Source organism: Scyliorhinus torazame, chromosome 3, assembly GCF_047496885.1.
Source record: "Scyliorhinus torazame isolate Kashiwa2021f chromosome 3, sScyTor2.1, whole genome shotgun sequence".
NCBI lineage: Eukaryota > Metazoa > Chordata > Chondrichthyes > Carcharhiniformes > Scyliorhinidae > Scyliorhinus > Scyliorhinus torazame.
This window is the reverse complement of record NC_092709.1, coordinates 19,231,301-19,302,637: the sequence shown is the minus strand read 5'-3', so window position 1 is coordinate 19,302,637 and position 71,337 is coordinate 19,231,301. Positions and strand designations below refer to the sequence as shown.

At 49.7% G+C, this 71,337-nt stretch overlaps 1 protein-coding gene across 2 annotated transcripts; it reads right to left on the bottom strand.

Moving 5' to 3' along the window:
- Positions 1–15,850: 15,850 nt before the first annotated feature.
- Positions 15,851–68,475, bottom strand: ppm1kb (protein phosphatase, Mg2+/Mn2+ dependent 1Kb). 2 transcript variants are annotated; one of them, XM_072495356.1, is made up of 7 exons: positions 68,306–68,475; positions 52,322–52,869; positions 46,816–46,916; positions 26,640–26,805; positions 26,305–26,449; positions 22,378–22,512; positions 15,851–20,367 (listed from the first exon to the last, which is right to left on the bottom strand). In XM_072495356.1, the coding sequence occupies exons 2-7, from the start codon at positions 52,759–52,761 to the stop codon at positions 20,236–20,238; spliced, it is 1,119 nt and encodes a 372-aa protein (XP_072351457.1). In that variant the 5' UTR covers positions 52,762–52,869; positions 68,306–68,475; the 3' UTR covers positions 15,851–20,235. The 2 variants fall into 2 exon arrangements, with proteins under 2 accessions (XP_072351457.1, XP_072351456.1); XM_072495355.1 differs by lacking the exon at positions 68,306–68,475 and adding an exon at positions 67,380–67,473.
- Between the last annotated feature and the right edge of the window lie 2,862 nt (positions 68,476–71,337).

The window sequence follows — 71,337 nt, the reverse complement described above, 5'->3', positions numbered from 1 at the left end:
CCCCTTGGTGGACAGCACCGGATCGGCTGAACTTTTGACGGACTCCGGACCGTCAACATGGACCTTTTCCTTTTTTTCTTAACACTGTGCATAATTGCACTATTTGTATATAGTTTCACATCACCCCCGCCGGACTCATTTTTAACAGGGGGTGAATGTGGTGAACCACTGTATTAGGGGATGTAAGGTAGGACCTGCACTACAGGTTCGCCGGTAGCCCCTGCCGGCTGGCTCCGCCCACTAAGAACTGTATAAATATGCATGACCTCCAGTGCCCTGCCATTTCGCCAGCTGCAGCAGGAGGCCACACATCTGACTGCAATAAAGCCAAAGTTGCACCCAATCTGCGTCTTTGTGCAATCGATTGCGCATCAGAGGGGAGACTTTCTGAGGGGAGAGTTTGTGTGGAGGTTGTTGGAGGGAGCTATTGTGAGGAGGCTGACAGAGTGGGAGAGATTGTGAGTGGTTGCGGGAAGGGGAGAGTTTATGAGGGGGTTGTGGGGAGGGAGAGTTTGCAAGTGGGTTGAGGGGGAGGAAGAGTTTGTGAGGGGTTTGCGGGGAGGAGGAGAATTTGTAATAGGATTGAAGGCTGGGGAGAGTTTGTGAGGGGGTCGTGGGGAGGGAGTGAGGGAGTGTTTGTGAGGGAGCTGTGGGGAGTGAATGTTTGTGAGGGGGTTGTGGGGAGAGGGAGAGTTTGTGAGGGAAGAATGGGCCGGGGGAGAGTTTGTGAGGGAGGAATGGGCAGGGGGAGAGTTTGTGAGGGAGGAATGGGCAGGGGGAGTGTTTGTGAGGGGGAAATGGGCAGGGGGAGAGTTTGTGAGGGGGAAATGGGCAGGGGGAGAGTTTGTGAGGGGGAAATGGGCAGAGGGAAAGTTTGTGAGGGGGAAATGGGCAGGGGGAGAGTTTGTGAGTTGGGAATGGGCAGGGGGAGAGTTTGTGAGGGGGAAATGGGCAGAGGGAGAGTTTGTGAGGGGGAACGGGCAGGAGGAGAGTTTGTGAGGGGGGATGGGCAGGGGGCGAGCTTGTGAGTTGGGAATGGGCAGGGGGAGAGTTTGTGAGGGGGAAATGGGCAGAGGAAGAGTTTGTGAGGGGGGAATGAGCAGGAGGAGAGTTTGTGAGGGGGGAATGGGCAGGGGGAGAGTTTGTGAGCGGGAAATAGGCAGAGGGAGAGTTTGTGAGAGGGAATGAGCAAGGGGAGAATTTGTGAGGGGGGAATGGGCAGGGGGAGAGTTTGTGAGCGGGAAATGGGCAGAGGGAGAGTTTGTGAGAGGGAATGAGCAAGGGGAGAATTTGTGAGGAGGGAATGGGCAGGGGGAGAGTTTGTGAGGGGGGAATGGGCAGGTGGAGAGTTTGTGAGGCGGGAATGGGAAGGGGGAGAGTTTGTGAGGCGGGAATGGGCAGGGGGAGAGTGTGTGAGGGGGGAATGGGCAGGGGGAGAGTTTGTGAGGGGGGAATGGGCAGAGGGAGAGTTTGTGAGGCAGGAATGGGCAGGGGGAGAGTTTGTGAGGTGGGAATGGGCAGGGGAGAGTTTGTGAGGGGGGAATGGGCAGGGGGAGAGTTTGTGAGGGGGGAATGGGCTGGGGAGAGTTTGTGAGGGGGGAATGGGCAGGTGGAGAGTTTGTGAGGGGGGAATGGGCAGGTGGAGAGTTTGTGAGGTGGGAATGGGCAGGGGGAGAGATTGTGAGGCGGGAATGGGCAGGGGGAGAGTTTGTGAGGGGGGAATGGGCAGGGGGAGAGTTTGTGTGAGGGAATGGGCAGGGGGAGAGTTTGTGAGGCGGGAATGGGCAGGGGAGAGTTTGTGAGGCGGGAATGGGCAAGGGGAGTTTGTGAGGCGGGAATGGGCAGGGGAGAGTTTGTGAGGGGGTATGGGCAGGGGGAGAGTTTGTGAAGGGGGAATCGGCTGGGGAGAGTTTGTGAGGGGGGAATGGGCAGGTGGAGAGTTTGTGAGGGGGGAATGGGCAGGTGGAGAGTTTGTGAGGTGGGAATGGGCAGGGGGAGAGATTGTGAGGCGGGAATGGGCAGGGGGAGAGTTTGTGAGGGGGAATGGGCAGGGGGAGAGTTTGTGTGAGGGAATGGGCAGGGGGAGAGTTTGTGAGGCGGGAATGGGCAGGGGAGAGTTTGTGAGGTGGGAATGGGCAAGGGGAGTTTGTGAGGCGGGAATGGGCAGGGGGAGAGTTTGTGAGGGGGGAATGGGCAGGGGGAGAGTTTGTGAGGGGGGAATGGGCAGGGGGAGAGTTTGTGAGGGGGGAATGGGCAGGTGGAGTTTGTGAGGTGGGAACGGGCAGGGGGAGAGTTTTGAGGGGGGAAGGGGCAGGGGGAGAGATTGTGAGGGGGGAATGGGCAGGGGGAGAGTTTGTGAGGGGGGAATGGGCAGGGGGAGTTTGTGAGGTGGGAACGGGCAGGGGGAGAGTTTTGAGGGGGGAAGGGGCAGGGGGAGAGTACAGTGTGCATTATTTGGAATCCATGATCAGAATCACATCTTCAGTTGAAAGATGAAACACATTTTGTAGAGTTAGAACTTGATTAAAACATGGGATTGATTGTGCCCTTCTGACACTTCATTAGCTGTCTAAAGCCAAGGGCAGTTTCTTTAACAACGTGAAGTGACACTATCAATCTGTCAGCCCAGAATGCAGAATGAATGCGGGGTAAGAGGAGGAAGCAAAGCCAGAGGTCTGTTTGTCATCTTGTTTTAAAAGCTCAAAGTATTGAACAGTTTTATGGTTTCCGCATTAACGTCGTGAGGGGCGTGGATGGGTGGGGACTGGTGAGGTGGGTGGGGTGGGGTGGGGAAGGCCCTCGAAATGATGTTAGACGAGTTGCTGACTCGATGACATAGGCGCTCGTACAATGCAGGTGCATTTGCTGGAAGATAAAGAGCGCGATCTACCCGAAGAGGAACGCTGTCCTGTCGCACGATTAGGCGGGCGTTTCCTGGTGCTCGGAGCGCTGAGGAACACCACGCTATCGAATGGTCCCTGAGCCTGACTCTGTGAGCTGAGTGATGCGCTGTATTAGGCTTGAGAAGGAAAGCTGAAGGGGTTTGGCTGATGCCAACGGTGACATAGTGTCACAGCAGTTAGCACTGCTGCCTCAGAACGCCAGGGACCCGGGTTCAATTCTGGCCTCGGGTCACTGTCTGTGTGGAGTTTCCACTTTCTCCCCGTGTCTGCGTGGGGTTTCCTCCGGGTGCTCCGGTTTCCTCCCACAGTCCAAAGATGTGCAGGTCAGGTGGATTGGTCACGCTAAATTGCCCTTAGTGTCCATAAATGTTAGGTTGGGTGACGGGGATCGGGTTGGGGCATGGGATGAGGTCGGTGCAGATTCGATGGACCGAATGGCTTCCTTCTGCACTGTAGAAATTCTATTCTATGATGACACTTACACCCAAACCTCAGGCACTCACCATCCCAGGTTAAAGCTCCTCCCACCACTGTTACAACCTGTTGAAATCTGGTGGTTATGCATTGTGGAGAATTTCAGCCATATAACCGGGGGGGAAAAAAATCTCAGCCTGAATTTCTCATTCGGCTGCAAGACAGCCCATCGGATTACAGTGATTGGAGGCTTTATTAACCATCGCTCGAAAGGGCGCATTGTCTGACAGCGAGAGTGCTTTGAGGCTGCACTGCACACGATTTGTAACTGATTGAGAACAAAGACATTCATCAGCCTAACACAATACAGATTGCTTTCTGGACATAACGTGCAAAGTAATTTTTCTACCGAACCATCAATTCAGTGGCAAAGTCCCAGGGCCCTCTCGCCTGTTACAGGACGGTGATCCATCACTTTAAATACTTTCTGTTACCATGGTGCTGTGAAGATGTGGGATTGCTGCCTTCCTTTTCCACACAGTCTGTGTGTGCCCAATCAGATCTGTGGAAGCGGGTTAATCAAAAAACCCAATCAAGACAGCATTCCAAATTCATTCCTCATCATTGAGTTATGCAAGATTTAATTGCCATGGGCAGTGGAGCATGCATCTCCCTCACCCCCTCTGCTAGTCCAACACTCCCCTTCATAGTGTCAGAATCATAGAAAAGTGTAGAAGGAGGCCATTCGGCCCTTCGAGAATGCACCAACCCTTGGGAGGAGCATTCTACCTAGGCCCATGCCCCCACCCTATCCCTGTAACCCCACCTAACCTTTTGGACATTAAGGGGCAATTTAACATGGCCAATCCACCTAACCTGTGTCATGATATGCAAACATGCAACCAATGAACACTCAGAAAAGGACACAACCAATGGGCAGTCAGGACACTCAGAGGTGGCATCACCACAAGGGGGCATGACATAAACACTATAAAAGGGACGAGGCACTCACACCCTGCCTCTTTCCAGACCGACATCTAGAGAGTTAGACAGGGTTGATCAGCAGCATCACACCCAAGCACGTGGCTTAGAGCAAGCTGGTACAGTTAGACTGAGTTACTGCAGTTAGATAAGCCGAGAGTCGAACTCATTTGAGAACTGTGTTAATAGTTCAATAAACACGTTGAACTCATTTCAGAGTCTGGAGCATCCTTTAGTTAAGACTGCATCAAGTAGCAGCCTGTGTTATCCGAAGCAGCATAACACAACGACCTGCACATCTTTGGACTGTGGGAGCACACCGGAGCAACCGGAGGAAACCCACGCAGACACGAGGAGAACGTGCAGACTCCGCACAAACAGCGACCCAAGGCCGGAATCAGCAGACCGTGTCGGGCCGTCATCGCGTGATTCAAGCCCGGCACAGCAATTCTCTGACCCAGCCGGGGGATCAGAGAATTCCGCCCATAATGTTGGCTTTATGCTGCTTTCTATTTAAGTATAACACTATAATTACATTAAAGGAACATGAAACCTGATATTGGAGCAAGACCCCGCTTCATTACATGATGCTCTGACTACATGATATCAGATCACATGACATCTTACCATTGGTCTTCTACAAATTTAATTTGATTCACAGTATAATTGAGAATAATGATTTGTGGATTTCCACCAACAACTGCCGTGCGAGGCCCAGAGGCCCATTGAGGGCAAGCGAAGAGGGCAGGAAAATTGGAAACCAATCTCCACCTCTTACTCCCAGCCTGTTCCCCTAAGCCCCCATTCCCGTCTCCATCTTGCTCCGAACCCCCATTCCGCAGTCTCCATCTTCCCCTGAGCCTCCATTCCCCAGTCTCCATCTTATTCCAAACCCCCATTCCCTAGTCTCCACCTTCTCCCAAGCCCCCATCCCTCAGTCTCTGTCTCCTCTGAGCCCCTAAAGCCCAGTCTCCATCTCTCCAAAGCCCTCACTCCCCTGACTCCTGGGGGCAGCAGGAGAAAGCGATTCCACGGAGCTTTATGTCTTTGAGACAAATTCAATAATCTGTCAGACGGTTTTTCCAGCTGTTTCTTGTGCAACGCACTCCCTTGATCAAAACATCGGCTGCTAATAATTTTCTGCTTGTGAACTAGTCGCACCAGCAACGTAAATTTCCCAGCACTGCACATTTTGATAAAAGTGAAAGAGAAATTTTGAAATGAATAAGTTTGTATTGTGTATCAGACAATTCCAATCCCACTGGAGATTTAAAAAATTGTGCTACAAGTCTGGATTTGCGCCACGTCTGGTACTTATGGACTGTTGGATACACTGTTATTATCTTTATAACAATATCATATTGCTTTGGATAACTATGAAATTTATAATTTATGATAAAGTGTTCAGAGATTGATATTTTGTTCTTGCTAGTCGATTTCCCATGGCATTGTACACAAGGATTCAAGGCCGTGGTCAGGTCTCCCTTGATAATTAAACATTACATTTTCTGCCTTCATTTTAAAATTGTACATCTTTCCTAAAATTTGTACATACTTCCATTCTGAAAAGAGCAGATGAGTTCTCCCAGCACCTGACCATAAAAATAAAAATCACCGAATCAGATCAACTCGTCAACCGTTTGAGGTTCTCTTTCAGATGAGAAAGAAAAACCAAAGTCCAGCCTCTCCACTCAGGTGCTTGTAATAATCTTTATTAATAATAATCTTTATTATTGTCACAAGCAGGCTTACATTTTAACGCTCCAATGAAGTATGGGCTGGAGCAGGGGCAAATGTTTCGATACATGCAGGTTCGCGACTTTGCCGGGAAGGAGATACAGACCTTCCCGGTGGAGCCGGCCTCCACATTGCTGGAGGAGGTGCTGACGACGGGGGGGACTGGAGAAGGGGGTAGTGTCAGCGGTTCATGGGGAGGGGATCAAAGCAAAGTGGGAGGAAGAGTTGGGAGAGGGTATGGAGGAGGGGTTCTGGTGTGAGGTGCTCCGGAGATTGAACGCCTCCACCTCGTGCGCGAGGTTGGGGCTGATACAGCTGAAGGTGGTATATAGAGCACACCTCACAAGGGCGAGGATGAGCCAGCTCTTTGAGGGAATGTTGTGTGTGGGGTGTGGGGGGGGGGGATACACGACCGGACAAATGTTTTGGTCCTGTCCAAAGCTGGAGGATTACTTGAAGGAGGTTTTTAGGGTAATCTCTAAAGTGGTGCACATGAAACTGGACCCGGGCCCCCGGGAGGCCATATTCGGGGTGTCGGACCAGTCGGGGTTGGAAACGGGTGCGGAGGCAGATGTTGTAGCCTTCGCCTCGTTAATCGCCCGAAGGCGGATCCTGTTGGGATGGAGAGCAACCTCTCCACTCTGTGCCCTGGCGTGGTGGGGGGACCTGTTGGAATTCTTAACTCTTGAGAAGGTTAAGTTTGAACTGAGGGGAAGGATGGAGGGGTTCTACAATTCATGGGCGTTATTCAATCTGCACTTTCATGAACTGGATAACATCGAACATTAGGGGGGTTGGGGGCTGGGAGGGTTGGGGGGAGGGCGGCTGTGTGTGTTAATGGTGACTATGGGTAATTCCTGATTCCTTTTTGTCATTTGTTTATGTTAACATGTGGGCCAATGTCTGGTGTTTGGTGTGAGGATGGGATCGTTGTTATTGATATGGGGATTGACATTGCATTCGTTTCTGATTATTGGTTATTGTTGGTGGGTGTAAATTTGGGAGAAAATGTGAAAAAGGAGAACAAAAATATTTTAAAAAAAACACTGCAATGAAGTTACTGTGAAAATCCCCTCGTCGCCACACTCCTGCGTATGTTCGGGTACACAGAGGGAGAATTCAGAATGTCTAATTTACCTAACAAGCATGTCTTTTGGGACTTGTGTGAGGAAACCGGAGCACCCAGAGGAAACCTACGCAGACACGGGAAGAACGTGCAGACTCCGCACAGTGTCCCAAGCGGGAATTGAACCTGGGACCCTGGTGCTGTGAAGCAACAGTGCTAACCACTGTGCTTGTAATAATAATAATCTTTATTGTCACAAGTAGGCTTACATCAACACTGCAATGAAGTTATTGTGAAAATCCACTAGTCGCCACATTCTAACGCCTGTTCGGGTACACGGAGGGAGAATTCAGAATGTCCAATTCATCTAACAGCACGTCTTTCAGGATTTGTGGGAGGAAACAAAACTAAGGAAATAAGGGAGAGTATCAAATTGAAGGAAAAAACATACAAAGTTGCAAAGATCAGTGGGAGACTAGAGGACTGGGAAATAGTTAGGGGGCAACAGAAAGCTACTAAAAAAACTATAAAGAGTAAGATAGATTATGAGAGTAAACTTGCTCAGAATATAAAAACAGATAGTAAAAGTTTCTACAAATATATAAAACAGAAAAGAGTGGCTAAGGTAAATATTGGTCCTTCAGAGGATGAGAAGGGAGATTTAATAATGGGAGATGAGGAAATGGCTGAGGAACTGAACAGGTTTTTTGGGTCGGTCTTCACAGTGGAAGACACAAATAACATGCCAGTGACTGATGGAAATGAGGCTATGACAGGTGAGGACCTTGAGAGGATTGTTATCACCAAGGAGGTAGTGATGGGCAAGCTAATGGGGCTAAAGGTAGACAAGTCTCCTGGACCTGATGGAATGCATCCCAGAATGCTAAAAGAGATGGCTAGGGAAATTGCAAATGCACTAGTGATAATTTACCAAAATTCACTAGACTCTGGGGTGGTCCCGGCGGATTGGAAATTAGTAAACGTGACACCACTGTTTTAAAAAGGAGGTAGGCAGAGAGCGGGTAATTATAGGCCAGTGAGCTTAACTTCAGTAGTAGGGAAGATGCTGGAATCTATTATCAAGGAAGAAATAGCGAGGCATCTGGATGGAAATTGTCCCATTGGGCAGACGCAGCATGGGTTCATAAAGGGCAGGTCGTGCCTCACTAATTTAGTGGAATTTTTTGAGGACATTCACAGTGCGGTAGATAACGGGGAGCCAATGGATGTGGTATATCTGGATTTCCAGAAAGCCTTTGACAAGGTGCCACACAAAAGGTTGCTGCATAAGATAAAGATGCATGGCATTAAGGGGAAAGTAGTAGCATGGATAGAGGATTGGTTAATTAATAGAAAGCAAAGAGTGGGGATTAATGGGTGTTTCTCTGGTTGGCAATCAGTAGCTAGTGATGTCCCTCAGGGATCAGTGTTGGGCCCACAACTGTTCACAATTTACATAGATGATTTGGAGTTGGGGACCAAGGGCAATGTGTCCAAGTTTGCAGACGTCCCTAAGATAAGTGGTAAAGCAAAAAGTGCAGAGGATACTGGAAGGCTGCAGAGGGATTTGGATAGGCTAAGTGAATGGGCTAGGGTCTGGCAGTTGGAATACAATGTTGACAAATGTGAGATTATCCATTTTGGTAGGAATAACAGCAAAAGGGATTATTTAAATTATAAAATATTAAAACATGCTGCTGTGCAGAGAGACCTGGGTGTGCTAGTGCATGAGTCGCAAAAAGATGGTTTACAGGTGCAACAGGTGATTAAGAAGGCAAATGGAATTTTGTCCTTCACTGCTAGAGGGATGGAGTTTAAGACTAGGGAGGCTATGCTGCAATTGTATAAGGTGTTAGTGAGGCCACACCTGGAGTATTGTGTTTAGTTTTGGTCTCCTTACTTGAGAAAGGACGTACTGGCACTGGAGGGTGTGCAGAGGAGATTCACTAGGTTAATCCCAGAGCTAAAGGGGTTGGATTACGAGGAGAGGTTGAGTAGACTGGGCCTGTACTCGTTGGAATTTAGAAGGATGAGGGGGGATCTTATAGAAACATATAAGATTATGAAGGGAATAGATAGGATAGATGCGGGCAGGTTGTTTCCACTGGCGGGTGAAAGCAGAACTAGGGGGCACAGCCTCAAAATAAGGGGAAGTAGATTTAGGAGGAACTTCTTCACCAAAGGGTTGTGAATCTATGGAATTCCTTGCCCAGTGAAGCAGTAGAGGCTCCTTCATTAAATGTTTTTAAGATAAAGATAGATAGTTTTTTGAAGAATAAAGGGATTAAGGGTTATGGTGTTCGGGCCGGAAAGTGGAGCTGAGTCCACAAAAGATCAGCCATGATCTCATTGAATGGTGGAGCAGGCTCGAGGGGCCAGATGGCCTACTCCTGCTCCTAGTTCTTATGTTCTTATTGTGTAGGTTTCTGTGAGGAAACAAACACAGACACAGGGAGAACGTGCAGACTCCACACAGTGGCCCAAGTTGGAATCGAACCTGGGACCCTGGAGCTGTGAAGCAAGTGTTAACCACTGTACTACCGTGCCACCCACAGGTAAGGTCTCATGGCTGAGCTGCAGAAGGATTTAGGTGTCCCCGTGCATTAGTCACAAAGAATTAGAATGCAGGTACAGCATGTAACCCAGAAGGCTAATGGAATGCTATCCTTTATTGCAAGAGGAAATGAACTTAAAAAGCTAGGATGCATGCTCCAGTTACACAGGGCTTTGTTGAGACCACGGGCGAAATTCTCCGACCCCTCGCCGGGTCGGAGAATCGCCGGGGGTTGGCGTGAATCCCGCCCCCGCCGATTGCCGAATTCTCCGGCACCGGAGATTCGGCGGGGGCGGGAATCGCGCCGCGCCGGTTGGCGGCACCCCCCTGCGCGAATCTCCGGCCCGGATGGGCCGAAGTCCCGCCGCTAAAATGCCTGTCCCGCCGGCGTAAATTAAACCACCTACCTTACCGGCGGGACAAGGCGGCGCGGGCGGGCTCCGGGGTCCTGGGGGGGGCGCAGGGCGATCTGGCCCCGGGGGGTGCCCCCACGGTGGCCTGGCCCGCGATCGGGGCCTACCGATCCGCGGGCAGGCCTGTGCCGTGGGGCACTCTTTCCCTTCCGCCTCCGCCACGGTCTCCACCATGGCGGAGGCAGAAGAGACTCCCTCCACTGCGCATGCGTGGGAATGCTGTCAGCGGCCGCTGACGCTCCCGCGCATGCGCCGCCCGGAGATGTCATTTCCGCGCCAGCTGGCGGGGCACCAAAGGCCTTTTCCGCCAGCTGGCGGGGCGGAAATTCGTTCAGCGCCGACCTAGCCCCTTAAGGTTGGGGCTCGGCCCCCAAAGATGCGGAGCATTCCGCACCTTTGGGGCGGCGCGATGCCCGTCTGATTTGCGCCGTTTTGGGCGCCAGTCGGCGGACATCGCGCCGTTTCCGGAGAATTTCGCCCCACATCACGAACACTCTGTGGTATTTTTGACAAGGTGCATGGCAGACTGGTACAAAAGGTGAAGTCACACGGGATCAGAGGTGAGGTGGTAAGATGGATACAGAACTGGCTCGGTCACAGAAGACAAAGGGTAGCTGGTAGAAGGGTGTTTTTCTGATTGGAACGTTGTGACTAGCGGTGTTCCACAGGGATCTGTGCTGGGGCCTCTGTTGTTTGTGGTGTACATAAACGATTTGGAGGAAAATATAGCCAGTCTGATTAGTAAGTTCGCGGATGACACCAAGGTTGGACATAGATAGGTTGGAGACTTGAGAAATGACAAATGGAGTTTAATCCGGGCAAATGTGAGGTAAAGCATTTTGGTAGGTTTAACATAGATGGGAAATATACCGTAAACGGTAAAACTCTTAGGAATATAGAAAGTCAGAGAGATCTGGGCGTGCAGGTCCACAGATCTTTGAAGGTGGCAACACAAGTGGACAAGGTGGTCAAGAAAGCATACAGAATACTTGCCTTCATGGGACGGGGCTTAGAGTATAAAAACTGGCAAGTTATGCTACAGTTGTATAGAACCTTGGTAAGGCCGCAATTGGAATATTGCGCACATTTCTGGTCGCCACACTACCAGAAGGATGTGGAGGCTTTGGAGAGGGTGCAGAGGAGGTTTACCAGGATGTTGCCTGGTCTGGAGGGTATTAATTGTGTGGAGAGGCTGAATAGGCTCGGACTGTTTTCATTAGTAAGACGAAGGTTGAGGGGTGACCTGATAGAGGTCTATAAGATTATGAGGGGCATGGATAGAGTGGATGGGCAGGATTCCTTTCCCAGGGTGGAGGGGTCAGTCACCAGGGGGCATAGGTTTAAGGTCCGTGGGGCAAAGTTTAGAGAAGATGTGCGAGACAGGTTTTTTTACACAGAGGGTGGTGAGTGGCTGGATTGCGTTGCCAGGGAGGTTGTGGAAGCACATACATTAACGGCGTTCAAAAGGCATCTTGACAAACACATGGATAGGGTGGGTATAGAGGGATACGGCACAAGGAAGTGCTGAGGGTTTTGGCAAAGGTTGGTATCATGACCGGTACAGGCTTGGAGGGTAAAGTGTCAGTACTTTTGCTGTATTGTTCTTGTATCCGAGGATGTAAATGTTGGAGGTGGTTTTTAAATTAGGAAGCGCTGAGGAGAATTTGGTTCTCGGAGGGTTGGGCTACTTTGGCATTCTCTGCCTTAGGAGGTGGCGGATGCAGAGTTACTGAATAGTTTCAAGGTAGCGGCAATGTCATCACACCCTGGGCTAGAGTTCAGTCAATTCCTGCCCCACTTGACCTGGAGCCACAACACAGGTGAAATTAGATCTTATTTAAAATACCCGAGGTCCTTGGTTGAGCCCAATAGTCCATCAGCTTTGTAACACAGGTAACCTTTTATTATGTATGGTATTATAATTAAACGGACAGTAACTATCTACTACCCCTTTCCCAATCCTTCCTTTCTAACTCTCTGCACACGCACAGACATCAACATAGAGGGGAAAGGGTGGAAAGGGAAAAAGAAATAAAGAAAGAAAAAAGGATAAGGATCCTTGATGCACTGCGATGACTTCCAGTCAATGTCTTTCTGAGGCTCAAACTTTTGTTTGTTTCTTTGTTCTAGGCTTGAGGTGGCTTTCTCTGGCAAGGTTGCCTCCGTTCTCTGCATACTCAGCATCATTTTAGGCTCACAGCAAAGGTTGTGCCAGACACTCACTGCTTTCAGAGCAAGAGAACAGTTCTTTCACTTTAGCAAGCAGGTGAGTGAGTGAGAGTGAGGCAGAACACTGTTCCAGGCCAACCCACCAGTTGCCAGTTAACCAACTAAAGTCAAAGATCCGAAGATCTACTAGGTGCCAAAGAGCCTGACTTCTTCTTTACAAAATACAAACACAGGAAGGATTCTTAAACAGTAGATAGTATTAGGGGTAGATGGGAATGTGGAGCTCAACACAAACAGATCACTATGATCTTACTGAATAGTGGAGCAGGCTCAAAGGGCCGAATGGCCTACTTCAGCTCCTGTTTGTATGTTGATATTATTTTGAAGAAGAGAAGGCAAATTCTTTCTGGAATCCCTGGACAATATTTATCTCTCAACTACCATCATGAAAAGAGGTTTGTCATTATTGCATTGCTCTTTGAGGGAACTTGCTGCAAGCAAATTGACTTGTGTTTCCTACATTATAATAGTGACCACTTTGGGGCAGCGTGATGTCACAAAAGGTCCTACTGAATGCAAGCACATTTTCATCTTAAAGGCGTTCGTGGGACCTTGCTGGGTGCAAAATGCCCATCACATTTGACTATGTACAAACAGCGACACTTGGAAAAATAAGTCTTTACATTTGAGAGATCCCAAGAAGCCTCAGATCCTAATTAAAAATGCAAATTTATCAATTAATGAATAATTCAATCAAGGGAAGAATTAAAGCTTATAAAAATTAGTAGAGTTGTAGAACAGCTGGACCATTAAAATGCCAAGGAAGGACATGGGTTAAGAGTAAGTTATGTAAGGTGAAAGCTTAAATCGATAAACTAAAATTAAAAGGCAAAAAGTAACTTTCTGGAACGCTTGCTTGGGTGGGGTAGAGTTCATTACGGAGCAGCTTTGTTTGTTGAATGAAGGGATTTGAATGGCCCATTCCGATTCCATTCTTTTGTTCCTGAAATATTAGGAACCCATTCTGCAACCTTAAACCTTATTTTTCTCCTATCCTATAGCTAGACAGATGCCAGAAAGTACAACAGTATTATGCAATGTTGAGCGTAATACAGATTTGTAGGACGCATTCTAATTTGTTCCCTCACATTCCAGTTATTCCTAGATTTTTTGTGACAAATTGCAACCTTCCTTATTCTCCTCCATCCGTGTGTCAGCAGTAGTTCAACAAAGAGCTGGCATTTTTATAGTACCTTTCATAGTGTTTTACAGCCAAAGGAGTAGTCTTGAAATACAGTCACTGTTGTAGGAAACATGGCAACCAATTGAAACACAGCAACCTCTCAGAAACAGCAATGGGACTCGTGTCCAGTGAATCAGTTTTAGCAATGTTGGTTGGTGGATAAATATTTGCCAGGGCACTCTGAAGAACACCCTGCTGTTCTTCAAATAGTGCCATGAGGGCTTTAATGCCCAGCTGAGAATGCATTCTCGGTTCGGCATCTCATTCAGAGGATGGCACTTCTGACGATGCATTATCAACTTTGCATGAATGGCAGGTTACATTAAGTGCTCAAATTTCTGAACATACTATTCACTGAGCCAAGGATGATAATGTGCTAAGCTCATGGACAAGGACCATTGCAGGTCATTCCCTGATTTGTCCCGGAACTAATCTTTGAAACCAATCCAATGGTGGCCGTCAGCCACTGCACCAGAGTTAGGAAAATCAGCCAAGGCTGACTAACTGGATGTTACGTGAAGGCTGAGCCAGAGTTGCCAAGTTCATCCCCATCTTCCCAACAGGTTAAAAAGTTTGCCCACACACAAGGGGCTGGCATAAGCTGATTTATTTAATCCCCTTTGTATTACCCGACAGTAACTTCAAGTGTCCTTCTCTCACACTCAGGAACAGGAACAAATTACCTGCAGAGACTGATAGAACATACAGTGCAGAAGGAGGCCATTCGGCCCATCGAGTCTGCACCGACCCACATAAGCCCTCACTTTCACTCTATCCCCGTAACCCAATAACCCCACCTAACCTTTTTGGACACTAAGGGCAATTTAGTATGGCCAATCCACCTAACCTGCACGTCTTTGGACTGTGGGAGGAAACTGGAGCACCCGGAGGAAACCCACGCAGACACAGTGAGAACGTGCAGACTCCGCACAAACAGTGACCCAGCGGGGAATAGAACCTGGGACCCTGGCACTTTGAAACTAGTGCTAACCACTTGTGCTACCGTGCTGCCCAGGACTGGCCACTTGTGGATTGAGGGGCTATTCTGTTTGCCAGCCCAGTTCACCCAGCTGAGCGAGAAGCCCACCCAGGGTAGCAGGAGGGATGCCACAATTTGCCCCAAGTAAGTTACTGGATGAATCATTTATATTTCAAGAACTTCTGAATGGAATGAGAAAAGCTCATTCAATACATCAAGATCCGTCTTCCCACAGACTGCATTCAATCTGATTTATAATGAGCACTACTCACCAGGACAAGACTTCCAGAAAGTTGTTCCCTGCTGAATGGGAAAAGCCAGTGAGCCAGGATCCTTGTTGAAACAGTCATTTTGTAATCCCTGCCAGAAAGCACACAGTTGGGTGACATTATATAGCCTGCTAGCACTTGCCACCTAGGCTCAGAAAAAGGGAATGAACATTTGTGCAATCATCTATAGCAGCGGTTCCCAATCTTTTCCTTCAGCCGGACCACAGATAAATTATCAAAAGCTTTTGTGGACCACAATGTATACAAGCCGTTTTAAACATTATTTTTTACATAGACGGGAGTCAAACTTGTATACCAACAGGTATTAAACACGCAGCTATTTCTGATAGTTCATGACGTACACTCACAAATACATTGCAGATTTACGCAAGGATGTTTGTGATGCAAATTACATCGCGAATAATAATGTAACATCGATTATGATACATACGAGGTACATGCAATTGTATTGTCTTCCCCCCCCACCCTTTAAAGGCCCAAACTCTCATTTTAAGATTATGCCTGCTTTGTCTCTATTTACCTCACCACGGGAAAGTTTCTCTGTATCTGCTCTACTGATTCCTTTTAACATTTTAAATACTTTCTGAAGGCCATGGGTTGACCAGCTGTTCTGCAACTTTGTACAAAGCTTAAAAAGAAAAATACACTGATAAATAGGATTCCTGATATCTAATATTTCCATTGTTCTGTTCATTAATGAGTACTGAACTGATTTTATTTTACCAATTTGGCCATCAGCTTTTAATTTGGTCAATGCTTTGAGAGATATTGTGCCAAGGTTTAATCAGGGGGAGGGGGAAGATGAGTGGACAGCACGGTAGCATAGTGGTTAGCACTATGGATTCACAGCACAGGGGCCCAGGTTTGATTCCCGGATTGGGTCACTGTCTGCGTGGAGTCTGCACGTTCTCCTTGTTTGTGTCTGCGTGGGTTTCACAGTAACTTCATTGCACTGTTAATGTAAGCCTACTTGTGACAATAAAGATTATTATAAAGTAGAAGGTTCCTCCCAAGCAGATATACGGGCACTTAGTGAGCATTAAACGCTGACCTTGCCACTGACTCTCATCCCACGAAAGAATAAAAAACACAGATACAAGATTATATGTAAATAATTTTATTTCAGTATACTGAAAAGGTTACATACAGCTTACATTTTTCACAGTTACTGCACAACAGCAGTATACACGCTGCTTTCATCATGCGTTACCCAAAACATTTACAATTCAAACTTGAAAAGGACGGAACGCAGCCAGCATCATACAAGTAACAGCTTCCAATCTGTAAATCCAAGAAAGGACATTAGAAAAGAGGGGAATTCTAATAGTTTGATACGGAAATCTTTCACAAAGCTCAGACTTTGAAAACAAATTAGAACAAAGCTGTATTACAAATATAGGCAACGCTATCACATATTATTGATTAATATACAGCCGTTGCAATTACAAAGTAATTTGGCAAATTCTAGCAAAGTAATCGTAGTGTGCACTAGAATTAAACTGGGCGGGGGGGAAGACAGATAAAAAACACATCATACTTAAAAACGAAGACAACTATAAATGCAGCAATGCTCCACTTTTAATGACCATTAAAAGATTCTGATTTATTTTAAGCAAAAACAGCTTGAATCCTATATACAGTTGCTTCCACATTCCATTAAGCTAACTTGCTGCTCTACATGACACAGCTTACTGACCAAATGATTCGATCCAAATCTGAAAAGATATTCATGTCAATAAAAATGTTGGGACAATTCACAGTAAGGGTGATCTTTCCCGCACTGAAGTAGCGGGAAAGTTTGAAAGAATTAAGCAGCTTGTTAGGTCACATCTGAGGATTGTTAAGAGTCAACCATGTTGGTGTGGAGTCATGTACAGGCAAATAGAGTAAAGAGAGCAGATTTCCTTCCCTAAACAAAATGGCGTTAGTGAACCAGTTGGGTTGAAACTCCGACAGTGTCAAGGTTGGGAACTGACACATTGGAATTTGAACCGGAATTCTCTGGATTACCAGTCCAGTAACACAACCAACATAGCTGCAAGGTTCATACTGCAACCACCACCTTCATGATATGCTGCTCTTAGTTTAGACAATACTAGGGTCACCCAACTAATTGCTCTAGATTTCCACGAAAACTAAAGGCAATCATTTTGTGCAGTGCATAATGGCTGATGAGAAATTTATCACCAGCGAACGGTGATTGAGGTGAATCATTCAAGTTACTGGTTTCATTAAATCCAGCACTACTTCACATTTGCACACCTCTACAATCAAGTGATATCACAGCACAGTTGGGCACTGACTGCAAAAAGCACATAAATTTACATCCACAAACACTGCAGCCAGCCAGTCTGTTACAGTAACAGAACACTGTGCAAATTATACTGAATATGGATGCAGTTTATTTTATATTTCATATTTTTAGGTTTCATTGTCCAGACTGGCTAATTGCAGAGCTTTATGCACTCAAGGCATACAACATCGAATATTTAAATATTGAAAACATCCGTGTGCTAAACAGTGCAGTGACTACCCAACAAAAGCGAATAATCTTCTCTTCACAAGAATAGATTTCCTTGCAAGTAGATGTCCAAGTGAAAAGATTCACTATAAGTTGAATTCAAAGCTGTAGCTCACCATCTGCAGTCCTTTAGATGACTACAATGTATGCCTTCTAGTATTGCCTCCAAAATGTAACTAAACCCTGCTTTTAGCTGCTAGGGTTATACTGGTTTAGAAAAAGACATGGTTAAAATACATGTGCAAACTCTGTATAAACAAAGCCAATTCAACCATAATATAGTACATATTTAATAAACAGGACAAATATAGATCTAATGTACATTTACTGATTTAATGCTATTTACAACACTGAATTAATGCTATAATGCTATTTACAGCACTGAAATAATGCTATTTACAACACAAGTATTTACATTTTATACATATTATAATACAAGACCTGGGGAAGCACCCACATGCAGAGTTAGGTCATAAAATCTCTGGACAATATCAACCATTTTGAAAATGGTGGTTAACAAAACTCAGGGTAAATTAGGTTTACAGCCACAATTACAGTAGCGAGCACTTCCGAAAATCTCTCTGTATCGTATGTAATGTTAATTTCATCAACAACCATTCCAAGGATCCAATTTCTAATTATCTGCACATACGAAGTACAAATCAGTCTTTACACCAAAGAAATCAGGTAAATCCCGCTGGTTTAAAATCACAGTTACAATAGCTACTGCACTGCATTGTGTGCTGGTGTACGGAGAACTTGAGGTACTAAATCTTTTCTTATAGTTCTGCAAATTTCTACCATTTGCTACAGTAACAAATACCATTGGTGAGCTCAACAATACAGGTATGGTTAAAAATACGTATATATTTTTAAAAAATCACATTATTTTCTAATATTTAGTTTCTTGATAAATAGTGTATAAATGAAAAGAAAATGGATGAAACCAGCAGAAATTCCCTTCCTACCTCTGGCGTTTCAGCTTTCACACCGTGCCTAACAGCATTTTAATTTAGCCTATTTACAAATAAAAGCACAAACATCATACCAGCTGAGGATATAAAAATGGCTGAATGTTATCATGAGTGAAGAAATTAAACCCAAGGGGTAATCCACAAAGTTCTTGCTTTACATTTAATATAAGCCAGTGTGTACCATGCAGAGTTGCTTCACAAACAAATCCTCTCTATACATTGTAAGGGATTTACAGGTTATAGAATGCCACTGTTAAAATAAGGGTCTCAATTCAATCTTTTATACTTTGGGATTTGGGATGGTTTGCACGAGAAAGGAAGGAGAGACACATGTTGCCATGACTTGCACTGCCAATTTACATTATCCTTTGGAATTACGGCAAAGCTTCTAAGGGAGTTCCTTCCCATTCATACTGTATACAAATGCACAGAAAGTGGATTGCCAGTTTATTCCACAATGCCCACATGGTGCCATAAAGTTTGATCATTCATTTTTCTTGCCCCCTCACACATCCCTGGACCCTCAAAAGAATCTGCTTATCTAGTTCATAACTGAACTTAGTTGGAATTGTAGTTTTTATAGTGTCAACAAAAAAGGGAAAGATTTTAACCCAAGTCACATTGGACTCCAAAGGTTCCGATCCTCCACTTACTGTTGGAAAGTTCCAACAATTAAGATCAAACGTCTGTGCTTGTTGCTTACACCATAAAGACACTACGGCTTGATCACCTGGGTAAATTCAACGGCCCGAGACAATAACAAAGGAAAGATATTCATCCTATCATACACGTCCTATCATTTACAAAAACTTGCATTTACATGGTGCCCTTAACGTAGAAAAAGAAACCCACCCCAAGACATAAATGGTTTAGGGCCACATTCAGGAGAAAAACAAGACTAATTTTGATGCCCTCCTGATCTGGGATCATTGGTATCCCATTACTTTTCACCGAAAGTCAAATCGTAGATCCAAATGTACTACATATTACACTCAAGATGAGTGCTGAAAAAAGTAGTGCTAGAAAGGCACACCATTATATATATTCTAGCCAGATACCACTTAGCCATCTGTAAGTGACCTGGGGAGGCACAGAAATTGGTGGCAAAAGTTACAACTACTGTGACAGCCCTATGTCTGTTAAGTTTTAGCAGTTGAACTTCAGCTACAAACACTAAATTTAGTTTACAATAGGGAACAAAAGAAAATATCTTAACTCAAGCTCTAGTGACAATGCATTAAAGCTCAAATTCCAAGACTGGATAGAAATATAGTTCTCCTTGTGCTTTGGCAGTCATGCTTGAAGCAAAGGAAATTAGAATAGTCAGGGAAAAGTGAGAAAGATTAAGTGCTTGCAAATCTTTTGCTTGGCTGAACACTAGCAATAAAGCAGCTCAAGACTGGACGGGGCAAAACTTTCTTCCAATATATTTAAATTATTCAGAGCAGAGGAAAAGGTTCTTTCAAGGATATACTGGATACGCAGTATTAGTTTATCGGGAGATGGCACAAATATACAATGTTTTAACTCCAATTCCCAGTATTGGGTATAACATCCAGTACTTGTACTCCAATAAATCTACTACTTGTCGCAATGCCAGAACTAAAAACACATTAGTATGGGCACAGATCGTCTTTTGCCCTGTTGGACTAAGCTGAATATAACCAGTTACTGTGACTTACAACAGAAAAACATTCAATAGTTTCTACAAAATAACGGTTTTCATAAAGCTACACAGACATCCAAAGTGAATAACCAATACCTCTGCAAAGACTGATTATTTATGTCCAGTTGTAAAATCCTTTGCTAAAATGACACAGCAATGTTTTAATTCTATGTCTGGCTAGCTGCCTTTATTCACATTTCAGTCTTAACAGGTTGAGCATTCACCAAATGGAAATACTAATTATGTGGTCACTGAGAGCGGCCTTAAAATGGATACTTTTTGAAAACTGGATCGGGTGCATCATACAGATGATAGTCTTTCCACTTCATGCCCATCTTCCACTTGAGACAAAGCTACGGCTGAATGAAAAGCTGGTGCCAGTGTGCTTGTGTTTTCCCCATGCACCAAATGGCACCACAATAATAGTACTGTTATCTTCTGCACCATAGTGTAGTACCTGCAACAAAGGAGATTAGTATCATTACACTGCCAAAGTAAAACGCTCTCTCTGGGTAAAACTACTTTATTTTTAAAAGAGCTAACTTTAGTAAGTCTAAAAAAATAAATTGAGTACCCAATTCAATGTTTCCAATTAAGGGCCAATTTAGTGTGGCCAATGCAGTTACTCTGCACATCTTTGGGTTGTGGGGGCAAAACCCACGCAAACACGGGGAGAATGTGCAAACTCCACACGGTCAGTGACCCAGAGCCAGGATCGAACCTGGGACCTCGGCGCTGTGAGGCAGCAGTGCTAACCACTGCGCCACCGTGCTGCCACTGGTCATTTGCCTATCATGACTTTCTTTTCAAGGGTACCCATCAGGAGAAGGCCGTCCCGTTACTTGAGACTGTTTTTATTTCTGTGAGATCATGCTGGATCTGCACCTCAACTCCATTGATTCCCATCTTTCCGAAGCTTTAAAATTTCCACAGAATCAAATCAAATTTGCCCCCGACCCCATCCCTTTTGAATTTAGATTCCTCCTAACCACCCACCATATAAACTTTGCTTCTCTTATTTTTGGCACTCCCTCAACCTTGCCTGTTCTCAGCCTCGCTGCTCCTGCAGTCTTAATCTCTGGCAGGGTCATCTGTGGCCACTGTCTAATCTCTTTTACCACCCACACTGCTTTATCGTCCTATCTTTCACCAACTGTTGATGGGGAAAGAAAACTCTTCCAGCAACCTTACTCACAAATTCTTAATTCCCCACATCTAGTCCCCCAACTCTACTTTCATTTCACTTAAGTGTGCTCTTTCTCCCGGTCTTCTAGATGAAACTATCGGCTCAGTTATTCAGTCTTGTTCAGCCTCCCTTTTCCCACCCACAAATTTGGGGGGGGGTCTAATCTTGAACAAAATAGGAACACAACTGATCAACTGCTAAATTTTGCTTAACCATGTCAAGCATTATTACACCACTCTCCTTAGCTAAAATTACACGTTATTTGTCAATAATCCTTGAGCATCAGGCTAGCCCCAGCACATTTTTGCTGCAATAAACTGCCGCTGTATTTCTCAACTTTATCAAATACCAACAGTTTTTCCACCAAAGCAAAGGTCTTCTGCACAGCTGCCTCCACTGTGGTCCCACTTCCTCTTAATCTCAGCCTCAATTTTTCACATCCACAGCCCAGAAAGGTTGCAGCAGCTCCCCCACCTGCAACACCGTGTCGAGAACAATGCCTTGCTCTCTCTCTTCTTTTCCCACCAAACTCCTGACTAATTTCTTTTGGTGCGTAATTAACTAAAGTGCCTGGTGCCTGGGTCCTTTAGATCAGCTTGTGCAGCCAAAAAAAAGCAGGGCAACTTAAAGGGACCCGTGTGCTGCATGCACGGGAAGATTCACGTTGCTGCATGGTCTACAGGCATGCCACTATTCCCTTCAAAACTACCATTATTAGCACAGTTGAGCCAAGTTCCAGCCCCATGTTGAACAATGACTAGAGTTTGAATGAAAAGTGGTAGATTTTACTGCCACTCTGCTTCTTTCCTTGACCTGGTGACCCTTGAAGATGATTTTGTTTTTAAAATCAGCATTTACCAACTGTTTTATGCTCAAGTTTATGTTCACGTGCTCCGGTACAAATTTCCAACTATAGATCTTCAAAGGGAAAAGATATACAGTATACCTAAAACCGGATGATCCTGGGCAAAATGAATTCAGTACTTGATTTTAATTAATGTTACAGTAATTAATTTACTTGAAATTTAGACTAATACTTTAAAGCTTTTACAAAAAGCTGACTTATGGACTGAGATATCATATATTATTGCCTTGAATCAAACGGAGGCATTTACATTAGCACATGAAGTAAAAAAGCAAACACATTAAGTATAAAAGCAAACATATCAGTCATTAAAACATTTTGCTTTCAAGACAAGCAGCTACATGAGTGGGCATTCTAGTACATGGGTAAATGTAAACCGAACAAATGGTACATGATTGAATCAAGCTCCATTTTACCTGTTCAGCAATAACTTGTGCAGCCTCTACTGGATCATGGCATTGGCTAATGTGATCACAAATCTCTTGACTGTTCATGATAAAGTTAATCCCATCTGTTGTTAAAACTAAGAAAGCATCATCTCCATGTTGCAGCTGCAAAAACAGAACTCGGGTATGAGCTGATATTACAGGTAAAAGGAAACAATTACATAAAGAGAACCCTCATTGTACATTAATACAATGGAATTAATGAAATGCCCCCGCCACTCCCTACAAATTTCAACCCTTTTCCTTGAACCTCTTCCTAGGATACAATTAAACGGGCACGGGCACCAGCAAACCTCTTGGGCGGGATTCTCCATTGGCTGACGCCGAAATCGCGAAACATGATTGGGCAGAGAATAGATTCTGACGCCAAATCGCAATTCTCCGTCACCTTGGCAGCGGCGGCAATGAGTTCCGGAACGCAGGTACAGTAAACACCGTTTCCATATCATCAGCGGGCCCGACCTGGTATTCTCCGGAGCCCCCGTGATTCTCTGCCTCCGATGGGCTGAGTTCCTGACGGCGCGGTTCACTTGTGCTTTTAAAAATCGTGAAACCAGCGTTGTGGCTGCTGAGGGACAGAAAGAGGACGTAGGACATGGAGAGGAGCGAGTGCAGGCTGCCAGGCTGGACACTGACCAGGCTGGCTGGGGTGGTGGGGGCCCTGCCAGGGTCGCGGGAACAGGCCGAGGTAACCCTTCCAACGGGTATGGGGCAGTGTCCAGATATGGACCTCTATTATCATGGCATGCAAGGCAGCCACATTGCTGCGTACCCCACTGATCACTAACCCTGGCCCCTGGTTCTGCAGAGTGACACCGACTGTATGGGCACACACCCCTGGCCGCCACCAGTCGGTGGCCCACCCACATTAGCCCCAATGGGGGCCGCGGCGCATATCCCTGATGGGGACAGTGCCAGCCAGCGGTATCCCTGGCATCAGGGTCTGAGGCTCCCACGGTGTCGGCCTCCGCCGGGGCCAGAGCCTGCAATGCGAACCGGGGCACCCATTTAGCCTGGTTGGGCACAGGGTTACGCAACATGCTAACATGTTGGCCTTTCATCACCTGCAGACAATGGATATTGGAATTAAACCAGCAATTATGGCCTTCCTGCTAGTCGCTGCAGCCCTGGGAGATGCCCTGTGGCTGTACAAGCAGGCACCTCAAGGAGGAGGAGGAAGCTGCAGCAGCGGAGTGGGCAGCAGAGGAGCAGGTGGCAGCCGACTCAAGTTGGAGAGCCGGCTGCCCAACAGGCCGAGGAGGAGGTACAAAGAAAGCAGCGGATGAGGCCTCGTGAGTACCGGCAGTGCCGGTCATTCGAGGAGCTGCTGGACCGGGCATGCTGAAGACTCCGGCTGAGCAGAGAGACAGAGCGACATATCTGCCAGATGATGACACACTTGGCACCCCGGGAGAATGGGGGAGGACACCTGCTCCCAATGGCCATCAAGGTGACGGTCGCCCATCACTTTTACGGGGTCCTTCCAGGTGCCGAGTGGGGACCTGTCCGGGATCTCACAGACCTCGGTGCACAGGTGTATCCGCGCAGTCACGGAGGCCCTATATGCCCAGGCGCCTCAATACATCCATTTCAATGTGGACCGAGCCCACCAGGATGCCCGGGCAGCACGGTTCGCTGCCATAGATGGGATCCCCTGGGTCCAGGGGGTGATCGACGGGATGCATGTCCCCCTATGGGCACCTGCGGACAACAGGCCGCTCTACACAAACCAAAAGGGGTACCTTTCAATGAACGAGCAGCTGATATGTGACCATCAGCTGAGCATCATTCACACCTGTGCCCGATACCAAGGCAGTGTGCACGACGCCTTCATCCTGGCACACTCGACGATTCCTGACATGTTCGAGACACCCCCGGGGCAGGTGGAGATAGGAACTCTCGAGGGGGTAGACGGTCGGAGGGTAGGTCGATCCCAGACGGGTCTCGAGCTTCTGATCTGGTGGGCACCGGGTAGAACGGGGCGGCACCGCACCACTCAGGACACCCAAGCAGCAGCCGGGCCCGTCCCGGCCCAGTTGCCTGAGAAGATGCCCGCCAATGGGACCCAGGTTGCAGGGTGGGAATCGTAGCAAGCTGCCTCCACTCCTGCTGTACCGTCTGGGCAACCACCCAGACGTAGGTGTTGGGGTCCGTAAGGCCAGTATGTTAGACACCAGTTAAGTCAACTGTGTGGAGCGCACCAGATAGTGTCCCAGGAGTCTCTTCACTAACGCACCCAACCGAGGTGAGTGTCTCTGGGATGGCGGAGGGTGTTGGGAGATACCTGTGACAGAAAATCACTCATCCTCCGACCCGAGCTCCGGGGTCTCCTGAGTCTCAGGTGGAGGGCTGGGGTCCAAGCTGTTCTCAGCGTCACCGCTAGTCTCACTGGCGGGCGGGGGTGCATGATTAGACCGCGGGATGGAGGGGGAGTGGGCCTGTGGGTGGAGGGTGGTGGTGTTTGCATGACGGTAGTATGGGGGTGAGGGGGGTATGGGGATGAGGGGGTCGAGGAGGGTTGCCACGCGTGTCACAGGGAACCGCAACTAAGCGGGGTCTCACGCCCTTGCACACAGCCGAGCTCCACCTCGGTGACCTGACATTCCTACTGGCCGTCGACCATGTCTAGGGCCCTCTGTTCGGCCATGGTGAGGGGCCGCATGTCCGGCGGTCCCCCTCCTGTTTTCTCCCACTTCTGACAGTTGTGCGCGGCCTTCTCCAACGCATGCAACCCAGGGGGTGAGTAGCTGGTGGCCTCAGTGGCCAGGGCACCTGGCCATGGCAGCCGGTATGGGTGCTGGAATGTGGGGCATCGGCTGCCCTCTGGGTTGGGAGAGTGGGGCATGGGTTACTGCCAGGGGCACAGTGCTGCCTACTCACCCTGGCCACCCCGAGAAGGTCGTGCAGCTTTTTACGGTACTGCTGGCTGGACCGGACGGTGTTGCCCACGGCGCTCACGGCCTTTGCCACCTGTGCCCAGGCACAGCGAAGGCAGCAGCTGGCATCCTCCTACCCGGGCAGGGTACAAGGTCATCCGCCGCTCCTCCACCGCGTCCAAGAGAGTCTCCAGTTCGACATCGGTAAACCTCAAGGCTACTCTCCGTGCTGCCATCTTGTTGGCCGAGATGGTGTGTGTGGGGAGTGAAGTGTATATATGCAGCTGAAGATTGTCAGCCTTAGAGTGCGAATCGTGAAATCGGCAAATATGGCACCGCTTCTCATTAGAATCCACATGGTGCCGGTGCTAGCCCCTTAGCAGTAGCGGAATCGGTCCAGGTGTGGTGCCAGCTTTTCTGTCGTGAAAGTCCACGGATCCTGCGCCAGCATCAATATTTGCCAAGATGGCTTTCCAGCTTTGACTGAGAGAAGAGACTCTTTCAATGGAAAAATTAGAGCCTGACCCAATACCCAGACAGGAACATTTTTGTATCCGTCAGTGGGCAGTCTCCCCAGGGCGAATGTTGGGTTGATTTCTATCTTTTGACTTGGGGCATTGAAGCCAAATGTTGCACTCCGATTGAATTCAATTCAATCATTATAGATTGGGGATCTAATCCGTATGTCCTCGTACAATACTCGGAAGTGCCTTTGATCACTGAATAATCACAGCACCCAAAAAACATTTTTTCAAAGTGCAGTCCAAATGCAGTCATCCAATTTTGACAACAGTATCCTAACAGTAAAACAGGTATTCTAGTTTATCTATAAGCAGGACTGGCTATACAATAGTTAGTGAAATACTGAAGAAAATTCAGATCAGTTTAGTATACTGAAAAATACAGTATTTTAGATGATCAAATAATATGACAATTTTAAATCTTAAACTTGGATCAGAAAATAAGATACGGAATTCCACGAGTGATGTACAGAGTAGAAGTCTGCAGCATGCAGGCTCACCTTAATCCGCCTGGTCTCTGGCTCAGCAATGACTCCCACAGACCTTAAAGCTAGATCTCCTATACTACGTGTCATAGCCAATCTCCCATTTACATGTGGTTGGCCCAGACTGTTCCAGGCAACAAATCCACCACATTTCTTAATCCTGTCAAATACAAACAAAGCAGAAGGTAATAAATGATGGTATAGATATGGATGATATTTGCTTACATAAATATATGAATTAAGTGACACACTAATAAATGTAGCTGCGGATCACAATGATTTACAGTGACCAAATGGATTTACAGCATTAAGTGAGAAGACTATTTGTATCAAATTTTCAATAATGTTACCTTTCCCTCTCATCTTTCCTCTCTGGAGTGTGGTCCTCAGTCAGTCGCTTATGTTTTCCCTTGCGACAAAGAATTGCTCGGCTGTCACCCACACTTGCTACCACAAGCTCAATGCTATCACGCAACAGAGCCACAGTGGCAGTTGTCCCCGATGCAAGGAAGGAGACTAAAATTATCAGAAAACAGAACTTAAATTACAGCCCTTGAAAGCATGCTGTAGAACTTTTTGAAAGCATCAACTTCAGTACTTTCAAATGTGCTTAAAGTTATTGTTAAAATATATCAGATCAGTTAATACACAAGATATTATAGCATGCAGGCATTAAAAAGCAATTAGGCTAAACAATGAAGATTATACTTTGCTAACAGGGCTTAATGTTTAACTCACATTATACAAAGCAGAATGGCAACAACAGCAAATATGTTAGTCTTAGTTTAAAAACAAAGGAAACTGCAATAGACTATAGACTGTTGCTTGTGAACGGTGTTAAGTTTAAGAATACTAATAATATTTGGAGCAAGTACAGTTTCCCGTTAGCATCAGGCCCTGCTGTAACAATTATGTAGAAACAATTACAAAGGAATTTGTGTAACTAGAAAGCAAAGTTTAAGAACAAATACCATAAAGTGCTCAATTAAAATTAAGTATACTATATAGCAGGTATTTTTAAATTGCTGCTTTGAGATTTTAGATGGCATGCGATTGCGAAAATTTGGTTTAAAAATACACATTTTTGCAAGATTCAAATCAGAAAATGTTGAACCTGGACAAGTTCCCAATCATGGCATGCTTGACTTCCAAAGCTCCACGTCGAGTACATAACTGAACATTAACAGCAGTGACAGAGAGAATAATGCATGTTATAAACTAGAGGCTGAGGAAGGTTTTCTGTAAAGGCAAGATATTTCAATGCTATTTTCCGAAGATTTATAAAGGTGGGTTTATTGGTGGAGATTAGGGGTAGGGACTAGAAGAAAAGCTTGCTTATACAGAAAACTTCTTTATGCACTTTCCTTCATTTTAATTATTGAAAGGTATAGGAGCAATCCAACGAGAAAGAAAGACATGGGAGGTGAGAATTTCAATAACCACAATTCAGTCTCCAGTCTGGACTTGTATTCCATGTAACTTTAGTCACATATCTATTATTTGACATCTGTTTGGGGATTTTAAGATATTTAAACATTTATGCTCAAAGCTAGGACCAGGGGAAAAAAGCCATCTGTATGAACAACTTACATTTGTATGGCGCCATAGCACCTTTAACATAGAAACCACCCTCTGGCCCCCAGTGCTTAAACAGCAAATTAATCTGGTGGAGCAGCATCTCATGAAAAGGTGTGAAACGATAATATTGGTATCTCGTGTCAGCAGCTAATTTTCTGTATGCTAGAAATTGTTTTAACTTTAGTTGGCCAAATATATTTTCAGCAAGTTTAAATATTTCATCGGTTTACAAAATCTTTTTACAAAAACTTCCTCAGAAGAAACATGATATACATTAAAGATAAATCAACTGTAAAAGCTGGTGTAATTTTCTTTATATCAAAGTTACCCAGAACGCTACTGAGGTTAATGTGACGTTATCCTTCTCAGAACATTCAGCTTATATATTATTTTATAACTTCAAGATTGGGTATAGAACAAAATAACATGGCGCTGGTGCTGGGAAACATACAATTTAATGGGGTGAAGGGCAGCAGAGAAAAATAAGCAACTTCCATTTAAAGAAGTCTCTCAAAAGAAAGCTCAGCACAATTTTTTAAATATAAAATGAAGGTTCCACATGACCACTTATTATCATGCCCATGAGGTGTAGGTACATCCACAGCATTGATTTTTTTTTGGGGGGGGGGGGTTTCAGGTGATGGTATTCCCATGAACCAGTTGCTCTTGTCCTTCTGGTACAGATCACGGGGTTGGAAGGGCTGACGAAGGAGCCTTAACGAGTTGCTCTACTGCATCTTGTAAATTGTACAAATTGCTGCCATTGTGCATCAGTGGTGGAAGGATTGAATATATTAATTGGCGGATGGGGTGCCAATCAGATGGGTTTCTGGATGGCGTCAAGCTTAGAATGTTGGGGAGTATTATGAAATATTCCACATAACTCAGAGCAAAAGTCAGACATCATAAACAAGCAGGTAAGTTAGCGGGAGCAAACTAATAAGAGGAAGGGATGTGCGTGAAGGAACAAGTGAACAAAAACATAAGGTGACAGGTAGCGAGGGCAATTTCCAGCCTGCGCTCCCCACTAGAGAGAATCGGAAAACTTAATTCTTGCCGGCGATTGCGTTTCCAGATTTTCAACTCACCTCACTGGTGACGACACTAGGTTCACGTCTATTTAAATATTTACGAATACATTTGAATGTAATTACCCAGCAACCCCCCCTACATGATTCCCTCCTCACTGAATCGTGCCAACGTGGCATCATGTCTGGAGGTTTACAACAGCTATTTGAAGACAAGAATTGGTTGAAGAGGGACCCCCCCCCCCCCCCCCCCCCCCCCCACTATAGCGTTTGGGGAGGGGGGAAAAGAGAGACATGCTCTGGCAGTGCCTGGGGGGGGGGGGGGGGTGATCCCATCATGTGTGGTATTGGGGGGTGCAGGGAAGAGAGCCGAGGCCATTGAGGGGTAAACTTGCAGGCATATAGGCGAGGGTGGGAGGAGAGCATGCAATTGAGGGAGGGGGGGAAAGAGAAATTCCGGCAATACGTCCATGTTTGGAGGGGGAGCCATTGATGATTGTGGGCAGGGTGGAAAATGCTGCCAACACCTCCGTGGTGATGGGGATAAAGAGTTGATCTTCAGTTCCTTTAAAGATGACACCCTGACCTCTGTGGAGCCAGTCACACCAGCTCCATCAGACACCACCCCAGTGACGGCATTATCCACACCCACTGAATGTTTCTCAGGGAGGCTCAGGATCTGGACTAAAACCTTGGTTGTGCAGCTGGAGAGCTACACGCCCTGCGGGCTTCAGTCAGAGCCCGACACTGAAAAAAATATGCCAAGGTTCCACACCCATGTTGTCTTTTGAGGGAGTCTTTATTATGCTTGACTGTTGTGCTGCACAATTCTGGTTGTTTCCATTTCTTATTTAACGTATTCAGTTTTTAAATAAAAATAATTTAGTTGTTTGAAAAGAAAAATACCTGCTCAATATAGTATACAAGAAAATACTTCAAAAAACATTTCATAACTATTAATTGTTTTACCTGCTTTTAAATCATTCCTGCAGATTCTGATAGAAAACTAAATGATTTACTAGCTTCAAGAGTTAAAAAGCAATTCCTGTATCCTTCTAGCTATGCAGGCAAAAAATGTAAATTCTAAAAAAAACTATTTGAAAAGCATAACATTAATAAACAAATTTTCCTCACATTACTAATTAATGTACACACTACATTACTAATTTCTTCAACAGGACTGAACACTCACTGGAGCAGATTTTATTGCATGTCATCGCTACTAATGGGGCAAAGAGGATGTGAGGGACCTTCCAATAGTCCAGGCTAGGAACCGCTGGACTCCTTCACCTGGGAGTAAAAGGGAGCAGTTCTCCTTCCACTGAAGCCCAACAAAGTGTCCAGGGCCTCCTGTTCTAGAGCTGCTGGTGCTGCGCAACAGACCAGGTACAAACTCTGCTATAGATAACACGTACACAGAGGCAAATAGGAAATTTATGCAGGGATGTCTAAACAATATCTGCAACACTGGAAATATAATAACTGGAGCTGCATGTAAATATCTTGGCTGGTAGGTTGTAACATTTTAAAAACTGTGCAAAATTCACTTATCCATGCCTTGCATTGATGTATATCTGCACAATCCTCTTCTGCATGGCTTCAGAAATTACAACAAAAAATATTGTGCCAATTTCCAAATTTGAATTCCAACTCCCCAATCCTTGCATTGAGGCATAAAATGCCTTTATTCATATGAATTTATCTGCAGCTCTTAAGATATTACCCAGTGTTACAGGGCAACAATAGATCATGGTAGAAATAAAAGGCAATGTTCAAAAATAAATGCGAAGTGTTTTTGCAGCATTTGAAGACTTCCAAAATATGATTTATTTTTAAGATAATGTTTTTCAAAGAAAATATATACTACAATTAGTGTGGTCTAACATTAAGTACAGAATGCCATAAAATATTTTGTATGATTTTAGTATGGATTTTGCCCATTAGCTTTCTAAAAATACACAGGCTATACCAGAAAACTGAAATGGAAAAAGCACCACTGTCTCAATGATCATATTATTTTGAAACATATACAGCAAAAGGTAATAATCACTTTCATTTTGGCACATTTTTAAAGTTGAGCATAATGCAATGAGCTCAAGTATAAAAGGAGCCTGGACTAAATTTATTTACAAGGTTGAGATAGATAGTGAAATCAGGGAACTAAACACTTACGGAATAAAATGAAAAAGAATGCTTGTAGCACCAAAGGAAAAAGGCTGCTGCCCAGCATTTAAGATTTTAATGATTCTATACAACATTCTCATTCGACTCAAGTCAGTAAATTACATGAAGGTAAGCCAATCGGAATCTTGATAGAAATCTGGGGCAATTGGATATAAAGTTAAAGTAACCACCAATTTTTTCAACAGTATGCTGTGGCTCTTTTCACTGCAGGTGCATCACACAACCATATGCGAGAGTCAATAACTAGATCACTATAGTTCTCAGGGGGAAAATCTATATCAAACATGCAGGATCAAATCTTGCTGGATTGGAGCATCTCAGCATGTACCAAAGGACTTTGCCCTGCATCAACATTTCTATGCTGTGCTTTATTTTGCTGGAAGTACAAGGTTATAAAAGTTTGTCTGGGGCAATGGAGAATCTGGAATATTAGTGAGCATATGGCCAACAGTGTATCCTCTTAATCAATGAGATCAAAGGATTGAGACAAAACAGAAACAACGGAGGTGGGGGAATTAGAGTGAAATTAGGTGCAGAAAAAAAAAAGAAAAAGCAGTATTTGATTAAGGAAAAAAAAAGTAAGAAAAAGCATTGATATAAAATTGAGATTTTTAAAGTCTCTGCAAAGAATTTACAAACGACAGAAATCAAAAATAGGAGAAATATCAAAATTAAAAATATTTTATTATATGCAGGAATGTGATTGGATAGCTGATATTTGTTCCCTTTCTGGACCAAATAGGTTGATTGACATTGCATCAACAATTATCATGTGGTTTTAAAAAAGTACTAAAATGCTCTTTATCACCAGCATCAACTTCTGCAGCAAGAGTAATGGCAAGTAATGCACAAATCCAACATATTCTTTAAAATCAAGCAGGGAGGCCAAGGACAACATGTTATTTGTGCAAATCAAAGAGTAAACTGACTAGCAAATTCTGAAGATTCCACTATTCATGTCATAGAAAGAGATAATTTTTCAGACTTTAATGGAATCAAGGGGTATGGGAAGAAAGCAGGAATATGGCATTGAGATGGAAGATGGTGGTGCAGGCCCGAAGGGCCAAATGGCCTACTCCTGCTCCTAGCTTCAATCCCTTGAATTTATTGGCTGAATTTGTGCATAAATGATGGCCTGGGTCGTTAACAAGCTGTTGTTTTTCCAGCAAAACTCAGCCCATAAAATCTTACCAAAAATGTTACTTGAATGATCTCTTTTTTAAAATAAAGGTTTGTCTGTTAACTAGTTTGGTTGGTAGCCAATCTCTTTTCCATTATTTGATGAAAAATTAACAGGACACGGAGCATAGATCTCTCCTTGATAATTAGTAAAATTAAACATTCAACAAAATGAGGCTCAATTCTTCACATCAGGCCACAAATATACAAGTGATTCTTTTAATTCCACGATTCAAAATCTATACGGGACCTCAATGCCCCAGCTGATGTTTGACATCCTTCTGGCCCACGAGATTCTCTATTGGTCAATTTGGGCCACAATAGTACTTGGTATTTCTAGCTATGAAGTCATGTTGGAAGGTTCAAGCCGCAAGAGACAGACAGAAAAGGGGTATACAGAAGCCTCCACTACTAAGATACCAAAAGGTTGCCAAGGATCCCGACAGTGATTGATTGAGTGGACACAATGTCATGCAGTGAAATCCATTCCTTGTCAAGAGCATATTTAGCTTCGTCTGTGCCCTACAGTTTGCTGAGCTTATTGATTGGGGGAATTTGTTTTGCTGCATTCAAACATCCCGACACTGCGTTTGAGCAAAAGAGTCAGCCATAAGCCCTGCTCCATCTGTTCAAGTAACAGATCAATAATCAGGGAGGTCCTGTGGTTCAGTTGGTAGCACCCCTTCCTATGAGTCAGAAGTTCCAGGATTCAACCCAACCCAAGACTCAATGACCACGGAAGGGTCAATCATGACACAGTTCAAACAGATTGATAATCTGTCTGCTAATCCTTCTAACATTTCCTCATTATTTCCCTAAGAGGGAAACAAAGCATGTGCAAAGATAACAAAGAAAACGGACCAGTAAAAATGATCAAGATAATTCAGGGCAGCCATCATGCTTGAAGCAGAGATTTGTTAATGAAATTGTAATGAGAGAAAGCTAATTATTTAAAAGCTGGTTATTTACAGTGGCTGTAGAATATTAATGATAGTTTAATCTACAATAATCCTTCTGGGAAGTGGTGAATATTGGAAAAGGTCCAGCTATAGCGGATCATATGCTTTATAAATAGCAACAGAAAAATGTCAGGTGCAATCAAGCTGAGAAAACACATGCCAGACTTATATTCAGGATTTTACTTTGATCACACAGCCTTCCTTATGAATACCCCAATACGATTTTATAAAGCATGTCAGCAACCCAGATGAAGCGCACAGCATACTCTGGACTTATCAAAAAATAAGGAACAGCTTTTGATTTTTTTTTAAAGTCCAATGGGGTTTTATTCTTGATAAATGGTCAATTGTGAATTCAGTGAAAGTTGATCTGAAAAATATTATCAGATTGCAAGAAATGTTCAACTTCATGCAGCAGATAATTGGTTTTAAAATCCTAATATATGTCAGGATTTCCCCCTTACTATCACTGGAGTATAACATTTAAAAATGCACAACGACCAGTTCATTGTGTGTTTCATTAACTTGGATGTACACAAATTGAATGTCAGAATTAATAAACCTTATCGGATAGTAAAAAATCTAGTTACTATAGCAATGTCAACCAGATGTTTGCTGACTGAAGCAACCTTGTTGCCGTGCGACCTAAAATAGGCCTTTTGTTAAGAATTGTACGTACCAAGGTCAAATCAGTTATATTCAGTTCTCTCTATTGCTCTTGATCTTCAAATAATTCCTTTATAGAAATATATAATAGAATCCCGACAGTGCAGAAAGGAGAAGGCCATTTGGCTCATCGAGTCTGCATCAGCCCTCTGAACGGCACCCCACATGACCCAATCTCGCACCCTATCCTCATAACTTCACTAGGGCAATTCATCACAGCCAATCCATCTAACCTGCACATCTTTGGACTGTGAGAGGAAACCTGAGCACCTGGAGGAAACTCACGCAGACATGGGGAGAACGTGCAAACTCCACACAGACAGTCACCCGAGATGGGAGTCAAATCCAGGTCTCTGGCACTGTGAGACAGCAATGCTATCCACTGTGCCATCAGGCCACATATATGCGATATGCACTATGGAAACCCAGCCTGAGTGGAACTGTTTGGATGACTTTCAGTTGGAACTTTAAATCGAGACCCCAAATCAGAAAAATCCCCCATTTAGTATTACGAACCTGGATTAGAACCCCAACAGTGGCCAGGATATTAAGCATAAACCCTAATATTTTATTTAAATTATAAAGACTTGAGGAAAGGCCATGAGTAATTTCGCAAAAAAATAAGGATATGGTATATTAAAACAAACTTTATTACCAACACAGTATTCAGCACCTTCTAATCACACTCTTCTGAACTGTTTGGGAATAAACTGCTAATCTATCTACCGACACATCGTTTAACTGAACTGAGATGCTGGACTTCTGCTCACATCTCTAACTAACATTCAATTAACATTGCTTTTCTGCAAAGATTCTTGATACTGTGGCTCTTCCCAGTAATTACATCATCTTTCCAAGCTAAAATCTAATTAACTCCACAGGGAATCTCTTTAATCCAGACAACATTCCATTAGTCCAAGCTTTTTACGATGCTTTAATTGCACCCCTGCCTCCTAAAATCTTTCAACCCAGGACTCTTTAAAAATACTAACACCCCTTACTGTACCAAATACTTATAATACAATATCATTGAAATTCCTACATTCAACACATTATCAACAGAATAGAAAACTGACTTATAACTAAAGCATCTCTTTATAGCCCTAGAATGTTAATTGGAGATCAGCAGTTTCTATAACTGTAGAAACCTCCTTTCCTGAACTTTTAATAATATGTCCAATAAAAATGACTTACGATTCAAGAATTGAACAAAATTACGATTACAAAATCAAATGTAAATCATATAATGAAGCAACTTCAGTGCTGGTATCTAGGGCATTTTTCTTCTAGTATTATGCTGCACATTTGTTCTTCAGAAAACCTGCTCCAGAATGAAGCGTGAACACTCAAGAACAGAGCTGCTCAGTTTATAAGCAACTTGGGTAATTTCTTGCTTAATCTAGAGACCATACTTTGAGGAAATTTCTAAAGTTAAGCTTTTTTTCCAATATCATGCCAATGAAAAGAGTGTTTTCTGCAATGAATCATACTCTAGGTACTTGCAGAAACTGGAATTGGACATCCTTGCAGCTAGGTCAGCTTTTGTGACAATAAGTAATTTGGATTCTACACCGCTGAATTTCGATCAGGCTACAAACATTGTGGTGGCAGTGACAACATAGGAAAGTAGGCAATTCACCCTTTTGTCCCATTCTGCCATTCAATAATTCAATTTACCTGCCTTCATGCTGTGCCCTACAACAGCTTCGTCGAACTGAAACCTCAATTTTGAACTTACCTACTGACCCAGCCTCCTTATGGGAGGAGTGGTTGGGAATGGGAACTCCAGATTTTTATTACCCTTTGTAAGAAGAAGTGCTTCCTGATATCATATCACAACTGCATAAAACAGTGGTTTTCACTCTAACTCTACAAACTTAGAAAATTAAACTGGCGAAGCCACTGGCCAAAGTGACTTGGAGTCATTCCATCATGGACTGGTGCCCTTTCTGATAAAGGAAAAACTTGCTAAATTTACTACATTGATAACATTGAAGAGATTTGGTAGAATCACAATATTTGCAACAATAAAGGATTCTAGAAATTGCAAGAATACACAGAATTGAGGAAATGCCCTATGTTTTACTTTTAAGCTACAGATCTGGCATATGGTTGTGTTTCACTAGATGCAGTTTCTAAAAGGTATCCGTCCTCCCATTTGGTTCTCTGGAATAGCCAGTTGTAAGTGTTTAACAACATATTTCACACCAACCATGAAAAGGCAGAAAATAAGCTGCATATATTCAATAGAAAAATACAGTGAATGGAGACACAATGTTTAAGATATTGTCTAATAATTGTCTAATATAATGTTTATGAATGCAATCATTTTTATTCAATACAACAATACTTAATGGTCAAGGCAGATTTGGATATGAATGTCATAACTGACATGTATTACACACCAGACTTGAAATTAGTCATGCTGCAAGATTAAATGCGCCATTCAGCTGTTAAATTTTACAGTTTTACTCAAAGCGGTGTTAACTACAATCAGGCAGTGTTTGTTTTGTGATTACTTCAAAAGGTTTTGCAACTTATTGCCTTCATTAGCTAAGTTTATTTTGCGCTTACGTGTTTGTACTGCTGGGTGTTTCAAAAATTTGAGAATACTTGGTCACCTTAAACTGTAATGTAGCTGAAGGTTTAATCTCTAAACCTGAATTTATCACTGCAAGGAAAATATTTAATAAAGTTGAGGCAGATAATGTACCGTGCAGGTTGCTATGGATAGGTGTTACATCACAGTTATTATTATGGCAAATTGGCTGGTCTGGGACAGAAAAGAACAAAAAGGATAAGCTTAAACTTGAAGAATGCCAGTTTTTCTTATAAAAAGCAGCATCAAACTTGTCTAACATTGAAGAATATTCATCTAATTTTACATCGTAAATTCTATATCAGCATTTTGTGATCTGCCATTAGTTAAAATGACTTGGGGAGAATAGATAGAATTGCTGATATGGCAATTGCTAAAGTATAATGCTCAGGTACTTGTAAAGTTATAAAGAACTCACAATGAAGCTACATAGAATTGATAAATCCAAGTACAGTTCAAAGCATTATACTGATCAATGGGAATATTACTGTTTTAAATGATAGCTGTATTGATTAGAATATACAAATAGCCTTTTGAATAGAGGTACTGTGTACTGACAAGCATTTATTATACCCAACCAATGGATTGAACTGGTCAAGTTGTGCTATTTAAATTATTTGTGAGACTTTTGCTGCTTTCACCTTTTTTGTTCTTGGAGCAATCATATGCAAGGTTTCACCATTCTTTAGGTCCCATATCAAGTAGCTTTTTCTTTAAATGAGGCGGCAGAGCAAGTTTTGGCATGTACTTGATTACAAGGCTGTGATGTCTTGTCCCATCATACAAATGCCTTTAAAGCGCAGGAATAACAGCTGGGATTGGAAACCAGACCAAATTTCTCACCCCTCGTTCAAATACAGCAACACTACCCAATTTTCCAAAGTGGCCCATTTAAGATTGGCCAACTTAAGGTCACCAGGATATCTTCTCCCTTTGCCGACTGTCTCATTGCACCATTCATGTCCAACATAGTGGGTGGCTGAAATTATTCGGGGATTCTACTTGAGATAGAAAAAAAATCTAGGGGCGAAATTCTCCGGAAACGGCGCAAATCAGTCGGACATTGCGCTGCTCCAAAGGAGCGGAATGCTCCGCATCTTTGGGAGCTGAGCCCCAACCTTAAGGGGCTAGGTCGGCGCCGGACAAATTTCCGCCCCGCCAGCTGGCGGAAAAGGCCTTTGGTGCCCCGCCAGCTGGCGCGGAAATGACATCTCCGGGCAGCGCATGCGTGGGAGCGTTAGCGGCTGCTGTCGGCATTCGCGCGCATGCGCATTGGAGGGAGTCTCTTCTGCCTCCGCCATGGTGGTGACCGTGGCGAAGGCGGAAGGGAAAGAGTGCCCCCACGGCACAGGCCCGCCCGCGGATCGGTGGGCCCCGATCGCGGGCCAGGCCACCGTGGGGGCACACCCCGGGGCCAGATCGCCCCCCGCAGGACCCCGGAGCCCGCCCGCGCCCCCTTGTTCCGCCGGTAAGGTAGGTGGTTTAATCTACGCCGGCGCGACAGGCATTCTAGCGGCAGGACTTCGGCCCATCCGGGCTGGAGAATCGCGCGGGGGGCCCGCCAACCAGAGCGGCGCGATTCCCGCCCCCGCCGAATATCCGGCGCCGGAGACTTCGGCAACCAGCAGAGGCGGGATTCACGCCAGCCCCCGGCGATTCTCCAACCCGGCGAGGGGTCGGAGAATCTCGCCCACGGAGCTTCCATTCAGCGCTTTGGCACAGAGATCAGGAAATCAGGTATGGGGCAGTAAAGAGATGGAGATTACAGCTCTGGCTCATGGCAACACTCCTGGCTCTGAATTAGAAAATTATGGATACACATTAGATTCCAGGACGTAAGCACATGAAACCACATTTCAGTGTATTCTTGAGTGTGCTGTCATATGAATGGTTCAGAGGCGAAATTAAACGGACGTCACATTTCTCCTCTCAGATGGATGAAAATGAACCCATATCACTATGTGAAAAATAGCTGGGGCGTTCTTCCACTGCCCTGACCAATATTCACCTTTGTTACTTGATCTTAATTGCTGGCTCTGAAAAATTAAACGTTTTTCAGATACAGCATGGTCTGATCTTTTTTTTTAATAAACATTTTATCAAGATATTTATGGTTTTATAACAGTAACAGAACAGTGTACATACAATTATAAATATAGTGCAAAAGCCATCTTCCTCTCTCACAGGTCCCACCTTTTCTAACCCCCTACTCTAAACTAAACTAACCCCACAGCCCCCCCCTTCTGCTGATGGTTAGTTTTCCTTAAAGAGGTCAACGAACGGTTGCCACCTCTGGGCGACCCTCTCAAGGCAAACTTGATTTTCTCCAGACAGAGAAAGCTAGCCATGTCAGTTAGCCAGGTCTCCGACTTCGGGGGCTTTGAGTCCCTCCAAGCTAATAATATCCGTACCCAGGCTACCAGAGAGGCAAAGGCCAGAACGTCTGCCTCTTTCTCCTCCTGGAATCCCGGATCTTCCGACACCCCGAAAATCGCCACCTCTGGACTCGGCGCCAACCTTGTTTTCAACACCTTGGACATGACATCCGCAAACCCCTGCGAGAATCCCCCAAGCTTCAGGCATGCCCAGAACATGTGAACATGGTTTGCTGGTCCTCCCGCACACCTTGTCTTTTACCCAAAAGAACCTGCTCATCCGGGCCACTGTCATGTGAGCCCGGTGAATAACCTTAAACTGTATCAGGCTGAGCCTGGCACATGTTGTGGACGCGTCCGCCCAGAGACTATCCTCTATCTCTCCTCCTAACTCCTCTTCCCATTTGTGTTTCAGCTACTCGGTCTGCGTTTCCTCTGACCCCATAAATTCCTTATAAATGTCCGAAACCCTCCATTCTCCCACCCACAGGATACCCTGTCCTGTATCCCCATTGGTGGTAGGAGCGGGAAGGTTGAGACCTGCCTGCGTAGGAAATCCCACGCCTGCAGGTACCTAAATTTATTCCGTCCCGTCAGTTCAAATTTCTCCTTCAGCTCCCTCAGGCTGGGAAAGCTCCCCTCTGTAAACGTATCTCCCATCCTTTCGATCCCTGCTCTCCGCCATCTCCTGAACCCTCCATCTAGCCTCCCCGGGGCAAACCTCCCCCCCCACCCACCACCCACTTCCTATATTCGCCACCCAGTAATAATTACTAAACTTCGGGAGTGCCAGCCCGCCATCACCCCGGCTGCGCTCCAACATCCCTTTTTTAAACTTGTGGGGTCTTACCCGGCCATACAAAGCCCGAGATCACCTTGTTGACCCACTTAAAATAGGACTGAGGAATAAAGATGGGGAGGCATTGAAACACAAACAGGAATCTCGGGAGAACCGTCATTTTCACTGTCTGTACCCCCCTAGCCAGTGACAGCGGGAGCACGTCCCACCTTCGAAAATCCTCCTTCATTTGGTCTACTAGTCAGGCCAGATTTAGCTTGTGCAGCCATTCCCATTTCCGCGCCACCTGGATGCCTAGGTACCGAAAGCCTCCCCCTACCACTCTAAATGGCAGCTCCCCCAATCGCCTCTCCTGCCCCTTGCCTGGATCGTGAACATCTCACTTTTCCCCATGTTCAATTTGTAACCCGAAAACCGGCCAAAATCCCCCAGAATTCCCATAATTTCTTCCATCCCTTCCAATGGGTGCGACACATATAAGAGTAGATCGTCCGCGTATAGTGAGACTCTGTGTACCACCCCCCCACTCGGACCAGCCCCTTGAGGCTCTCAACGCAATTGCCAGCGGTTCTATGGCCAGTGCGAACAATAGCGGGGAGAGAGGGCATCCCTGCCTTGTCCCCTGGTGCAACCTAAAATAGCCCGATGTCAATCTGTCCATCCGAACACTTGCCACGGGCACCTGATACAGCAGCCTGACCCAGTCAATGAAGCCCCGCCCAAATCCAAACTGCCCCAGTACCTCCCACAGATAATCCCATTCCGCCCGGTCAAATGAGTCCATTGCGACCACCACCTATACATTCCTACTCTCTGGGGGCATCATAATTACATTCAACAGCCTTCTTACGTTGGCCGCCAACTGCCTCCCCTTAACAATTCCCGTCTGGTCCTCCCCAATCACGTCTGAACGCAGTCTTCAATCCTTGAGGACAAGATCTTAGCGAACAGTTTGGCATCTACATTTAGTCGGGAGATTGGTCTGTAGGACCTGCATAGCTCCGGGTCCTTATCCCACTTCAGGATCAATGAGATAGTGGCATGTGACATCATCGGGGGAAGCCCCCCTCTCTCCCTTGCATCATTGAATGTCCTCATCAGCAGTGACCCCAGTATCCCAGAGAATGCTTTGTAAAACTCCACGGGGTACCCATCCGGTCCCGGGGCTGTTCCCGGCTGCATGGCCTTCAGCCCTTCTGCTATCTCTTCCAGCCCGATCGGGGCCCCCAGCCCTTCTACCAACTCTTTGACAACCTTCGGGAACTTCAGCCTCCCTAAGAATTGCCTCATCCCCTCCGGCCCAGCTGGGGGTTCCGACTCATACAGCCTGCTGTAGAATTCCTCGAACGCCTTATTGACCCCAGCTGAATCTCCGACCAGGTTCCCATCCCTGTCCCTTACTTTCCCAACCTCCCTGGCTGCCTCCCGCTTTCTAAGCTGCTGCGCAAGTATTCTACTGGCCTTCTTCCCGTATTCATAGATCGCCCCCCCTTGCCTTCCTCAGCTGCTCCACCGCCTTCCCTGTAGTTAACAAGCCAAACTCCGCCTGTAGCCTCCGTCGTTCCCTTAGAAGCCCTGCCTCTGGGGTCTCCGCATACCTCCTGTTGACCTGTAGTATTTCCTTTATCAGACGGTCCATCTCTGCTCTGTATGCCTTCTCCCTGTGGGCCCGTTTCGAGATCAGCTCCCCTCTAACCACCACCTTCAGCGCCTCCCAGACCACTGCAGCAGAAACTTCCCCCGTGTCGTTGACTTCCAGATAGTTCTGGATACATTTCGTCAGCCGCCCACACACCTCCTCATCAGCTAAAAGTCCCACGCCAGCCTCCAGCGCGGGCGCTGGCTACCCTCCTTGCTCACCTGTAGGGCAACCCAGTGCGGGGCATGGTCTGAGATCGTGATCGCTGAATACCCAGTGGCCACTACCCCCGTCAGTAAAGCCCTATTCAGGATTTAAAAAGTCAATCCGCCACCCCCCCGCCCCCATCTGCTCCATAAACCCCTTTAGCTCCTTTGCATTGCCAGCACCCTGTCTGTTCTTGAGCTAGGCCGGTCTAGCCCTGGGTTAATGACTGTGTTGAAGACCCCCCCCCCCCCATAACCAGGTTATGCGAATCCAGGTCCGGGACCTTCCCCAGCATCCTCCTTATGTAACTCCACATCCTCCCAATTCGGCACGTACATATTCACGAGTACCACCGGCAGCCCCTCCAGCTTCCCACTGACCATAATGTACCGACCCCCCACATCTGCAACTATTCTTCCCGCCTCAAATGACACTCGCTTATTAATCAGGATCGCGACCACTCTAGTCTTGGAGTCCAGCGCCGAGTGGAAAACCTGTCCGACCCATCCCTTCCTTAGTCTGACCTGGTCAGTTACTCTAAGGTGCGTCTCCTGCAACATTGCCACGTCCGCCTTCAGTCCCCTCAAATGCGCGAACAAGCGTGCCCTCTTAACCGGCCCATTTGCATGGTCTGATCTTAACTAGTGAATGGACCACATGTAACAAAACTACTTTTTTGCCTCACTACGTGTAAAACCCCTGAACAATACCCCCTACCTGCACCCCCCCCAAAGTCTGCCAACGGGTGATGTTAATGTTGTAGAAATACATATTGACATTGAGGTATGACTTGCAGCAGCCGGGTCACACAAGGGTCGCTGACTGAAAACTGATACCTCAAGCTCTTTCACAATATTCTACAAGGCTTCTCTGCATTTGCCAGATCAGCCACAAAACATTTAATTCATTATTTTTTTTAAGAATGAAGAATCATCACAAAACCATTCAGAACTCAGTGCTCAATATGCATGCCTGACTTCCTTCCGTCTGAAAAACGTACTGAGCCAGGGGTCGATGTAGAAGTTATCATGATAAAAACGCAAATACTGAGCTCATTGAATTAAAAATTGGAACAAGAGTAGGCCATTCAACACTTTGAGCCTGTTCCACCATTCAATAAAGTCGTGGCAGATCCAAATCTTCACTCCATCAATGCACTTAGTTCCGAACCCTCACTTGCCAAACAAAAATCGATTAATTTCCAAGTTCTGAACTTTTTCAATTGACTGAGTCTCAAACATATTAGCCAGCTCTAACTCTCAGGTTATGTCCTTTATTCTGGATTGCCCCCAGAGGAAATGTTTAGTCTCTAACGGCGCGACAAGCCTCTTTTCATCATAAGCTTTGCAAATGCATCACCCTTTAATCTTCTATGCTCAGTGGAGACTTGGAAGGTGAAAGTATAGATCATCTTGGGACTCTTGTTTGTTAAATTTAGAGTACCCAATTCATGTTTTAAGGGGGAATTTAGCAAGGCCAATCCACCTACCCTGCACATCTTTGGGTTATGGGGGCGAAACCCACGCAAACACGGGGAGAATGTGCAAACTCCACACGGACAGTGACACAGAGCCGGGATCGAACCTGGGACCTCAGCGCCGTGAGGCAGCAGTGCTAACCATTGAGTCACCATGCTGCCCTTCATCTTGAACTCTTGATAAACCCGACCCTACAGCCTCAAACATTCACACTATGTTGTTAAAAGATGTTGTCTTTCATACATAATTCGGCCTCCAACTCCATTCCTCCACCGCACTCCTAAACATTTATACTTGACGGTAAACCCCTAAAACTATGGTTCAAATTTTGGCAAGGTAAAATTTTGGAAAAATAATATGTTAAAGACATTAGCAAAACGTCATTAAGTGAGAAATGTTTAAAAGTAGTTTTCCTTTAGCGGGTGGTGCAGTGGGCTGGAGCTGGTATACGTGTATACCAGGACTTTACGGTGGAGCTGGCGAAGAGGCAGGCTGCCTTCAACGGGGTGAAGAGGGCACTGTACATTAGCAAGGTGCAGTGCGGCATTGTTAATCCAGCGAAGCTGAGGGTGACTTACAAGCTCAGGGACTTTTATTTTGGAACGGCAGAAGCAGCGGAGGAGTTTGCGAAGGCAGAAGGACTGTGGCAGAACTGAGAAATTGCCATGTGCCGATGTGACCTCATGACTGACTGTATTTTCTTCTTTTTTTGTTTCACTGCGTGCGGGTGTATGGGCTAAAGGAGCCAGTGTTGTATATATTTGGACAAGGGAAGTGATGGGACTTTCACGCGAAATGAGGGCTCTTTGGGGTGTAGGTGGATATGTGGGGTTTGTGTGCTAAAAGGGGATTTCTGGGCTTTCCTAGGGCTGGGCAAGGGGGAAAAGGACCCGGGCGGGGGCCTCCACGCTGGCCGGTTTAAGCCGGCCAGTGAACGGGAGTGAGGTGGGGGGGGAGGGGCTGCGGCCATCGGAGCCTGGCAGAACAGGGTCTGAGTGGTCTAGCCGGGGTGGAAAGTTGGGGGGAAGGAACCGAGGTTGGGGGGGGAGGAGTTTTACAAGAAGCAGTGGACGGGAGGAGTTGGAGACTTTGGGGGGGGGGGGGGGGGTAACAACTCTTGGGTATCATGTACGGTACTCTTTCAGAGGTTGGATGGCGTTGAGTGGGGGGGGGTGGACTCTACAGGTCAATGGTGACCATGGGCAATCCCGGACTCCTTTTTCTTTTTCTCCTTTGTTTTTTGTTGCCACCGTGGGAGGGTTTGTTTTATTGGATGCATATATTGACAGGTGGGCTGTTGTTTGGGGGGATGGGATCGTTGTTATTGTTAAGGGGATTGATTTTGTATTTGTTACCGTTTACTGTTTGTGGGTAGGGTGTAAATTTTGAAGGAAAATGTGAAAATGGAGAATAAAAACATTTTTTTTTAAAAAAGTAGTTTTCCTTTGACTTCACTCATTTTCTCTCCCCAAACCTTTATTCCTTTCCCCCTGAATTTCTCCCTGCTCCAGTACTCCTTTTTTTTTAAAACAAAGTTCTTTCCACTTCCCATTTTTTCTGCACCTCTCCCATTTGTTTAAGAAAACTAGATGGAGAGAGACTACAACAAAGTCAATTGCTTTGATTTGGGCTTAAAGCCTCAACAGCAATCTCTCCTCTCCCCTCTCTTTCCCCCCCCCCCCCCCCCCCCACCCCCCCCCGAAAGCCCGAAGCTGCATACGAGTAAGGAGATCTTTGTTAATGAAACATGTCCACAGCTCAAATATTTGCTGGCAAGAACAGCTGACCCTCTACGGGATATTAAAGAAATATGAACTCCTTGACTTCCTGAAATTAAAGAAATATGATCTGCTCGACATACAGAAACCTGCGACATTCCATTTACAGTTGCATAATCAACATTCTTTCTAAATCAGCAACCCACAAATGATATACATGCAAGTAAATGACACTATTAATGTAAAGTGCTCAGCTCCTGAAAGATTTGCCAGCAACTCAAAACACATGGAATCTTAAAAAGTGTTCCTCTTTTAGCTGAACCACACATGGCTGCCAAATGCCTTTCACTGCTGACAATTCCAGTCAGACTCTGCAATATTATTCATAATTTCTAACTAGAGTGGAAGGGCAGTCCTGCCGAAAGAAAGAGAGGTTGTTATAGATGGCGTAGAATGATTTTGATGTAAAGGGCCCCTCTGTGCTGCCTCAATAAAGTACTTAACATCCAGTATTCAAATGTTCCAATTTTGCTAGTGTAGCATTTTCTTTCCTATGTTGTTCCGCTCATTGCTTCGAAGGAGTCTCGAAAGACGTGCTTGTTAGGTGAATTGGACATTCTGAATTTTCCCTCAGTGTATCCGAACAGGAGCCGGAGTGTGGCGATTAGGGGATTTTCACAGTAACTTCATTGCAGTGTTAATGTAAGCCTACTTGTGACAATAATAAAGATTATTATTATTATAGATGGCCAATTTCATCCCAGGTTAAGCAGTTCGTATAGTCATTCCCGTGAAAATTGAACTGAGGGTGACATGAGATTTGTGGTCTGAGCTGTCAAACCCTGCTGTCAGAGGTAGAACGAGTGTTTAGTGAATTTTGCCACCCAGCCCCACTGATTAACTTACACTGCATTTTAAACCAATGTTAAAACCATGACATGATAAATGTAACTTCACTGCAGGATGCAAATGGTTTATTTGGCCTTTTTGGTTTTAATATTTCTCATGATCACTGGGATCCATTTTTTCCTTCTTCAAAGATTTTACAACATACCTGAAAATCCTAAATTAGTATTTCAACAGGGGATTTCTTTTCAACTACATGGAGCAAGGAGTGATTGATGAATTGTGTAAACACTACATTTGTAATTTTCCAAGTTATATTAAAGTGCAGGGCTAAGCAGCAATTCACAATTTTAGTGTGTGTACTGAAGAAATTAAAAATGTACGATGTCCTTTGGTCATCAGTATATCCAAGAAAAATCAAGCTTAAGGCAGCATGAGCTGATAAGCTCTCTTGATAAATAAACAGGAGGGGGGGGACTACTACTAACAAGTTTAGGAGAATCCATCCATTAGTGATAAAAAAAAAAGTTTTTGAATAAAATGATTATGATCTATCATTAATGTAAATAAAACATATCAGCATGTTTCATAAAAATAAACTAATACGAATGTATTTTATTATTTGTTTAAAACTGATCTTACAATTTAAAAAGAATAAAAGCACATCCTGTTACTCTGAATGTGAACAGGAGATATGGTCTCATTCATTTTTTCAAATGAAACCTATTATAATTTTTCTCGAGGCTGCAGGGCTTTGCATTAACATTAAATAAAACACAAATTTGAAGAAAAAAAAGTGTCATGCATTTCACTAGTTCAACTTTAAATGTGCATTATTCGATGTTTACGGAACTAACTTGCTGTGTAGCAATAAAAAGGCTGCATTTAATTGCGGCAGGAACTCGCATTTTAGGACTTTCTGCTACTGCAGGAAACCAAAACATTAACATCCAAAAATGTACTGAGTTGAAAGTAATGAAGTTTGAATAAAATATTTAATGACATTTAAATCCAGCAGCATAACTATTCAGTTTTGTTGGAAAGAATATATTAAAGCTATTCACAATTCAGTTACAGAATCATTTGTCCATACCAACATTAATTTGGCAATCATCTATAAAACCAATGTACAATATTAACCCTGAAGTTTAAAGTTTAACCCGATCAACTACATAATTTTAATTACCTGGCAGCGCATACGTGTTTACTACATCCACACTAGAACTGGTTACTTCAATACTAAAAGGCAGGTTTTAAATAGAGGTACCTACCATTTTCACTTAAATGAACATGTCTTGCAAATTCCTTATCTGTTTCATAAAAGGCTTTGGTCAATACCACTTCCAGATCCTCTTCCTGGGAAAGGCATTGTCTAGATGGGAAGCAAAAATGAAATTACATGTAAATGATACTTCCACCTATGGGGAGGCGGTGGCATAGTGGTATGGTCACTGGCCTAGGGGCTTTTCACAGTAACTTCATACTTGTGACAATAAAAGGTTATTATTATTAGTAATCCAGAGAACTCTGGAGTCCCAGGTTCAATTCCCGCCACTGCAAATGGTGAAATTTGAATTCAATAAAAATCTGGAATTAAAAATCCAGTGATGACCATGAAACCATTGTCGATTGTCCTTTTAAGGAAAGAAATCTGCCAAGGACATTCAAATGGTTATTGGATAGACATATGGACGATAAGGGAATAGTGTAGATGGGCTTTAGAGTGGTTTCACAGGTCAGCGCAACATCGAGGGCCGAAGGGCCTGTACTGCGCTGTAATGTTCTATGTTCTGCCCTTGGAAAGGGCAGAAGGAAAGGTGTCTCTCAAAATTCATGGTAACAATGTCGGTGGAGCGAATTAGTTTGTGAAGAGATCAAATGGCAACATTAGTCTGTACAGCCACAGTATATTACAGAAGTTATTAATTTCGCAATAATATTTTTGTTCTTTATGTTGTAAAGTTTGAGCCCGGGAAATGCACTTGCAATGAAAATACCCAGATGCAAAGAGCACTTTTTAATACACTATAGGTGTAACATAAGTGCCAACTGTTATTGCTGCTTGATGCTGCACCTGTGATTTGAAAGTCAGCACGGAAACAACCCGCAATATGCTTGTTGGATACACTTGAGGCAGATGTGAATTTTTTCACAAACCTTCAAGCACCTCTCAAATTGAAAAACATCACTCTCGCAAATCATTAAAAACATGCTCTTTTTCTGTTTACTCAGACTTTGAACATTATAGAATAAAGCGCTTCTTCAGTTACAATCTTCTGCAAATGATCTTTTAAATCCTCAAAAGGTTGATTCAGGGATAACGACGGGGAAACCTCCAAAGTTTAACAGTTGTCACACCTGTAAGTGTTTACCAGAGAATGGTGGAATCTCATTAACATTTCTTTGAATTCCTGTCAACTATAATACCATCCCGTAAATGTATGAATTTCAATTAGCTATTGGCCCGTAGTTACATATTTTGTTGCAGGAATTCACAGTTAAATTTAATGATCTTAGGGGTGGCACATTGGGCATGACAGCAACCAGTTTGCGTACAAGGGGCAACACAGTGGCACAGTGGTTAGCACTGCTGCATCACAGCATTAGGGACCAGAGTTCAATTCCGGCCTTGGGTAACCGTGTGGAATTTGTAGGTTCTCCCAGTGTCTGTATGGGTTTCCTCCGGGTGCTCCGGTTTCCTCCCACACTCCAAAGATGTGCAGGTTAGATGGATTGGCCATGCTAAATTGCCCCTTAATGTCCAAGGATGTGCTTGTGGGGTTACAGGGCTAGGGCAGGGGAGTGGGTCTGCATAGGGTGCTCTTTTAGAGGGTCAGTGCAGGCTGAATTGTGTGCTCAGGATGCTTGTGCTGGAGTGATACTCGAGTACAGACCTGGCCCAGAGACAAGCCGGACAATTCTATTTTGAATCACTCTGCTGGTGGATATGTAGTGGGACAGATTTGGTACATAACACACAATTACACGCATCTATCAATTTGGTTCATTGCACTCTTGCCTTGAAGTCAGAAGGTTGTGGGTTCAAGCCCTATTCCAAGACTAATGCACATAATCTAGACTGATCCACATAATCTAGACTGATCCAGTATGTTACTGAGGCGGTGCTGCATCGTCAGTTATCAGCCTAGAATTTGCAACTGTAATGATGCTGAAATTGAGTGTATGGTGTCATTACTCTGAAACCAATAGCAACTGCTGATGCTTGCAGATAGGCCGCTAAACGCAAATTTGCTCTCATATCCATAAGATGTGCTGTTAAAATTCTCACAAATGGAAATCACCTCGAAATCGCTGACTTGCCATAAACTGCCACTTTTAACACTTGGTCTCGCTGCACACAACCTTGAGGAAGCTACAACCTGCAGACTGAGATGTAACTGAATTTTTAATCAGCATACTAAGCTATAATTACTGCTGAACCAACACTGTTCCCAAATAATATATTTTAAGCCGTGTAGGATGTCAAATTGTTCTTCATGGCAACAAATTCCAAAGATTTCGAATTTAAAAAAAATATTTCATAGAATTTACAGTGCAGAAGGAGGCCATTTGGCCCATCGAGTCTGCACCGGCTCTTGGAAAGAGCACCCTACCCAAGGTCAACACCTCCACCCTATCCCCATAACCCAGTAACCCCACCTCACCTCTTTTGGACACTAAGGACAATTTAGCATGGCCAATCCACCTAATCTGCACATCTTTGGACTCTGGGAGGAAACCGGAGCACCCGGAGGAAACCCACGCAGACACGGGGAGAACGTGCAGACTCCACACAGACAGTGACCCAAGCCGGGAATTGAACCTGGGACCCTGGAGCTGTGAAGCAATTGTGCTATCCACAATGCTACCGTGCTGCCCAATATATTAATGATATTTCTACCAGTTTTACATGAATGCCCCAATCTTTATTTTTACTCTCTTACAGACTGAATGAAGTGTGAAGGATAATCAGTGGATTTTACTTTGATCCCCTATTTGCAGTACAGAAGAGTTGGCCACACGATATTCTTTTCATTACTTATACTTCAACAAACACTCGCAGAGGGCAGCACGGTGGCGCAGTGGTCAGCCCTGCTGCCTCATGGCGCTGAGGTCCCAGGTTCGATCCCGGCCACGCGTCACTGTCCGTGTGGAGTTTGCACATTCTCCCCTTGTCTGCATGGGTTTCACCCCACAACCCAAGGATGTGCAGGGTAGGTGGACTGGCCACGCTAAATTGCCCCTTAATTGCAAAAATTAATTGGGTACTCTAAATTTATTTTAAAAAACACTTGCAGGTTAAACTGGTAATTTCCCCCCATTGCTATGTGAGGGATCTTGCAATAGGCATAGCAGCTGCTGTGCTTGCTAACATAACAGTAACTACAATTAAAAAGTAATTTATTGGCCGAGATGTGCACAGAATGTGGGTATCACTAGCGAGGCGAGTATTTATTGCCCAGCTGTAACTGCCCTCGAGAAGGTGGATGCCAATGGATGCCCTTGAGAACATGAAAGTCAAGAACAAGTTTAACTTTAGAAGAAATATATTGGTTCAAACTAGTGTAGCAACATGCAAGAAAGAAAATGTACATTTTAAGTTCTAAACGGATTGAATTAGGCCGCCTTCTGAAATAAGGATTATAAAATAGAAATGATCTATTTCACTATGAAGGAACAGCATTGTGGCTGATTCTTTATGGCCTCTAATCAAGGGCAATTAGGGATGTACAATAAATAATGGCCCAGCCAGCGACACACACATCTATCACTTGAATGATTAATAAAAAACGTTAAAAGTATTAATTGACCATTCTTCATCAGAGATATATTTTAAAGTTTTAAAAAATTCTTTCATGGGATGTGGGTATTAGTGGCAAGGCCAGCATATGTTGCCATGAGGCCATTTTAGAGGACAGTTAAGAGTCACCACATTACTGTGTATCTGGGGTTACATGTAGGCCAGGCAAGGATTCCCTTCCTTAAAAGGCACAAGATAGGTTTTTCCAACAATTGATGAAAGTTTCATGACCACTGTTACTCAGGTTAGCTTTTAATTCCAGATACCCCCGTGCCCAGAGCATGAGCCTGGGCCTCTGGATTACTAGTCAATGGTGACATTACCACCACACCACATCTCCCTCTATTATGGTGGTGTCAATGCATTTGATACCCTGAATATCGGATTGGAGCCTTCCTAATTAATAGTGACAGAAGTTACAATCCTATTCTGAATGTCACAACTGATCACCATATCCTTTGCTGCATTACTTCTGACTGAAACATTACCTTCAAATAATCCCAATAATAAATATATGGTAAAGTAACACAAGAATGTAGGCAACTAGGCGAAAATAAATATTTAAAATAGACACTTTCATTTGAATTATTCTATATCAGCCACATAATTCAACTGGCTATCACTGAACTGCTACATGTCAGTGGAGATCAAAGCTGCAGAACAGCATGAAGCAGCACAGTTCTGCCAAGAAAAATCAAGCAAGGGTTGAAGGAAAGCAAGGAAATGTGAATACTTGATTAATTAAGTTGGGGGAAAAAGGTAGCAGGAAAGGCTGTAAAGACACTTATATTGCACCTTTCACAACCTAAGAGTCTAAGCCAATTAAGTATTTTCAAGTGGTCACTGTTGTAATGTAAGAAATGTGGCATCCAATTTGAACACAACAAGCTTTCAATAACAGCAATGGAAAAAGGACCAGATAATCTGTGCTAAGGCTTGTTCAACGATTTATATCAGCTACAACACCAGGGAGAGCACACCCGTTTCAGATCAATGCCATGGGATCTTTCATATTCGCCCAAAGGGCAGATGGGACATCCATTTAACATGGGTTCTGAGAGATGACGCCTCTTAAGGGTTCAGTACTCCCCAAGTACTTACTGCTCTAGTGTCAGCCTAGGCTGTGTGTGCAAGCCTCTGGAGTGGAACCTGAACCCGTAACATTCTGACTCAAAAGCAACAGTGTCCAACCAAGTTAAATGATTTTGAGGCTCTGAAGAAGTCACACTGACTTGAAGCGGTAACTCTCGTTTTGCTCTCCACAGATGCTCCCAGCATTTTTTTATTTACTGCAGACAAGGTCTGACTAAAGTTCTAGATGACTGAAGTGTAATTTATACCTCGTTGTACTGCAACACAAAAAGCTTTCAGTGAAAGTGCTGGAAGCCATTGTATCTGGAGGAAATGGTGATGCAGTATATCAGAAACAGAGCCGACCCCATAGAATGGTAATGATGAAAACATGATAATAAGTTTGGAAAAAAGTTGGACAAGCGAAAGATTTCAAAGATTACAGTGCAGCAGTACCGAGAAGGAAAGTCTACCACTAAGATTGAAAAAGGCAAAGCCAGTGTGGACCTTGTAAGACTGGCAGAGGTTGAACAGAACCAGACTAGGTAGAGAATGTCACACTCATTCCTGACATGTTAGACAAACTAAATTAGTGCAGATAAATCTACTGTAAGTGGCTTATACTGTATAAATAAGGGGAATTGGGGAAGAGCTGCCACACAAACACCTTCCTCTTTTAACCAAAGTGTTTCTGAAGTCAAGCCACAGTGTGTGGCCATGTCATTTTTACTGCTATGATATTCAACAATTTCAAAAGGTTTGCGTGTCACTGAGATGGCAGGTTTGAATTATATTGGACAGGCCTTTGACAGAAATATATTGGACAGTAAAGATACTTCCCATTATGTTTTAGGATAACTCCAAGTTAATTGTTTATAAGCTAAAAATTTACACTAGGTACGTACGCAATATGCTTTGCCATGTACTTATGACAAAAGTCAGCTGCTGCTATTCCACCATGTCCATCAAACACTGCAAAATACAGCACGTTGTCGGTCAGCATGCCAATACTGAAACGGTCCTCATTCTCTTTGCGTTGGCCTATTTGAGTGACACATCCAACTTTACTCAGGCTGACATTAGGAATGGGTTTGCCATATTTTATGCTGGGTGGAAGAAGAATGGGTTCATCAATGCGGTTGTCCCAGATTCCAAAAGAATCCCAGGATGGCAGGCGGCCACCACCGTCTACGTCAAATTGCGAAGACCTCCGATCACTGGTACTGCTCTGGCAAAGGAGAACCACACGCTTTTCGTCCTGCAGCAGCTTGAAGGTCAACAGTGCTCTTCTTCTCACGTGAAAGCCACCAGATCTACACAAGGTGATTAGTGCAGCTGTTGACATAACTCAATGCACAGAGATCACCCAGGAACGAAGCTTTGAGATGGAAAAAAATAAATAATTCTTTCTGCCGATGGCAAATTTCATATAGTTGAAGAATCCAGCAGTTTGCTGCAAGAATAATGAGCAAAAGTTAAAACCAAAACCATCAAAAGTCTTGCTGGTGTAAAGAGACAGAAAGAGCTCATCACCCAGCCACTGAAAATAACGATGGGCAACATAAAAACATTTAGCATACCATCCTTCATTTTAAGTAGGTCCGTGAGGCCAAAATACAAACCCAGAAACTGTGCTATTCCAAGTACTGCCATGACTCAACTGAATGAATGTAACAACGGTCCCCCCGCAATATAATCTGCATGAAAAGCAAGTACACAATAATAATTTCCCAACTGAACCAGATTAAGATGGAAGGTGCACGATTGTGCATGAGTGGCAAGCACAAGATCCTAGTTAGTAAATTCCCAGGAGTAGTAATGATCCAGGAGTAGCTCACCCTGTGCTACCTTAGTGAGATTTGGCATGTGAGAGCTTAGGCATGAAGATTGTACAAACTATTGGAGGGGGGGGGGGGGCAGAGCAGATGAGGGGTACAAGTCCTGGGACTAAGCCCAAGTAATGGGGTGGCAGAGGGTGGTGCATCCAAGTTGGGGGGGGGGGGGGGGAAGAGCTCAAGAGGATGGATGTGTGGGGGGTGGGGATTAGCCCAAGAGTAAGGGGGGGGGGGGGGTCAGCCCAAGAGTAAGGGTGGGGGGGGTCAGCCCAAGAGGAGGGGAGGGGGGGGGATCAGCCCAAGAGGAGGGGAGGGGGGGGGGATCAGCCCAAGAGGTGGGGATGGGGGGGGATCAGTCCAAGAAGAGGGGAGGGATCAGTCCAAGAGGAGGGGAGGGATCCGTCCAAGAGGAGGGGAGGGGGGGGGATCAGCCCAAGAGGAGGGGAGGGGGGGGGATCAGGCCAAGAAGGGGGGGGGGGCAGCCCAAGAGGAGGGGCGGGGGAGATTCAGTCCAAGAGGAGGGGAGGGGATCAGTCCGAGGGGAGGGGGAGATCAGCCCAAGAGGAGGGGAGGCGGGGAGGGGGGAGATCAGTCCAAGAGGGGGGGAGGGGGGGAAATCAGTCCAAGAGGGGGGGAGGGGGGGAATCAGCCCAAGAGGGGGGGGGGGGGGGGAATCAGCCCAAGAGGAGGGGAGGGGGGGTGATCAGCCCAAGAGGAGGGGAGGGGGGGGGGATCAGCCCAAGAGGAGGGGAGGGGGGGGGATCAGCCCAAGAAGGGGTGGGGGGCAGCCCAAGAGGAGGGGAGGGGGAGAATCAGTCCAAGAGGAGGGGAGGGGATCAGTCCGAGGGGAGGGGGAGATCAGCCCAAGAGGAGGGGGGGGTCAGCCCAAGAGGAGGGGAGGGGGATCAGCCCAAGAGGCGGGGAGGGGGGAGATCAGTCCAAGAGGGGGGGAGGGGGGGAAATCAGTCCAAGAGGGGGGGAGGGGGGGAATCAGCCCAAGAGGGGGGGGGATCAGCCCAAGAGGGGGGGGGGGGGGGGGGGGATCAGCCCAAGAGGAGGGGAAGGGGGGGATCAGTCCAAGAGGAGGGGAAGGGGGGGATCAGTCCAAGAGGAGGGGAGGGGGGATCAGTCCAAGAGGAGGGGAGGGGGGATCAGTCCAAGAGGAGGAGAGGGGGGATCAGTCCAAGAGGAGGGGAGGGGGAGATCAGTCCAAGAGGGGGGGAGGGTCAGCCCAAGAGGAGGGGAGGGGGGGAGGGTCAGCCCAAGAGGAGGGGAGGGGGGGGGATCAGTCCAAGAGGAGGGGAGGGGGGGATAAGTCCAAGAGGGGAGGGGGGGATAAGTCCAAGAGGAGGGGAGATCAGTCCAAGAGGAGGAGAGGGGGGATCAGTCCAAGAGGAGGGGAGGGGGAGATCAGTCCAAGAGGGGGGGGGGGGGTCAGCCCAAGAGGAGGGGAGGGGGGGATCAGTCCAAGAGGAGGGATGGGGGGGGGGGAATCAGCCCAAGAGGACGGGAGGGGGAGATCAGACCGGGGGGGGGGGGGGGGGGGGGGGTCAGCCCAAGAGGAGGGGAGGGGGGGATCAGTCCAAGAGCAGGGGAGGGGGGGGATCAGTCCAAGAGCAGGGGAGGGGGGGGATCAGTCCAAGAGGAGGGGAGGGGGGGGGATCAGTCCAAGAGGAGGGGAGGGGGATCAGCCCAAGAGGAGGGGAGGGGGGGGGATCAGCCCAAGAGGAGGGATGGGGGGCGGGATCAGCCCAAGAGGGGAGGGGGGGGCGGGGGAATCAGCCCAAGAGGGGAGGGGTGGCGGGGGAATCAGCCCAAGAGGGGACGGGGGGCGGGGGAATCAGCCCAAGAGGGGAGGGGGGGCGGGGGAATCAGCCCAAGAGGGGAGGGGGGGCGGGGGAATCAGCCCAAGAGGGGAGGGGGGGCGGGGGAATCAGCCCAAGAGGGGAGGGGGGGCGGGGGAATCAGCCCAAGAGGGGAGGGGGGGCGGGGGAATCAGCCCAAGAGGGGAGGGGGGGCGGGGGAATCAGCCCAAGAGGAGGGGAGGGGGGGTGATCAGCCCAAGAGGAGGGGAGGGGGGGGGGAAATCAGCCCAAGAGGAGGGGAGGGGAGGGGAGGGGGGGGGATCAGCCCAAGAAGGGGTGGGGGGCAGCCCAAGAGGAGGGGAGGGGGAGAATCAGTCCAAGAGGAGGGGAGGGGATCAGTCCGAGGGGAGGGGGAGATCAGCCCAAGAGGAGGGGAGGGGGGGGGGGGTCAGCCCAAGAGGAGGGGAGGGGGATCAGCCCAAGAGGCGGGGAGGGGGGAGATCAGTCCAAGAGGGGGGGAGGGGGGGAAATCAGTCCAAGAGGGGGGGAGGGGGGGGAATCAGCCCAAGAGGGGGGGGGGGGGGGATCAGCCCAAGAGGGGGGGGGGGGGGATCAGCCCAAGAGGAGGGGAAGGGGGGGATCAGTCCAAGAGGAGGGGAGGGGGGATCAGTCCAAGAGGAGGAGAGGGGGGATCAGTCCAAGAGGAGGGGAGGGGGAGATCAGTCCAAGAGGGGGGAGGGTCAGCCCAAGAGGAGGGGAGGGGGGGAGGGTCAGCAGAAGAGGAGGGGAGGGGGGGGGGATCAGTCCAAGAGGAGGGGAGGGGGGGATAAGTCCAAGAGGGGAGGGGGGGGATAAGTCCAAGAGGAGGGGAGATCAGTCCAAGAGGAGGAGAGGGGGGATCAGTCCAAGAGGAGGGGAGGGGGAGATCAGTCCAAGAGGAGGGATGGGGGGGGGGGGGGGGAATCAGCCCAAGAGGAGGGGAGGGGGAGATCAGACCGGGGGGGGGGGGGGGTCAGCCCAAGAGGAGGGGAGGGGGGGGATCAGTCCAAGAGCAGGGGAGGGGGGGGATCAGTCCAAGAGCAGGGGAGGGGGGGATCAGTCCAAGAGGAGGGGAGGGGATCAGTCCGAGGGGAGGGGGAGATCAGCCCAAGAGGAGGGGAGGCGGGGAGGGGGGAGATCAGTCCAAGAGGGGGGGAGGGGGGGAAATCAGTCCAAGAGGGGGGGAGGGGGGGAATCAGCCCAAGAGGGGGGGGGGGGGGGGAATCAGCCCAAGAGGAGGGGAGGGGGGGTGATCAGCCCAAGAGGAGGGGAGGGGGGGGGGATCAGCCCAAGAGGAGGGGAGGGGGGGGGATCAGCCCAAGAAGGGGTGGGGGGCAGCCCAAGAGGAGGGGAGGGGGAGAATCAGTCCAAGAGGAGGGGAGGGGATCAGTCCGAGGGGAGGGGGAGATCAGCCCAAGAGGAGGGGGGGGTCAGCCCAAGAGGAGGGGAGGGGGATCAGCCCAAGAGGCGGGGAGGGGGGAGATCAGTCCAAGAGGGGGGGAGGGGGGGAAATCAGTCCAAGAGGGGGGGAGGGGGGGAATCAGCCCAAGAGGGGGGGGGGATCAGCCCAAGAGGGGGGGGGGGGGGGGGGGGGATCAGCCCAAGAGGAGGGGAAGGGGGGGATCAGTCCAAGAGGAGGGGAAGGGGGGGATCAGTCCAAGAGGAGGGGAGGGGGGATCAGTCCAAGAGGAGGGGAGGGGGGATCAGTCCAAGAGGAGGAGAGGGGGGATCAGTCCAAGAGGAGGGGAGGGGGAGATCAGTCCAAGAGGGGGGGAGGGTCAGCCCAAGAGGAGGGGAGGGGGGGGAGGGTCAGCCCAAGAGGAGGGGAGGGGGGGGGATCAGTCCAAGAGGAGGGGAGGGGGGGATAAGTCCAAGAGGGGAGGGGGGGATAAGTCCAAGAGGAGGGGAGATCAGTCCAAGAGGAGGAGAGGGGGGATCAGTCCAAGAGGAGGGGAGGGGGAGATCAGTCCAAGAGGGGGGGGGGGGGTCAGCCCAAGAGGAGGGGAGGGGGGGATCAGTCCAAGAGGAGGGATGGGGGGGGGGGGAATCAGCCCAAGAGGACGGGAGGGGGAGATCAGACCGGGGGGGGGGGGGGGGGGGGGGGGTCAGCCCAAGAGGAGGGGAGGGGGGGATCAGTCCAAGAGCAGGGGAGGGGGGGGATCAGTCCAAGAGCAGGGGAGGGGGGGGATCAGTCCAAGAGGAGGGGAGGGGGGGGGATCAGTCCAAGAGGAGGGGAGGGGGATCAGCCCAAGAGGAGGGGAGGGGGGGGATCAGCCCAAGAGGAGGGATGGGGGGCGGGATCAGCCCAAGAGGGGAGGGGGGGGGCGGGGGAATCAGCCCAAGAGGGGAGGGGTGGCGGGGGAATCAGCCCAAGAGGGGACGGGGGGCGGGGGAATCAGCCCAAGAGGGGAGGGGGGGGCGGGGGAATCAGCCCAAGAGGGGAGGGGGGGGCGGGGGAATCAGCCCAAGAGGGGAGGGGGGGCGGGGGAATCAGCCCAAGAGGGGAGGGGGGGCGGGGGAATCAGCCCAAGAGGGGAGGGGGGGCGGGGGAATCAGCCCAAGAGGGGAGGGGGGGCGGGGGAATCAGCCCAAGAGGAGGGGAGGGGGGGGTGATCAGCCCAAGAGGAGGGGGGGGGGGAAATCAGCCCAAGAGGAGGGGAGGGGAGGGGAGGGGGGGGGGATCAGCCCAAGAAGGGGTGGGGGGCAGCCCAAGAGGAGGGGAGGGGGAGAATCAGTCCAAGAGGAGGGGAGGGGATCAGTCCGAGGGGAGGGGGAGATCAGCCCAAGAGGAGGGGAGGGGGGGGGGGTCAGCCCAAGAGGAGGGGAGGGGGATCAGCCCAAGAGGCGGGGAGGGGGGAGATCAGTCCAAGAGGGGGGGAGGGGGGGAAATCAGTCCAAGAGGGGGGGAGGGGGGGAATCAGCCCAAGAGGGGGGGGGGGGGGGATCAGCCCAAGAGGGGGGGGGGGGGGGATCAGCCCAAGAGGAGGGGAAGGGGGGGATCAGTCCAAGAGGAGGGGAGGGGGGATCAGTCCAAGAGGAGGAGAGGGGGGATCAGTCCAAGAGGAGGGGAGGGGGAGATCAGTCCAAGAGGGGGGAGGGTCAGCCCAAGAGGAGGGGAGGGGGGGAGGGTCAGCAGAAGAGGAGGGGAGGGGGGGGGGATCAGTCCAAGAGGAGGGGAGGGGGGGATAAGTCCAAGAGGGGAGGGGGGGGATAAGTCCAAGAGGAGGGGAGATCAGTCCAAGAGGAGGAGAGGGGGGATCAGTCCAAGAGGAGGGGAGGGGGAGATCAGTCCAAGAGGAGGGATGGGGGGGGGGGGGGGGGAATCAGCCCAAGAGGAGGGGAGGGGGAGATCAGACCGGGGGGGGGGGGGGTCAGCCCAAGAGGAGGGGAGGGGGGGATCAGTCCAAGAGCAGGGGAGGGGGGGGATCAGTCCAAGAGCAGGGGAGGGGGGGATCAGTCCAAGAGGAGGGGAGGGGGGGGGATCAGTCCAAGAGGAGGGGAGGGGGGGGATCAGTCCAAGAGGAGGGGAGGGGGGGATCAGCCCAAGAGGAGGGAGGATCAGGGATCAGCCCAAGAGGAGGGGAGGGGGGGGGGGGATCAGCCCAAGAGGAGGGGAGGGGGGGGATCAGCCCAAGAGGAGGGGAGGATCAGCCCAAGAAGAGGGGAGGGGGGGATCTGCCCAAGAGGAGGGGAGGATCAGCCCAAGAGGAGGGGAGGGGGGGATCAGCCCAAGAGGAGGGGAGGGGGGGGATCAGCCCAAGAGGAGGGGAGGATCAGCCCAAGAAGAGAGGAGGGGAGGATCAGCCCAAGAAGAGGGGAGGGGGGGGATCAGCCCAAGAGGAGGGGGGGGATCAGCCCAAGAGGAGGGGAGGGGGGGGGATCAGCCCAAGAGGAGGGGAGGGGGGGGGATCAGCCCAAGAGGAGGGGAGGGGGGGGGATCAGCCCAAGAGGAGGGGAGGGGGGGGATCAGCCCAAGAGGAGGGGAGGGGGGGGGATCAGCCCAAGAGGAGGGGAGGATCAGCCCAAGAAGAGGGGAGGGGGGGATCAGCCCAAGAGGAGGGGAGGATCAGCCCAAGAGGAGGGGAGGGGGGGGGATCAGCCCAAGAGGAGGGGAGGGGGGGATCAGCCCAAGAGGAGGGGAGGGGGGGATCAGCCCAAGAGGAGGGGAGGGGGGGGGATCAGCCCAAGAGGAGGGGAGGGGGGGGGGGATCAGCCCAAGAGGAGGGGAGGGGGGGGGGATCAGCCCAAGAGGAGGGGAGGGGGGGGGATCAGCCCAAGAGGAGGGGAGGGGGGGATCAGCCCAAGAGGAGGGGAGGGGGGGATCAGCCCAAGAGGAGGGGAGGGGGGGGGATCAGCCCAAGAGGAAGGGAGGGGGGGGATCAGCCCAAGAGGAAGGGAGGGGGGGGATCAGCCCACGAGGAGGGGAGGGGGGGGATCAGCCCAAGAGGAGGGCAGTGGGGGATCAGTCCAAGAGGAGGGGAGGGGAAGATCAGTCCAAGAGGGGGGGAGGGGGAGATCAGTCCAAGAGGGGGGGAGGGGGAGATCAGTCCAAGAGGGGGGGGTCAGTCCAAGAGGAGGGGAGGGGGGGGGGGTCAGTCCAAGAGGAGGGGAGGGGGGGATCAGTCCAAGAAGGGGGAGATCAGTCCAAGAGGGGGTGGGGGTCAGCCCAAGAGGTGGGGATCAGTCCACGAGGAGGGGAGGGGGTGATCAGTCCAAAAGGAGGGGGGATCAGTCCAAGAGGAGGGGAGGGGGATATCAGTCCAAGAGGAGGGGAGGGGGATATCAGTCCAAGAGGAGGGGAGGGGGATCAGCCCACGAGGAAGGGAGGGGGGGGGGAATCAGTCCAAGAGGAGGGGAGCGGGGGATCAGTCCAAGAGTAGGGGAGGGGGAGATCAGTCCAAGAGTAGGGGAGGGGGAGATCAGTCCAAGAGGGGGGGGGTGGGGGGAGATCAGTCCAAGAAGGGGGGGGGTCAGTCAAAGAGGAGGGGAAGGGGGGGGGTCAGTCAAAGAGGAGGGGAAGGGGGGGGGTCAGCCCAAGAGGAGGGGAGGGGGAGAATCAGCCCAAGAGGAGGGGAGGGGGGGGGGATCAGTCCAAGAGGAGGGGAGGGGGGGGATCAGTGCAAGAGGAGAGGAGGGGGGGGATCAGTCCAAGAGGTATGGATGGGGGGGGGGTGAGTCCAAGAGGAGAGGAGGGGGGATCAGTCCAAGAGGAGGGGAGGGGGGGATCAGTCCAAGAGGAGGGGAGGGGGGGATCAGTCCAAGAGGAGGGGAGGGGGGGATCAGTCCAAGAGGAGGGGAGGGGGGGATCAGTCCAAAAGGAGGGGAGGGGGGGTCAGTCCAAGAGGAGGGGAGGGGGGGGGATCAGTCCAAGAGGAGGGGAGGAGGGGATCAGTCCAAGAGGAGGGGAGGGGGGAATCAGTCCAAGAGGAGGGGAGTGGGGGATCAGTCCAAGAGGAGGGGGGGGGGGATCAGCCCAAGAGGAGGGGGGGGGGATATCAGTCCAAGAGGAGGGGAGGGGGGGATCAGCCCAAGAGGATGAGGGGGAGGATCAGCCCAAGAGTAAGGGTGTGGGGGGGGGGTCAGTCCAAGAGGAGGGGAGGGGGGGGGGGATCAGCCCAAGTGGAGGGGAGGGGGGGGGGATCAGCCCAAGAGGAGGGATGGGGGGGATCAGCCCAAGAGGAGGGATGGGGGGATCAGTCCAAGAGGAGGGGAGGGGGGGATCAGTCCAAGAGGAGGGGAGGGGGGGGATCAGTCCAAGAGGAGGGGAGGGGGGGATCAGCCCAAGAGGAGGGAGGATCAGGGATCAGCCCAAGAGGAGGGGAGGGGGGGGGGGATCAGCCCAAGAGGAGGGGAGGGGGGGGATCAGCCCAAGAGGAGGGGAGGATCAGCCCAAGAAGAGGGGAGGGGGGGATCAGCCCAAGAGGAGGGGAGGATCAGCCCAAGAGGAGGGGAGGGGGGGATCAGCCCAAGAGGAGGGGAGGGGGGGATCAGCCCAAGAGGAGGGGAGGATCAGCCCAAGAAGAGAGGAGGGGAGGATCAGCCCAAGAAGAGGGGAGGGGGGGGATCAGCCCAAGAGGAGGGGGGGATCAGCCCAAGAGGAGGGGAGGGGGGGGGATCAGCCCAAGAGGAGGGGAGGGGGGGGGATCAGCCCAAGAGGAGGGGAGGGGGGGGGATCAGCCCAAGAGGAGGGGAGGGGGGGGATCAGCCCAAGAGGAGGGGAGGGGGGGGATCAGCCCAAGAGGAGGGGAGGATCAGCCCAAGAAGAGGGGAGGGGGGGATCAGCCCAAGAGGAGGGGAGGATCAGCCCAAGAGGAGGGGAGGGGGGGGGATCAGCCCAAGAGGAGGGGAGGGGGGGGATCAGCCCAAGAGGAGGGGAGGGGGGGATCAGCCCAAGAGGAGGGGAGGGGGGGGGATCAGCCCAAGAGGAGGGGAGGGGGGGGGGGATCAGCCCAAGAGGAGGGGAGGGGGGGGGATCAGCCCAAGAGGAGGGGAGGGGGGGGGATCAGCCCAAGAGGAGGGGAGGGGGGGATCAGCCCAAGAGGAGGGGAGGGGGGGATCAGCCCAAGAGGAGGGGAGGGGGGGGGATCAGCCCAAGAGGAAGGGAGGGGGGGGATCAGCCCAAGAGGAAGGGAGGGGGGGGATCAGCCCACGAGGAGGGGAGGGGGGGGATCAGCCCAAGAGGAGGGCAGTGGGGGATCAGTCCAAGAGGAGGGGAGGGGGAGATCAGTCCAAGAGGAGGGGAGGGGAAGATCAGTCCAAGAGGGGGGGAGGGGGAGATCAGTCCAAGAGGGGGGGAGGGGGAGATCAGTCCAAGAGGGGGGGGTCAGTCCAAGAGGAGGGGAGGGGGGGGGGTCAGTCCAAGAGGAGGGGAGGGGGGGATCAGTCCAAGAAGGGGGAGATCAGTCCAAGAGGGGGTGGGGGTCAGCCCAAGAGGTGGGGATCAGTCCACGAGGAGGGGAGGGGGTGATCAGTCCAAAAGGAGGGGGGATCAGTCCAAGAGGAGGGGAGGGGGATATCAGTCCAAGAGGAGGGGAGGGGGATATCAGTCCAAGAGGAGGGGAGGGGGATCAGCCCACGAGGAAGGGAGGGGGGGGGGGAAATCAGTCCAAGAGGAGGGGAGCGGGGGATCAGTCCAAGAGTAGGGGAGGGGGAGATCAGTCCAAGAGTAGGGGAGGGGGAGATCAGTCCAAGAGGGGGGGGGGTGGGGGGAGATCAGTCCAAGAAGGGGGGGGGTCAGTCAAAGAGGAGGGGAAGGGGGGGGGTCAGTCAAAGAGGAGGGGAAGGGGGGGGGTCAGCCCAAGAGGAGGGGAGGGGGAGAATCAGCCCAAGAGGAGGGGAGGGGGGGGGGATCAGTCCAAGAGGAGGGGAGGGGGGGGATCAGTGCAAGAGGAGAGGAGGGGGGGGATCAGTCCAAGAGGTATGGATGGGGGGGGGGTGAGTCCAAGAGGAGAGGAGGGGGGATCAGTCCAAGAGGAGGGGAGGGGGGGATCAGTCCAAGAGGAGGGGAGGGGGGGATCAGTCCAAGAGGAGGGGAGGGGGGGATCAGTCCAAAAGGAGGGGAGGGGGGGTCAGTCCAAGAGGAGGGGAGGGGGGGGGGATCAGTCCAAGAGGAGGGGAGGAGGGGATCAGTCCAAGAGGAGGGGAGGGGGGAATCAGTCCAAGAGGAGGGGAGTGGGGGATCAGTCCAAGAGGAGGGGGGGGGGGGATCAGCCCAAGAGGAGGGGGGGGGGATATCAGTCCAAGAGGAGGGGAGGGGGGGATCAGCCCAAGAGGATGAGGGGGAGGATCAGCCCAAGAGTAAGGGTGTGGGGGGGGGGTCAGTCCAAGAGGAGGGGAGGGGGGGGGGGATCAGCCCAAGTGGAGGGGAGGGGGGGGGGATCAGCCCAAGAGGAGGGATGGGGGGGATCAGCCCAAGAGGAGGGATGGGGGGATCAGCCCAAGAGGAGGGATGGGGGGGGGGGGATCAGCCCAAGAGGAGGGATGGGGGGGGGGGGGAGATCAGCCCAAGAGGAGGGGAGGGGGGGGGATCAGCCCAAGAGGAGGGGAGGGGTCAGCCCAAGAGGGGGGGGGGGTCAGCCCAAGAGGAGGGGAGGGGGAGAATCAGTCCAAGAGGAGGGGAGGGGATCAGTCCAAGAGGAGGGGAGGGGGAGGAGGGGGGATCAGCCCAAGAGGAGGGGAGGGGGGGGATCAGTCCAAGAGGAGGGGAAGGGGGGGGGTCAGTCCAAGAGGAGGGGAAGGGGGGGGTCAGCCCAAGAGGAGGGGAAGGGGGGGATTAGCCCAAGAGGAGGGGAGGGGGGGGTCAGCCCAAGAGGAGGGGAGGGGGGGGGTCAGCCCAAGAGGAGGGGAGGGGGGGGGGGTCAGCCCAAGAGGAGGGGAGGGGGAGAATCAGTCCAAGAGGAGGGGAGGGGATCAGTCCAAGAGGAGGGGAGGGGGGGGGAAATCAGCCCAAGAGGAGGGGAGGGGGATCAGCCCAAGAGGAGGGGAGGGGGGGGGATCAGCCCAAGAGGCGGGGAGGGTGGAGATCAGTCCAAGAGGAGGGGAAGGGGGGGATCAGTCCAAGGGGAGGGGAAGGGGGATCAGCCCAAGAGGAGGGGAGGGGGGGAACCAGCCCAAGAGGAGGGGGGGGAAATCAGCCCAAGAGGAGGGGGGGGGGGGGGAAATCAGCCCAAGAGGAGGGGAGGGATCAGCCCAAGAGGAGGGGAGGGGGGGGATCAGCCCAAGAGGAGGGGAGGGGGGGGATCAGCCCAAGAGGAGGGGAGGGGGGGTCAGCCCAAGAGGAGGGGGGGGGGTGAAGTCATCCCAAGAGGAATGGAGGGGTGGGGGGTCAGTCCAAGAGGAGGGGAGGGGATCAGTCCAAGAGGAGGGGAGGGGAGGGATCAGCCCAAGAGGAGGGGAGGGGGGGGGGGGATCAGCCCAAGAGGAGGGGGGGGGGGGGGATCAGCCCAAGAGGAGGGGAGGGGGGGGATCAGCCCAAGAGGCGGGGAGGGGGGAGATCAGTCCAAGAGGAGGGGAATCAGCCCAAGAGGGGGGGGATCAGCCCAAGAAGGGGGGGGATCAGCCCAAGAGGGGGGGGGGGGGATCAGCCCAAGAGGGGGGGGATCAGCCCAAGAGGAGGGGAAGGGGGGGATCAGTCCAAGAGGAGGGGATGGGGGGGGGGGGGTCAGTCAAAGAGGAGGGGATGGGGGGGGGGGGTCAGTCAAAGAGGAGGGGAAGGGGGGGGGGGGTCAGCCCAAGTGGAGGGGAGGGATCAGTCCAAGAGGAGGGGAAGGGGGGGGGGATCAGTCCAAGAGGAGAGGAGGGGGGGGATCAGTCCAAGAGGAGAGGAGGGGGGATCAGTCCAAGAGGAGGGGAGGGGGGGGGGATCAGTCCAAGAGGAGGGGAGGGGGGGGGGATCAGTCCAAGAGGAGGGGAGGGGGGATCAGTCCAAGAGGAGGGGAGGGGGGATCAGTCCAAGAGGAGGGGAGGGGGGGATCAGTCCAAGAAGGGGGGGGGGTGAGCCCAATAGGCAGGGAGGGGGAGATCAGTCCAAGAGGGGGGGGGGGTCAGCCCAAGAGGTGGGGAGGGGGGGGGGTCAGCCCAAGAGGTGGGGTGGGGGGATCAGTCCAAGAGGAGGGGAGTGGGGGACAGTCCAAGAGGAGGGGAGGGGGGGGGGATCAGCCCAAGAGGAGGGGAGGGATCAGCCCAAGAGGAGGGGAGCGGGGGATCAGTCCAAGAGGAGGGGAAGGGGGGTGGGGTCAGCCCAAGAGGAGGGGAGGGGGGGGATCAGCCCAAGAGGAGGGGAGGGGGGGGGATCAGCCCAAGAGGAGGGGGGGTCAGCCCAAGAGGAGGGGAGGGGGAGAATCAGTCCAAGAGGAGGGGAGGGGTTCAGTCCAAGAGGAGGAGAGGGGGAGGGGGGGGGGGATCAGCCCAAGAGGAGGGGAGGGGGATCAGCCCAAGAGGAGGGGAGGGGATCAGCCCAAGAGGCGGGGAAGGGGGAGATCAGTCCAAGAGGAGGGGAGGGGGGGGATCAGCCCAAGAGGAGGGGAAGGGGGGGATCAGCCCAAGAGGAGGGGAAGGGGGGGATCAGCCCAAGAGGAGGGGAAGGGGGGGATCAGCCCAAGAGGAGGGGAAGGGGGATCAGCCCAAGAGGAGGGGAGGGGGGGAAATCAGCCCAAGAGGAGGGGAGGGGGGGAAATCAGCCCAAGAGGAGGGGGGGGGGAAATCAGCCCAAGAGGTGGGGAGGGGGGGGGGGGATCAGCCCAAGAGGAGGGGAGGGGGGGGGGGATCAGCCCAAGAGGAGGGGAGGGATCAGCCCAAGAGGAGGGGAGGGGGGGGGGGAAATCAGCCCAAGAGGAGGGGAGGATCAGCCCAAGAAGAGGGGAGGGGGGGATCAGCCCAAGAGGAGGGGAGGATCAGCCCAAGAGGAGGGGAGGGGGGGGGGGATCAGCCCAAGAGGAGGGGAGGGGGGGATCAGCCCAAGAGGAGGGGAGGGGGGGATCAGCCCAAGAGGAGGGGAGGGGGGATCAGCCCAAGAGGAGGGGAGGGGGGGGTCAGCCCAAGAGGAGGGGAGGGGGGGGGATCAGCCCAAGAGGAAGGGAGGGGGGATCAGCCCAAGAGAGGGGGGGGGGGGGAGGGGGGGATCAGCCCAAGAGGGGGGGGGGATCAGCCCAAGAGGGGGGGGGGGATCAGCCCAAGAGGGGGGGGGGGATCAGCCCAAGAGGGGGGGGGGATCAGCCCAAGAGGGGGGGGGGGATCAGCCCAAGAGGGGGGGGGGGGATCTGCCCAAGAGGGGGGGGGGATCTGCCCAAGAGGAGGGGAAGGGGGGGATCAGTCCAAGAGGAGGGGAAGGGGGGGGGGGGGTCAGTCCAAGAGGAGGGGAAGGGGGGGGGGGGGTCAGTCCAAGAGGAGGGGAAGGGGGGGGGGGTCAGTCAAAGAGGAGGGGAGGGGGAGAATCAGCACAAGAGGAGGGGAGGGGGGGGATCAGTCCAAGAGGAGGGGAGGGGGGGATCAGTCCAAGAGGAGAGGAGGGGGGGGGGATCAGTCCAAGAGGTATGGATGGGGGGGATCAGTCCAAGAGGAGGAGAGGGGGGATCAGTCCAAGAGGAGGGGAGGGGGAGATCAGTCCAAGAGGCGGGGGGGTCAGCCCAAGAGGAGGGGAGGGGGGGGGAATCAGCCCAAGAGGAGGGGAGGGGGGGGATCAGTCCAAGAGGAGGGGAGTGGGGGATCAGTCCAAGAGGAGGGGAGGGGGGATCAGTCCAAGAGGAGGGGAGGGGGGGATCAGTGCAAGAAGGGGGGGGGGTGTCAGCCCAAGAGGAGGGGAGGGGGGGATCAGTCCAAGAGGAGGGGAGTGGGGGATCAGTCCAAGAGGAGGGGAGGGGGGATCAGTCCAAGAGGAGGGGAGGGGGGGATCAGTCCAAGAAGGGGGGGGGGGGTGAGCCCAAGAGGAGGGGAGGGGGAGATCAGTCCAAGAGGGGGTGGGGGTCAGCCCAAGAGGTGGGGATCAGTCCACGAGGAGGGGAGGGGGTGATCAGTCCAAGAGGAGGGGGGTCAGTCCAAGAGGAGGGGAGGGGGATATCAGTCCAAGAGGAGGGGAGGGGGATATCAGTCCAAGAGGAGGGGAGGGGGATCAGCCCACGAGGAGGGGAGGGGGGGGGAATCAGCCCAAGAGGAGGGGAGGGGGATCAGCCCAAGAGGAGGGGAGGGGATCAGCCCAAGAGGAGTGGAGGGGGATCAGCCCAAGAGGAGGGGAGGGGATCAGCCCAAGTGGAGGGGAGGGGGGGGATCAGCCCAAGTGGAGGGGAGGGGGGGGATCAGCCCAAGTGGAGGGGAGGGGGGGGGATCAGCCCAAGAGGAGGGATGGGGGGGGGGGGGGAGATCAGCCCAAGGGGGGGGGGGGAGATCAGCCCAAGAGGAGGGATGGGGGGGGGGGAGATCAGCCCAAGAGGAGGGATGGGGGGGGGGAGATCAGCCCAAGAGGAGGGATGGGGGGGGGGGGGGGGATCAGCCCAAGAGGGGAGGGGAGGGGGGGGGGGATCAGCCCAAGGGGAGGGGGGGGGGGGAGATCAGCCCAAGAGGAGGAGGAGGAGGGGGGGGGGGGGATCAACCCAAGAGGAGGGGGGGGGGGATCAGCTGAAGAGGAGGAGTGGGGGGGGGGGGGATCAGTCCACAGAACGGTTTCGGGATGAATTTTGTTCGGAATCTCTCTCTCTGCCCTTTGATCACATCACCATCACATCTTCTCGCGTCCCCCGGCCCGCACCCCCTCAGTGACTCCCCGCTCCGGGCTCTCAGTCCCGCTTCCTCACCCAATCTCAGCCGGCGACCGTTTGCCGCGCTCCCGCCCGTGCCCGCGCGCGACTCCGCACACGCGCCTCCTCGCCGCAGACCCGCAGTGCGGGAGAGGTGGGCGGGGCCGGCTCGGTTGACTGACACCGGGGCCCGTCCAATCGCGCCGCAGACTCCGTGCCCAATCGGCTGGCGGCCGGCCAATAAACAGCTGCCGGAGGCGGGATAAATACACAGGTACAAAAATAATATAGATAGAAAAAATATATGTAAAAGCCTGAGCAAACGAAGGGGAAAAAAAAGGGAACGGAAAGATATATAACGGTTTAGAAAGAAATGAAGGCGGCCTTTGATTGGCAGTGAGTGGAGCCAATGGGCTGGAGCCGGGCCGGGCAGGCGGTTTTATCAATGGGAAGTGGCGCGTGCGCAGCGGCGGTCGCCCCGGGAGACAGGTGGGCGCGAGGCAGGGTCTTTGTAGCAAAGCACGGGCACAGACAGCACCCTGGGTGGGGGGCTGCTCGGAGTCACCCTGCTGTAAAGCAAATATTATCCCCACCGCAGACTTATCACTCCCCCCACCCAACACTTTAACACCAACCTCTAGTAAATTGCACGGCCTTGGTTCCTAAATGAAGGACACAGAGAGAGAATGCAGAGATACATGAACAGCCCCCAATACACCCTGATGTATATAAATAAACCGCACGCCCTTCAGAATGGTGCAAAGCAAACACACACACCCAGGGTGACAGGGACAGCCGAGAGAAACCGAGCCTAGAATGAACACACACACACTATTATACTCGTGCAGATTCGAAGAAGTCATCATCTTCCACTCGAAACATTAACTCCCTCCCAAGATCTGCCTCGGGAGGTCTTCCAAACGCTGTATTTTTTGTTCTAATTCACAGCCTCTTCTGATTCCTTTTAAATGGCTTCCACTCACCGTTTGGCTTGCAAATAGTATTTCCCTCCCACACCCAGGGGGTGCACACTCTCTCTATTCGACAGTGGACAACTGGTGCTGAAGGACAAGGAAGAACGTCATTCCCCAGCTGTGATAGTGTTACTGTGTTGTGAAACCATGAGTCATGCAAAGTTCCTCTCCTTCTCCCTCTCTCTGTCAACGGGGCGTTGTAGCCACACACTCAATCCAATTCGTTGACTTTCCAACCAATAACAAACCCATGCGTTTGCCTGCACTGCATCGGGGCTTGACAGACGAGGATAACCTTCAGATAAGGTCTTGTAGGTCACAACATGCAAAATGCACTGAAATAAAGTGCTTGGAAGGGTAAGGCAGGCTCTCGTGTGGAGAGAGAGAGAGAGAAGATAGCCCTTGGAATCCAGCGTGACTCCCACCCCCCTCTGGGGAATTCCTGCTGAGGTTTTTATTTCCTGGTTTGTTTTATTTCAGACCTCCAGCACCCGCAGTCTTTCGCTTTCAAAACGAAGGTCGATTGACAAGATGAACCGTTGCCTCCAGTATTTAAAAAAAAACTAGTAGGATAACAGCAGACTTGAGATCTTGATGTAAATAATCGGAGCCCCGCAGTGTTTTAAGTGGCAGAGCACAGATGGTTTATGAAACATAACTGCCGGGTTAAGCACGCGTTGGCTCACCAGAAAGTTTCCTAAACGGAGCATCGCAACATAGCAGGTGATAGAGAACATAGCTGGCACTGCCTTCAGAACACATGGGATCAAATGACAGTATTGTCATATAAGAACATACTGCAAACACTCAGCAAGCAATAGTGCCACAGAGTCCTAGGAACGTAGGAATTAGGAGCAGAAGAAGGCAATTCAGTCCTTCAAGCCTTCTCCGCCATTCAATCAGATCATGACTGATCTCTTCCTCTTTTAAAATCAGAAATTTCAGAAATATATCTACCTCCTTGAAACCATTTAGTGACTCAGATTCCACCGCTCTGAAGTCCCCGCGGGTGAAGAGGGTTATGCCTGAAAGGAACAGAGGAGAAGGGGGGCTGGCGTTGCCGAACTTCAGCAACTATTACTGGGTGGCCAACATAACGATGATAAGGAAATGAATGGTGGGTGCGGGGTCGGTTTGGGAGCGGATGGAGGCTGCTTCGTGCAGGGGCACTAGCTTAACAGCCCTGGTCACGGCGCCACTGCCGCTTCCGCCGGCACGGTACTCCACCAGCCCGATAGTAGTGGCGGCTCTTCGGATCTGGGGCCAGTGGAGGAGGCATGTAGGGGAGGTAAGAGCATCGGTGTGGACCCCAATCTGCGGCAACCTCCGATTTGCCCTGGGGAACATGGACGGGGGGGTATCGACTGTGGAGGAGGGCGGGGATTGTGCGGATGGGGGATCAGTTCCTGGAAGGGAGCTTTCCGAGCATGAAGGTACTGGGGGAGAAGATTGGGCTGACGAGAGGGAACAACTTTAGATATTTGCAGATGAGGGATTTTGTACGCAGACTGGTGCCGTCCTTCCCACGTCTCCCGCCAAAGGGGAGGCAGGACAGGGTAGTTTCTAGGGGAGAGGGTAGAGTTTCAGCTTCAGACGTCTACAAGGAACTAATGGGAGCTGAGGATACGCAGACCGAGGACCTGAAGCTTAAGTGGGAGGAGGAGCTCGGGGGGGGGGGGGGGGGGGGGGGGGGAGCTGGAGGACGGTATTTGGGCAGAAGCCCTGACCAGAGTAAACATGACCGCAACATGCGCCAGGCTCAGCCTGATCCAGTTTAAGGTCGTGCACCGGGCCCACATGACGGTGGCCCGGGTGAGCAGATTCTTCGGGCTGGAGGACAAGTGTGCTAGATGCGCCAGAGGGCCGGCTAACCATGTACACATGTTCTGGCCATGCCCTAAACTCAGGGGGTATTGGCAGGGATTCGCAGGTGTCATGTCCCGGGTATTGAAAACTGGGGTGGTAATGAGCCCGGAGGTGGCAATCTTTGGGGTTTCGGAGGACCTGGGAGTCCAGGAAGAGAGAGAGGCCGAGTTCTGGCCTTTGCTTCCCTGGTAGCCCGGCGACGAATACTGTTAGCATGGAGGGACTCAAAGCCCCCGAGGGCTGAGGTATGGCTATCGGACATGGCGAGCTTTCTTGGCCTACAGAAAGTCAGGTTCGCCTTGAGAGGTTCGCTACTAGGGTTCGCCCGAAGGTGGCAGCCATTTATTGACTTCTTCGCAGAGGAGTAAGCGTCAGCGGGGGGGGGGGGGGTCAGTGGGGGGGAGGCTGGGGGGGGGGGGGGGCTAAGGTAGAGTAGGGTAGGGGGATATTGAGGCAGGTCTGTGGGTGAACAGAGCTGTGGTTTTCACTATGTTTAATTTGTAATTTGTGTCTTAACTTCTTTTGTTTTGTAATGTACAATGTCACTTTTTCTATATGCCTAAAATACCTCAATAAAATCGTTTGTTAAAATAAAAAGATTCCACAGCTCTGTGGGGCAGCGAGTTCCACAAATTAACCACCCTCTGCGAGAAGTAGTTCCTTCTTATCTCAGTTCTAAATTTATCACCTCTCAACCTATATCTGTGACCTTACAGCACAAAAAGAGGCCCTTCGGCCCATCATGTTTGTGCTGGCTGTCAAGCACCTATCTATCCTTGGTTATTCATGAAGGCCCCACCTTCTCATCCTTGTCCCTCACCTGAGGTGTGGTGATCCACACAGTTTCAACCATTGCTGCCTCAGGCATATCCAGACCATCTCTTGGCAAGGCAAGGCCACCAACTCAGAGATCTTGGAGCATGCTCATTCCGTCAGCATGCACTCACTGCTAATTAAACAATGTTTTCTCTGACTCTGACTTGTTCATTGGATGGATGATGGCCGTACACCCAAAGACTTTCTGTGCAGTGAATTGACCATTGGGCCATGACCTCCTGGGCATCCATTTCTCTGTTACAATGACACCCACAAGCGAGATATGAAGATGGTGGACGTTGTCACTGAAAACTGGAGGATAGTCACAGCTGGCCGTGACCTCTGGAGGCTGACTATTT

Bases quoted from the DNA above. Each gene is read 5' to 3' on its own strand.
- ppm1kb (XM_072495356.1), bottom strand. From the start codon at position 52,761: ATGTCAACAGCTGCACTAATCACCTTGTGTAGATCTGGTGGCTTTCAC. The intron at 26,806-46,815 runs GTAGGTACCTCT...TGATAATTTTAG, and splicing joins TGTTCATTTAAGTGAAAATG to TCTCCTTCCTTGCATCGGGG. The intron at 20,368-22,377 runs GTAAAATGGAGC...CCTTTGTTGCAG, and splicing joins CACAAGTTATTGCTGAACAG to GTACTACACTATGGTGCAGA.